Source organism: Bufo gargarizans, chromosome 2, assembly GCF_014858855.1.
Source record: "Bufo gargarizans isolate SCDJY-AF-19 chromosome 2, ASM1485885v1, whole genome shotgun sequence".
NCBI classification, from domain to species: Eukaryota; Metazoa; Chordata; class Amphibia; order Anura; family Bufonidae; genus Bufo; species Bufo gargarizans.
The window spans coordinates 480,966,483-481,038,571 of record NC_058081.1 but is presented as its reverse complement, the minus strand read 5'-3'; the positions used below and the strand labels follow the sequence as shown (position 1 = coordinate 481,038,571).

General features: G+C 43.1%; 1 protein-coding gene across 1 annotated transcript; it reads left to right on the top strand.

Annotated features, from left to right (window-relative positions):
* Positions 1 to 52,100: 52,100 nt before the first annotated feature.
* Positions 52,101 to 60,922, top strand: LOC122926062. Its single transcript, XM_044277447.1, has 3 exons — positions 52,101 to 52,543; positions 57,209 to 57,450; positions 60,828 to 60,922. The coding sequence occupies exons 1-3, from the start codon at positions 52,101 to 52,103 to the stop codon at positions 60,920 to 60,922; spliced, it is 780 nt and encodes a 259-aa protein (XP_044133382.1).
* Positions 60,923 to 72,089: the final 11,167 nt, after the last annotated feature.

The window sequence follows — 72,089 nt, the reverse complement described above, 5'->3', positions numbered from 1 at the left end:
GATTCTAGAAACTATTTATGGAGAAACCGCATTGCTGGGGTCCCTGCAGGCACGGTTCTTCCAGAGGGTACAAAAGGAGAATGAAAGTCTCCCTCAGTATGCAAATGCCCTACAAGAACTGCTCCGAGATATTCAAGGGAAGGAAAGAGGGGGCTCACCAGCCTTCTGTAACCCTGATCGGACACTCCGTGACCAGTTTGTTCTGGGGATCCGTGATGGCAGCTTGACTGTTGCTATGCAGGACTTTATACGACGGGAGACTGATGCTAAATTTCATGACGTACAGGTGGAGGCCATCTCACGTGCCAATAGTATGGTTCAGAAGCCTCAGACCGCAGTTGGAGTTACATTGTCGCAGGGGGCTAGCTCTGGCCCAGAAACAGTGGAAAAAGGGACAGTTAAAGAGATACTTACAGTAATGCAGAAATTGCAAGAGCAAATGGAACACCTACAAACCAATTGTAATGAGAATTCTATGAGAATTGCAGGCCTCCAGAAAACTAGAGATGAAGGGGTGGGCCGTTCATACCAAGAAGGTCAGAATCACCCACAACCCTACTGGAGGGATGAGGATAGGACCTACCGAAGGGGTCCCAATAATGTAGTACAACTCTCAGGAGAGAACGATGGGGCTTACCGAAGGGGCCCAAACCGATGGCTAGAGCGACGGGAAATACGCTGCTGGGATTGTGGACGCGTGGGCCACATTGCTGCTAGATGTCCAGAGCAGCGACAAGCTTATGAGAGACCGCCGTTAAACTGAAATCCCCTGCTGCAGTATGGCGGGCAGTAGGGGAAACTGAGGAGACTATGAGAGGAGAATGCCCTGAAGAGGATCTGATCGCTGCAAGTCCCATCATACAGATGGAATTGGAAGGTATTCCGGTTACCGGGATGATTGACACGGGTTCCCAAGTAACGACCCTGAGTAGAGACTGTTACGAACGGTATTTTCAGCGACATGTGAAATATGATCCCCGTACATTCATACGAGTGGTCGCAGCTAATCAGTTACCAGTACCGGTGGTGGGAGTGGCCTGGATGAATGTCAGATTATGTGGCCAAGATCTAGGCAAGAAAGGCATTGTGGTAGTACAGGAGTCACATGAAGTAAAGGTCCCTGTTATCTTGGGGATGAATGTGTTAAAAGAATTGGATCAGATTCTCTTTGAAAAGAAAGGTCACGGTTATTGGAGAGAAACCACTAGCCATCGGCCTACTCAAACGGCCTTCCAGCGGCTGGTCCGAACATGTGGCTTACAGAAAAGTTCAGATGCACAGTGTCCTCTTGCTCGAATTTCGGTCCCTCTGCATACAAAAGTTACGTTGCCACCCAGACGGGAGATGATAGTGTCCATGCCTGTAGGCACCTGTAGGAAACTAGAGGGCATAGCTGTGTTGATAGAACCACTGCCGACAGCCGGAAGAAGTGTTGATCCACTAGTAGCCCGTTCCTTGGCAGTAGTCCGCAATGGGAGAGTACCCCTCCGATGTGTGAACACTCAGGATCAGAGTGTAGACCTAGCCCCAGGAAGGCTGCTGGCTAACCTCTATGTGACTCCGGAGGAAGTGAGGAAAGCGACCCCGATGCAGTTGAGGCCGGCTGAACGAGGTGAATGGGCCGTAACCGTGTCTATGGGGGAAGGCGAGAACCCCACCCCTAAATGGAATGGCGGTGCAATTCGAGAACAGATGAAGATAGAGACTTCTTTGTGTTCTCTGGAACAGATCCGGAAGGTAGATGAACTGTTATGGGAAAACCGCACAACCTTTGCACGTCATGCTGAAGATTTTGGATGTACGACAGGGATCTACCATGAGATTCCCACAGGAGACACCCCTCCAATCAGAGAGCGCTACCGACAAATTCCTCCACAGATGTATCAGGAGGTGAAAGAACTGTTGACCCAGATGCTGCAGAGTGGGATCATTCAAGAAAGCCAAAGTCCCTGGGCAGCTCCAGTGGTACTAGTAAGAAAGAAAGATGGGTCCATTCGGTTTTGCGTAGACTATCGAAAGTTGAATACCTGCACCGTACGAGATTCCTACCCCTTACCTCGGATTGAGGAGTCCCTTTCGGCACTAGGAAGAGCCCGGTACTTCTCCTCACTAGACCTGGCTAGTGGGTATTGGCAGGTGCCAATGGCCGAGAAAGATAAGGAAAAGACAGCCTTTATCTTGCCCATGGGACTATACGAATTTAACCGGATGCCCTTTGGATTGACAAATGCACCTGGAACGTTTCAACGATTGATGGAGAAATGTCTTGGTGACTTCAACTTTGAATTCACTCTCATCTACTTGGATGACATTATAGTGTACTCTGCAACCTTTGAGGACCATCTCCGCCAGTTGGGACAAGTATTTCAACGATTGCGGGAACATGGGCTCAAACTGAAACCCAGTAAATGTCGGTTGTTTCAATCTGAAATTGATTACTTGGGTCATTGTGTATCAGGAGAAGGGGTGAGGCCGTCAAGGGACAAGATAGCGGCTGTTCAAGACTGGCCGACACCGACTACCCTGCGAGAAGTGAGGGCGTTCCTGGGAGTAGCCGGCTACTATCGACGGTTTATTAAGGACTTTGCTAGAGTAGCAGCGCCACTTAATGCTCTCCTACGAGGCACTGCCGGGGGTCCGAAGAACCGGTCTGTGAAATGGGGCCCTGAACAGGAACACGCCTTCCAGGCATTGAAGGATGCTCTTACAACGGCCCCAATCTTGGCGTATGCTGATTACCACTTGCCCTTCCAGCTATATACCGATGCAAGCCTGTATGGTCTCGGAGCGGTGCTCTCTCAGTTCCAGGATGGCCAAGAGCGTGTCATAGCGTATGCCAGCCGATCCTTGCGAGATTCTGAGAGAAACCCTGACAATTATAGTTCATTTAAGTTAGAACTGTTGGCACTGGTATGGGCCATGACTGAGAAATTCTCTGAGTATTTGACCGGAGCTGAAGTCTTAGTACTGACTGACAACAACCCATTGGCTCACCTGGAAAATGCCAAGCTCGGGGCTTTGGAGCAGAGGTGGATAGCCCGAATGTCTAAGTTCAATTACCGCATTAAGTATCGGTCCAAGACGGAGAACCAAAATGCCGATGGACTTTCTAGGGTAACTACCCAGGCCCCCAGCGGAGACGTGGATCATGAGTTGGAGCATGTGGAGATGCCTGACTTCAGCAGATTTTCACAAGCCTTGGTCACTGCTATGCAGTGTGCAGTGGAAGGGACCGAAATGGCTCCTTTCTTTGGCCCCTCACTACAGGAATGGGTGCAAATACAGCAGGCCCATGAGGGGCTGGCGAAAATGATCAAGTGTGTTGAGAAAGGCAAGAAGCCCTGTAAAGAGGAAAGAGAACGACTGACCCGTGAAATGCTATTAGTCCTGAGTCAGTGGGAAAAGTTAGAGATGAAAAATGGAGTGCTATGCCGAAAGGTATATCTGCCTTCTGAAATCAACATTTGTTACCAAATCGTAGTGCCTAGTGAACTGGCTCAATCATTGGCTCTTGAGGCTCATAATAAGAATGGACATTTTGGTCATGAGAAGACCTTTCGTTGGCTACAGCGACTGATTTACTGTCCAGCTCTCCGTCAAATGGTCGAAGAAGTATGTCATAGATGTCGAACTTGTGAGATCCATAAGGCAATAGAACAAAGAGCTCCCCTGCAAACCATAGTGACCCAGGAACCTTTGGAGATCGTCATGATAGACTACCTAATGGTGGGCCCATCCAACAGTGGGCACCAGTACTGCCTCGTAATGGTGGACCACTTCACCAAATTTGCGGTGGTGACCGCCACCAAGGACCAGACCGCTGAGTCAGCAGCTCGAGCCCTATGCCAAGATTTCATCCGAGTGTACGGGTGTCCACAACGCATCCACTCTGACCAAGGGGCTTGCTTTGAGGGACATGTAATGAAAGAAGTTCAACGTATCTACGGGATAAAGAAGTCGCACACGACTCCATACCATCCCCAAGGAAACGGAGCCTGCGAACGATTTAATAGAACTCTGCTACAGATGGTGCGGACTTTGGAGGAGGACAAGAAGTTACAGTGGCCTCAGTTCTTGTCTGAGATGGTGTGGGCCTATAACAATCAGGTCCATTCTACAACGGGGTATTCTCCTTATACTCTATTCTTTGGACGGTCTGGGCGAAGTGTCGGAGAGTTACAGTTAAATGATGTGGATGGGTTCCCTCCAAGAGATCCAGCGTCCTGGGTGCGAGCACACCGGCAGAGACTTGAGACAGTTCATCGATTGGTGCGACAGCGTCTGCAAGAAAATTCTCATCCTGATAAGACCCCGGTGCAAAGGGCACCATTGCAGCCAGGTGACCTGGTGCTGGTACGTGTCAAGAAGCCTCAAGGAAAATTGGAAAGCAGGTGGGAGGCTGTGCCATATCGTGTAGTTGCCCGCAAGTATGCAAATGGGCCTGTGTACGAAGTTCAGAAGGAAGGAACTGATTGTGTCCGAGTACTTCACAGAAATATGTTGCGCCTGTGTCAATCTAAAGAAGCAAATTGTGATGGAACTGATAATGTCAACGAGCTCCCACAGTCCGAGACTGGTGGTGTGGAATGGGCTTACGATGATGAGGATGATTGTTGGCCAATCCCCGCTCCTGAGGATGTTCCACCTGTGACTAGTGTGCCCCCAGCCTGTGCCCCCTCTGGTGCGGAGTCTGCTGGTCCTTCTCAGCCTATGGCTACAGTACCCCAGAGTATACCAGTGGTTCTCAGACGCACCACTAGACCAAATGCTGGCATTCCCCCTGTTCGGTATGCGCAGGACGAGTTTATTTGGCCTGCCATACAACGGTACATTACCACTCTACATATAAGAGTACAACCCTCTGGATATTCAGTCATTGGCAGGGACTGCCAATCTTAAAGTAGGGGGGGAATATGTAAGAAACAGTCATGTAATGTGTCTAAGTTTCGTTATCCTGGTAAACTGTTAAAATTGAATGTATGTAATGTATAATGCTATTCCAGTAATACAGATAAATGTAAATGCCTGCAGTATTCGTTTGGTCAGTAGATGGCAGCATAGGACCAATTTGCATTGGAGTTTACCATAGAGAAAGTGTATTAATGTGATAGTGGCTCTTTAAAACAGCATAAGTGTTGAAGTGACACGCCCTTTATGATGTCAGCCTGCCTCAGTGTGAGCAGGAAGAATGAGGAAGAGAGACTGGAACTATAACGGCTACCATCTTGGCAAGATAGAAAACAAGTTCTGTGCTGTGTAAGACGTGTGTGGAGATACTAAAGGACGTTCCTGTGCAGCCAAGCTGTGTGAACTTCAGTCTAGAGACGGATGGAGTATAAAGAGACCGTGCATTTAGTGAAGGCAAGTTAAAAGGACTGTGTGCAGCAACTAACCTGTGGAGCCGACATTGGGCTGAGTGGATTGCCCTAAACAGTAAAGAGACTCACAGTGCTGTCGAGGTACAGGACAGTCACTGTAAAATTCTGGATTATATCCATTTGGTTTTCCGGCCTGCTGAGGAGGACTTCTTTGTTGCGGATCCTGCGCTGGTTAAAGGAAAAGGACGACATCGGGCCCCACCGTGCACTTCCACAAACTGTAAGAGGTCCACTTGGACCACTGGGATAAGGGGGGTGCGCACCCGCTTGAAAGTTAGGGTCAGTTAGGGATAGTTCCTTGGACTGTTATTTCTTAGTGTCCGCACTGCGAATACGGACACAGCAAAGGTGAAAATTGTTGCAGTCTCTGACTTGAATTGTTTATACTGTTTTGAATATTTTGCTTGTCTTTATCTCTGTGATTTCACTGTTAGCCTGCTTTTATTAATTTATAGTAAATGCAATTTTCTTAATCTTGACTTCTGCGTACGCACTCTTTTCTGGTTGCGGAGTCAAACCACCTGCCTTGCTCTCGGTTCACAATGATGTGATAGAAAAAAAGGAGAAAACTCATAAAAATTATGTGATTAAAACAGTATTTACATATTCTGTACCGGATAATGGAGACTTCCACTGTCCTGTCTGGTCCTCAGGCACCACAGGGACCTCCGGCCCATCCGTGCTGTCCTATAAAGGCTACAAGGAGAAATTATCATATATGGGAGAAACAAGGAGACATTGTACTGTATGGGGACAGCAAAGAGACATTATACTGTATGGGGCAACAAGTAGACATTATACTGTATGGGGACAGCAAATAAACATTATACTGTATGGGGCAACAAGTAGACATTATACTGTATGGGGACAGCAAGGAGACATTATACTGTATGAGGGCAACAAGGAGACATTATACTGTATGGTAGCAACAAGTAGACATTATACTGCATGGAGGAAAGAAGGAGACATTATACTGTATGGAGGAAACAAGTAGACATTATAAAGTAAGGGGGCCACAAGGAGAGATTATACTGTATGGGAGCTACAAGGATAGAATATACTGTATGGGGCTACAAGTGGACATTATACTGTATGGCGGATACAAGGAGACATTATACTGTATGGGGCTACAAGGAGACATTATACTGTATGGGGCTACAAGGAGACATTATACTGTATGGGGGCTACAAGTGGACATTATACTGTATGAGGGCAAGAAGGAGATATTTTACTGTATCGGCCAACAAGGAGATATATTACTGTATGCAGGAAACAAGTAGACATTATACCTTAAGGGGACCACAAGAAGATATAATGCTGTATGAGGGCAACAAGGAGACACTATACTGTATGGAGGAAACAAGGAGACATAATACTGTATGAGGGCAACAAGTAGATATTATACGGTATGGAGCAAACAAGGAAAAATTATACTGTATGAGGGTAACAAGGAGACACTATACTGTATGAGGGCAACAAGTAGACACTATACTGTATGAGGGCAACAAGGAGACACTATACTGTATGGAGGAAACCCCACGACATTATACTGTATGGGGGCCACAAGGAGACATTATACTGTATGGGGCTACAACAAGACATTAATACTGTATGAGGGCCACAAGGAGACATTATACTGTATGGGAGCTACAAGGAGAGATTATACTGTATGGGGGCAACAAGGAGACACAGTATAATGTGTCCGTGTTGCCCCCATATACTATTGTAATGTCTTCTGCTGCATTTCAAAATAATACTTATCAGACCTAGAATGGTGGTTATCAGCTGAAGGAGCAAGCCAGGTGATTGGGCGAGAGTGGGCACATGAGTGCAGTCCAGCAGATGAAGGAAGCTCCATACATTCCTGTAGTCCATGCTCCAAAATATTGGCCTTAGAGGCTGGAAGAAGTGCAGCTGAGAGTGTGGACGTTAGCGCCACCCACACAAAACGGCTCGCCGCTGGTCAGTGGCCAGCATTACTGTAGAGGAGTAGGTGCAATCGGGCCCCTCCCTCCATTTTAGTTTAGATTTTTTTTTCTGTATGAAGAGGCTGCGGTGCTTCGCGAGTGACACTGTCTCTTCCTAGGCCATATGACATCACATTCATCGTTCACGTGGCCTAGGTGGAGCTCAGTCCCTTTCGAGTGATTGGGGCTGAGCTGCAATACCAAGCACAGTGCTATCAAATGGACAGTACTGTGCTTGGTAAGGAGCAAAGAGGCTACGGCGCTCACTGGAACACCGTGGTCTCCTCAAACAACTGATTGGCGGGGGTGCCAGGAGTCGGGACTCCCACCAATCTCATATTGATGGCCTATCCTGAGGATAGGCCCCCAATGATGTGCCAGTAGATGCCCCCATAGTGTCCCCATGTGCCAGCAATGTCCCCAGTAGATGCCTTCATAATGTCCCCATGTGCCAGCAATGCCTCCCATAGTGTCCCCATGTGCCAGCAATGTCCCCAGTAGATGCCCCCATGTGCCAGCAATGTCCCCAGTAGATGCCCCCAATGATGTGCCAGTAGATGCTCCCATAGTGTCCCCATTTGCCAGCAATGTCCCCAGTAGATGCCCTCATAGTGTCCCCATGTGCCAGCAATGCCACCAGTAGATGCCCCCATAGTGTCTCCCATGTGCCAGCAATGCCCCCATAGTGTCCACATGTGCCAGCAATGTCCCCAGTAGATGCCCCCATTCTCCACATTTGCTAGCAATGTCCCCAGTAGATGCCCCCTATAGTGTCCCCAATGATGTGCCAGTAGATGCCCCCACACCATAGTGCCAGCAATGCCCCCAGTAGATGCCCCCCATAGTGTCCCCATGTGCCAGCAATGCCCCCATAGTGTTCCCTTTGTGCCAGCCATGCCCCCAGTAGATGCTTCCATAGTGTCCCCCATATGCCAGCAATGACCCATTAGATACCCCCATAGTGTCCCCCATGTGTTAGCCATGCAGTCAGTAGATACTCCCATAACAGTGCTCCAGACAAAAAAAAATATCAAGGAGCCATTGGCTCCTAACCTGAAAAATTTAGGAGCCAAATGAAATTTTTATTCGCCAAATTTAAAATACATATAATATAGCTGGGATGCTTAGGAGCATGGGGTTTTCTAAGCTACAGACCATGCAGTTTAAGGAGTTGTACACTCATTTCCATGACCTGTCAGACTAGCCAGATTCGCGTTGATAATCCCTAGGTGCTGGGTCCTGGCTCATTCGCTTCCCGGCCTCCGCTGCTTGTCTTGGGTTTCTCCATGAAAATGTTTGGCTGCAGTGGCATCAAGACAATCTCTGGCCATGGTGGAGATCTGCTCCCCTTGCATCACATGACCATTTAACATAATGCACGGGAAGCAGTGGTCAGTCATTGGCTGTAACGCCGTCAAATAGGAGGTTTTCATGAAGGGACTCAAGACAAGCAACAAAGGCTGGGGAGCAAACGAGCAGGGACCCCGCATCAGGCAAGTATGGTCACCAACAAAGGTCCTGCCAGTCTCAGAGGTCCAGAAATTAGTGTATCCAAACCCTTTAAGGAGTAATTTTTATATTTTTCTTTAAGGGGTTTCAAACCAGTATTATTCTATATGTGACACAGAATGGGTTCCAATAAACTATCCCCACTGCACTCCTTAAAAGACAATCACTTGAGAGTCGCCACTGCAACCAGTGACCACATCAGCGGGCATCACGTGTTGACGGGACCAGCATTACAGTGGGGGTGGGGGTGAGGGCAGCTTTTTTTTTTTTTTTTTTTACATTAAGAAAAAATATAACAGATAAAAATATAATACTTCACGAGCTTTACTCTTTATTCTCAACCCCTCTGCTTGCCGGTCAGTGAATGAAAACCTCTTGTTTGCTGTTGTTTCTTGAGGAAAGATTGCCCATATTCTAGTGCTGCTCACTGTGTAACTGTGGCTGAACATGGACATTCAGTCTGTGAATGTCAACCTTAAAGGTTTCCATTCACTGCCAGCAAGCAGAGATGTAGGAAAGCTAGGGGACCTCCTCTGGCAGCTGAACTAGCCTGTGCTTAACACCTTATCTGCTGCTTCAGTGCCATTTTCCCTCTTTTTAACTCTACCACGTCTTTGGCACAGAAAGGAGCAGTTAAGGGCTCTCTGCCCATCACCCCCGTGTCAGTAAGGAGCCGTGCACGGACATCGCCGTCCTTTTCTAGAACGTGTGCAGTATAGGCGGGAATCTCTCCTTGTCAATCTGTGTGCCTTGGGACTGCTGAGCGAACCCCTAGGCCTGGGGAGTCCCATTGTTTCATCATTCTGCCAGCAGTAACACGGACTGACGGGAAGGTTGAGAGCCGATTGCTATTCCCTATGTGGAAATGAATACTGGTCTTGTGAAATAAGGGGAATAGATTATATTTTGATCAGTAGAAGAAATATGCAGCGGCACTCACCGGTATACGTTTAAACAGCTTTATTCAGCCACAATCAGGCCGGGGGTGGACAAGTCAGACACGCAATGGCAGCGGCGGCCGTTTCGCGCTAATTGCGCTTCATCAGGCTGTGCTTTAATGCGCGTCTGTGTTCGCACTTCCTTTAACCTCTGATGCAGGCCGACGTCATACAGATGAACGAATCAGGCCGCACATGGGCAAAAGGGGTTGCGCTAAACAACTAAAAACATAGAAAGTGCAACATATTTGCAACACATCAGCAAGAAAAAAGAAACAAACATACAAGTATATACAGCACCTATGAATAAATAGAATCAAAGGAATTTGATTACAGGAAAGGGCTGAGGTCATTTCTGTCGTTTAATCCAAGTTCTCCTAACGCCTGTGTACGCAGGATCCAACGGGCTTCCCTCTGCAGGAGTAGGTACTATTTCTAATCCAGAAAAAGAAATACAACTGGCGTCCCCATTATGGGCTTCTTTGACATGTTGGATGAATCTAGGGCACCCCTTTCCTGTTTTTACTGAATTCAGGTGTTCCCTAAACCTTTCAAACAGGCACCTGATGGTTTTGCCGATATAAAATCGACCGCAGGGGCACAATAGCAGGTACACTACATATGTGCTCCTGCAATTGATAAAGGTGTTCACTTTATGTTGGATACCTGCAAATCCAATACATTTCTTCAGGGAGTTATAGTTGCAAAACGAGCAGTTGCCACACTTGAAATTCCCTTTAGGTAAATTGCTGTTCAGCCAATTCTCATTCCTACTGGGCTTAAACCTACTTCTGACTATTCTGTCTTTTACGGTATGTGCCCTTCTAAAAGAAATCAGTGGTTTCTGTTCAGTGAGTTCATGCAGGCTTGCATCTCTCCTTAATACGTCCCAATTTTTAAAAATGACGGAGCGAATACGCTCTGCCATGGGACTGTACTTAAATGAAAATGCAAACCTCCTGAAATCTGTGTCCCTTTGTTTATTTTCATAATTGACCCTTCTAAGTAAACTGTCCTGGGAGAAATCCTTTTCAACCTTTCTCATGTCCTCCTCCAATGGTCCTTCGGGGTACCCTCTCTCCATTAGGCGTTTTTTTAGTTCTTCTGCCTGCCTGCAAAAACTGCTATTTTTACTATTAATGCGCCTTAATCTGACAAATTGTCCATAAGGTACAGCTCTCTTAACGCAGGGAGGATGGAAGCTGTCATGGCGGAGCAAGGAGTTGGTCGCCGTGGGCTTGCGAAAGCCCTCCGTGACCAACTCGTCGCCTTCCACCAGGACAGCCACATCCAAAAACTCCAATCTACAACCTCCGAAATTGAGGGTGAATGTCATACCCATATCATTACCATTAAGGAAGCCCACAAACTCCCTACACTCGCTTTCGGTACCCTCCCACACTATGAACACGTCATCTACGAACCGTAGATACGTTTTTAATTTGGATACATACGGGTTCATGGTGGAATAAATATACCTGTCCTCATATCTAGCGAGGTACATGTTAGCGAATGTACAGGAGACGGGGGTCCCCATGGCCGTACCAACTTTTTGCTTGTACCAATCCGCCCCAAACTGGAACACATTGTTGGTTAATATAAACTCTAGTGCCTCACCAATGAAGCTGCAATACATCTGGCTTTTGCCCATATTGGCCACGATGTCAAGGATCGCCTCTACACCCGCATCGTGTGGGATGCGGGTGTAGAGGCTCTCCACATCGAGGGACACCAATTGGTACCCATCCTGCCAATGTAATTCTTTAATGGCTATCAAAAAGTCATTCGTGTCTTTGAGGTATGCAGGAGCACTGGTGAGGACAGGTCTCAGGAGCCAGTCCACATATTTGGACAAAGGCTCCGTCACTGAGCCAATCCCCGCGACGATGGGACGTCCCGGGGGCTGGCTCAGTGATTTATGGACCTTCGGAAGAAAGTACCAGGATGGTTTAGCTGGGGAGGAAGGGACAAGTTTATCCACCATGTTACTGGGGAGGAAACCAGCCTCCACATATTTAGAGATAAGGGATTTTAGTGACTGTTGGATATTGGCCACAGGGTCCCCCCGTATCCTCTCATACACGCTGGTATCTCCCAGCTGTCTGAAGGCCTCCTTCAAATAATATTCCCTGGACATGAGGACTATATTCCCCCCCTTGTCCGCCGGTTTAACAACGATATCCTCCTTAGAACTAAGCCAGGATAAGGCTTTCTGTTCATCATGGGTAATGTTGGGTTGGGCAGTGGAGTATATGATAGCCCTAATATCTCTCATCACCTGATGTTGGAAAGTATCGATGCTGCTACCGGCGGACATGGGGGGGTTAAAGGTAGATTGTACTCCACCTCTAAATGGATCTACAGTGGTAATGGGCGGAGACTGATCAGTGACATCCAAACCAGTAAGTATGTTGATGCATTTTATTTCTTCATCACTGAGTTGTGTGGATATCTGAAATGCTCCTGGATCCGGGTGGAGTGGGGACTCTCCCTGTGTAGTTATCAATTTCTTAGGGATATCTTTAAACATTTTATGAAGGTATAGTTTGCGAGTGGCTTTAAATAAATCTATTTCAAAAGTCACAGGATCGAACTGTTCTGTGAGACTGTAACCAAGTCCTTTACTCAAAAGACTGATACAGCTAGCTGTTAGAGTATAGTCCGTGAGATTAATCACTGAATTCACATCAGGTAGTAAGGGAGGAGTTGTCATTTTCTCCAAGACACCTGTTTTCTCTCCCTTTCCGACCTCCTGACACCTGCTTTTCTTTGCTTTCCTCCGTCCCCTTCTGGTCTTTTTCCTAAATGGTCCTCTGGTTCCCCCAAATTCTCCACTGCTGTCAAATTGAAGTCATCCGAAACACTGGAGTCGGAATCCGTAGTCCAGTAATCGTTGTTTTGGCGACGCTTAGGCTTCCTTTTCTGTTGTTGTTTCTTGAATTTTCTCCCTGTATTCCAATCAAAGATGTGGCCAGATTCGTAATCCTGTTTATCTCTAACGAATTTGTCCTTTTTTCTGTCTTTTCACCTCAGCCTGTACAACTGTAAGTTTCTTACTTAATTTTTTTATCAAATGCCTCCAAAAGGTTATCGGGCAATCTTGATTCCAATTCCACCTTTGCTTTCGCAAGTTCTTCCTTGACCATATCATATTCCTTTGTGTCTCTTTTTAGAACCATATCTAGAATCTGCAGGGAGAAATTTGCATGCAGTTGTTGCCATTCCTTAAGGAACATTTCGTCATGTTCATACTGTGCTGGATACTTGTATACCCTTAGACCCCTGGGCACTCTACCACTCTCTCTATATGATTTGAGTGATTTAACCGTCCAGAATAGACGTATTTCTTTGTCAGCTAATTGCGCTACTTTTGTCTCAAGCGCACAAGTGCTGAGGTTTTGCAGGGCATCTCTGGTATTGCATAACGTGAAGAAATCTTCCGCCCCTTCTCTGCCTTCTAAAATGGACAAGCTGGATGCCTCTGTAGCCATTATATATGAGGAACGGAAAGCCAACAAATTACTGATTCAACGGGTGCTAAATGACGTGCTGGAATAGATTATATGATTTATGATCAGAAATGGTTACTAGTCTGTGCATTGATAGGATTGCGCTGGTTTCACACCAGAGTCTGTCTGCAGGAGCTCTGTACTGCCGGGGTCGCATAGCATTATATTGATTTATGATGCTTTGTAACCCTTACAGTTCAGGAATGTATTGGATAACACTGACCGCAATAGGTCAGTGTTATACAGTACATTCCAGACCTCTAAGGGTTACATAGCATCATAAATCAATATAATGCTATGCGACCCCGGCAGTGCTATGCAAACCAGGACAGCGAGTGTTAAAGCAGCACAGCCAGTGTTTATACTTGTTCTTACGGATCTCTGCCTTCTCCTTGTGACTCCATAAGGACCCAGTCCTATAAAACACACTAATAAATCTGCATACGGGTGACTCGCCTCGTGTTATCAGCCGTGGACTGTGCGGCCCTAGTTGAAATGTCTCCAGCAGCTCAGCGTCACAGCACAGACTCAACTCCAAAACTTGCCAGACTGCTGGAAGCGGGAGCACAAGATGCGGCAACCCAAGCCACGCCCACCCTCTATGCCGGGTAATCTGAGGGGCGGATTCTGCAGCGTGTGTCTGTCTGCTGGATGAAAGCCTTTTTTTTTTCTTAGAGGCAGAGCAGCGAGCGGAGGGTCTAGGCGCAAATGGCGACAAGACTACAAAGTCTTGTTGCCATTTAGCAGTTCTAAGTCGCATTGGCGACCATTTTGCTCGCCATCTGGAGCCCTGCATAATGTTGCATATGTGCAAACAATGCCCCCAGTTTCGCCACAAAAAATAAAAAAACAAACAAAAAAAACACTTACCTCCACCATGTCAGTGATGCAAGCCTCTTCTGGCCCGTGTCCCGCGCTGCTATGGCTCAGGCGGCGCGATTTCTTCATCACGCCACCTGCACCAGCCTCTGATAGGCTGCTGGCCTTATGCCAGCAGCCTCTCCCTTGCCCTGCTGCAGTGTTCATCTGCATCGCCGTCCTGAGGACGGTAAGACAGATAAATGTAGGGAGATGAGCGCTTCCACAATGCAAGCGCTCATCTCCTGCCGCACCGGAACTCAGAGGCATGCTGATGATGGCAGTGGGAGAAGCACCTGGACGGACTAGTAAGTAAGTCTGTTATGCACACACTACATACACAACACTTAGGGCTCATTCACACAACCAGAAGTGTTTTGCGGTCCGCAAATTGCTGATCCGAAAAACAAGGATACCGGCCTTGTGCACGCCACATTTTGCAGACCACACAATGCTGGCGCTATAAAGAAAATGCCTGTTCTCGTCCGCGATTGCAATGTGCTGTCCACATCTTCTGCGGCCCCACTGAAATGAATGGGTCTGCACCCGTGGATTCGGACCTAGAATTACAGTCATGTGAATGCACTCTTTCTGTCACGAGGGTGTCAAGAGCCACGTCTGACTCCGTTATACCCGGGGTCAGGAAGTCGCAGCGGGTGGCTGCGCGCTCTATGTCTAAAGATCACGGTGTTTCTTAGTGTTTGTTTTCTGTGTTTGCCTTGCTATCCTTTTTGTCTCACTCAGGGATCCGTAGCTTCTCCTCCTCAGCTGTTTCTTGTCTGCCACTCCCAAACTCCTTATATTCTCCTCTCACACTTCTCTTGTTGCCAGTTATAGAGCTTCCTGCCTGGACATCTATGCTGACCCACTGGAGCTGAGAATCTGGTTGTTGTTCCAGAGTGCTACCCTCCGGATCCCTGTTGGGCTTTTGTTGTCTCCTGTTGTTGCCCACCTGGGATTATATGTTTAGTTTGTATTGTCTGTCCTCCCCTTGGTGTTTTCCTTTAGAGCTAGTGGTGCGGACTAGTGTTCCCACCGCCCTGTTCACTATCTAGGGCTCATCCTAGGGAAAGCCAGGGTTTTAGGCACGTGATCGGCGTACGGGTGAGGAACCCGTCTAGGGACGTCAGGGCAGCCAGGTGCCAGCCGCAAGGTGAGTCAGGGGTCACCACCTTCCCTCTCACTAGGACAGGGCCTCCCTCTTTTCCTCCCTCCGTGTCACGTATGTGACAGTTACGCCGATCGTGATACTTTCCCTGTACACACACCATATAGACATTACTAATCCTATGCACACACTATATACCCTATTCACACACATACCTCACTCTATATAGATGACACCATATACACATACATACCTCACTCTATATAGATGTCCCCATATACACACACATACCTCACTGTATATAGATGACACCATATACACACACATTAAATATAAGGTAATGTCGCACTCGAATGAGGTGGGAATCCAAACAGAGGTGCTCCCACTATCAGACGACACCCAGTCTGAAAATGTAAAGTGAATAAATAAAATTGAAGTGGGGCACACTCTTTTAAGTAAAGGGATCTTTAATGGTCTATACAATAATACACAGTAGGTTAATAATACAATGGTGGGTAAAAGAGAAAATAGTGACCTTATAAGACTAAAATAAGATTATATTAGATTACAATGAATAAGACATAAATCCCATTAAATATACTAAAATAATTCATATGATATTCAATAAATAATCAGTGTAGGTTGTGTGTTGGCATAAAAATCTTACACTGATATTTATAAATACATCCGAGGAAAAAGAATCTTGATTAGGACCAGTCTTTTGTGACTCAATTAGTAACTGAGCAAAGTCTTTCCTGATATAAATAGTTTGTATGCAATAAGTTAATGAAGTTGCAACATTGTAGCGATACACTTGTGTGTGCTTGATCGAATTCGAAGCATGTAGCTTTCAACAGTTCAGATTGCAGCGTATAGCTACAAAGACATACAGCGGCGTCCCGCTGTGTTTGAAGAGAGCGATCGCTTGTGTAGAATCAATGCAACCTTACCCGGAGGTCTTTGTACCTGACGATGAGTCCTCGACTCGGTACGGTCGACTTGTAATGTCCCGGTCTCAAGGGCTGTTACTGAATTGGCGTCAATCAGGTTGAATTCCACGTGGTCTTTGGCGTCTCCAATGACGCAATAGGTTAGCTCTTCTTGTAACAGTGTACAGACCTTTACCGGGGTTGCAGTGTCCTTGCTGTCCTTTAAGGGGGATTCACACCAGACGCGTTTCGGGGCTTTAGAGTATTGACCCCTTCCTCAGTGGTTAATATCCCCCTGCTAATGTTCCTCTTTTATAGTGGATAAGGAGTGTACAAAAGACTGGTCTGGAGTTCCTATCTTCCAAGGATTGGGATTAATATACATTTTCAAGTATTTAAAATTATAGCTTTATTACAATAAATAAAAAGAAAACTCATATATAATCAATCACCAGGTTACTTGGAGTCAACTATAATGTAAAACGCACCGGTATTGCATACAATTTCGATGCGTTTCTAGTGCGTTTTCTCCAAGAACTTCGTTTTTCAAGGATTTTTTTTCTGCAGAATTAATGACATTATAACTTAAAATGAATCCAAATCTTAAAAGCTCCAAAAAGTTTAAAATTAGTATAAATGGACACTAATATCGACGGCAGCATACAATGATGGAGGGATCTTTTATTAGTTGGTCAGTATATCCCTTAAAATAATAACATGCTACAAACTCACTGATATCGCATACGGTTTTTGGCTGCGTTTCAGTGCGTTAAAATTAACAATTAGCCGGGGGCGGAGTCAAGCAGCCGAGCCGGATGCAGCGCATGTGAAGAGCTCTGCTGCTGACCGTGCCTTCTGAGCCTATCAAAGCCTTCATTTCTTGCAAAAAATGGGCAAAACGGGCAAGGACAAGCCTACGGACACCCCAAGTAGGCTCAAAGCTTCTGCTAGCCAGAGCGATCTGGACAAATTCGTGAGACGAGCCGAGCCCAGAGGTGAATCCAAGATGGCGCCTGTGCGCCGCTCCAGCCCAGAAGAAGAGAAAGACCTCGACTCTGAGAGAGATGGAGATAGCGATCAGGAGGAGATTTTGCAGTCGGAAGACTTACCTATCTCTCGGGACTTCATGAGAGACCTCCTGCAAGATGCTCTGGAACCAGTACGCCGAGATCTGTCTGAAATAAAAAAAGACATGCGCCAGATGAATTCCAAAATGGAGGCGCTGGAGGCGACACAGCAGGTTCTTATCTCTTTCAACGAACAAGTCTCACACAGCCTTGATGAAACACAGGCACATGTGAACTATTTATACTCCCTGATAGAAGATCAGGATAACAGGGGGAGAAGGAACAACATCCGTTTAAAAGGTATCCCTGAATCGGTGTCGCAAGAAATCCTGAAACAGGAGGTGGTCCAATTATTTAGCCGCCTGGTAACCGACCGACAACCGGAGGAATTTGAAATGGATAGAATCCACAGGGCGCTACGCCCGGCACCGAAACCGCAAGACCCTCCGAGAGATGTTATATGTCGGCTTAATAAATTTGCTATTTTGTCTGCAGCCCGCAACAATAGAAATGTCGAGATAGAGGGATCCACAGTGTCATTATTTCATGATTTGTCGCCGATGACCCTCAGGAAACGGAGGCATCTAAAACCCTTTTTGGATATTCTTGTTCAGAAAAAGTTGTCATATCGATGGCTCCATCCGTTTGGCCTATTGATTAATACGCCGCTGCGCAAACAAGTTATAAGAAGCCATGCCGACCTAGTGAGAGTTTGTGAAGTTCTGGACATACAAGGATTGGACATTCCTGACTGGTGCCCGGTGCAGATTATGTCGAACTTACCTGACCTGCCGGTGCAGGATTCCTGGCAAGCCGTGGTGCCGAAGAAGCAGCGTCCCCAGAGATCCAGAAAACTTCCCACCTGAAGGAGAATACAACAGTCATGGACTTTGCGTAATCTACGAACGAGTAATATGCTGTTTCTCTGCGTCATCTTTTATTAGTACTGTCCAATACTCACCCTGCGATAGGTGGTTTTCTTTCTTTTTCTTTCTTTTTCTTTTTCTGTTTCTCGATCCTCTTCTCATATTTCCGATAGTACCTCAATTAAGTATGTATCAGGGATTTGTGGTGGTGGTACGCCACCTAGTGGATATATTAATTAATGACAATTAATTCTATTATTACGAGTATTTCTGGCATGCTGTCGTATGGGGGACCAGTTTCTCCGAGATTAATGACATAGTTTTGTCGAATAGATGTCCCACCTTACGGAGTTCTCCCCTTCTACACTGCACTTATTTTTTATAACCATTTTTATGTTCGATGATTTTCTGATAGCTCCCCTTTCTTTCTTTCTTTCTTTCTCTCTTTTTTTTTTTTTTTTTTTCTTATGTCCATGATTGCCTCTTTAATATTCTCAAAAGTCGACACAGCCCAAAAGCATTGAGCTCAGAGGGTCTACTGGTCATATTTGGTAGACCCTCCTCCTTTGGTCTATACATGTTAAATCTCTGGATTCTGTCCACTCTATTTCCGTGGATATACATCCTGAGATGGTGTTCATTTATTGTCTATTTTGTTTCCCCTATAGTTTGTTACCCTTCCCACCCCCTTTTTTCCTGGTCTTTTCCTGGCCTTTTCCCTATACCTCCACAACAGAAGCAGCATACTTTGTTGGGACAGATCCTTCACTTAGCTGGATTGGTAAGTCTTATCCCTTATGACTGAGTTACAGGTGTGCTCATTTAATGTAAGAGGCCTGAACGTTCCCAGTAAAAGAACTCAAATATGTCACTATCTGCACAAATTGAAAGTACATATAGTACTATTGCAAGAGACGCATTTTCGTAAACAACATGTGCCGAGATTATCACACATGCTGTTTAACCAGTGGTTCCATGGTCCATCTATGTCATCTGCGTCTAGAGGGGTCAGCATAGCAATACATAGAAGCATACCCTTTATTTGTCAAGATTCTTTAGTAGATGATGATGGTAGATACATCTTTATAAAGGGTTTGATTGGGTCCCAAGCATTTACGTTTGGGAATGTCTACGCTCCTAACTCAGCCCAGGCAGACTGGTTGGTGGAGGTTATTGCAAAATTTAGCAATTATGCTGATGGTACTGTTTTTCTGGGAGGCGACTTTAATGTTGCGTTAACTCCTACCTTAGACTCCTCCTCTGGTCTGTCTGCGCTTACTAGGTCGTCTCTGAACAGGATCAAATCAGCGATTTCCTCACTAGGATTGGTAGATTCCTGGAGAATGATGCACGCTGCAGAGAAAGATTACACCTATTATTCAGCTGCTCATAAATCCTACCAGCGTTTGGATTATATATTCCTCGATATAAGATCATTGCAGTATTGTGTCACGTCTACAATTGGAAGTATTCTTTTATCTGATCATGCACCTGTTTTCCTTACTTACAAAATGACGGACCTTCCTAAGGGAGAGTTTAGATGGAGACTGAATGAAACGCTGTTAAATAGTAACACTATTCCCAAAATGGTAGAGAAGTTGGAAGAATACTTTCAGTTGAATGACAAGGAAGGTATATCCCCAGTAATCCTTTGGGATGCCCACAAATCAGTGATACGGGGACAGCTAATAGCATTGGGCTCTTATGTCAAAAAGCAGAAACAAATTAAAATTGAGGAACTCACAGCAGAGATTGCCAAACTGGAAAAACAACATAAATCACACTTAAAGGGGGACGTCTTGGCACACCTGGACACCTTGCGTTCGGAGCTAAAGAATATACTGAATACCAAAACGGCTAAATTATTTTTATCCACTCAGAGTAAATACTATGCTCATGGTAACAAAGCGTCAAAATTGCTTCTATCTCAGGTGAAGAAAAAGAAAGTGAAGTCTTTCATATCTCATATCAAAACTACGGCTGCACAGACTGTTAGTAAAACTGACTTGATTGCTGAACAATTTTGTAAGTTTTACAGTCAACTTTATAATCTGCGGGAGGATCAGTCCCCTACACAACGTTTGGACAGAAGTCGTCTGATAGACGATTGGTTAAATAACATACAACTACCGTCCCTCAGTGTAGAGCAGGCCGCTGGCTTGCATGCTAGTTTTACTCTAGAAGAATTACAAAAAGCGCTTAAAGAATCCCCCCTCCGTAAGAGCCCCGGACCGGATGGCTTACCAGTGGGCTATTATGTAAATTTCAAGGATACTCTGCTACCATATCTGTTGAGAGTCTGCAACGCGGTGAGAGACGGGGCTGACTTTACAAGAGATATGTTATCAGCCCAGGTGACTATTATACCCAAACCTGAAAAGGACCACTCGTTATGTGCCAGTTATAGGCCAATCTCTTTACTCAATAATGATTTAAAATTGTACGCCAAACTACTAGCTAATAGGTTGAAGAAGTTTTTACCAGAACTTATATCCCCCGAACAGGTAGGATTCATACCCACTAGGGAAGGAAGGAGCAATGTTATTCGGATTGTTCACCTTATGCAATGGGCGAAAACGCAAAACATCCCCTTAGCGATTCTTAGTATGGACGCGGAAAAGGCATTCGATAGGGTGGACTGGTTATTTATGACCAAAGCCTTGACGAAATTTGGCATACCGGATTCCTTTATCGCAGCTGTCATGGCAATGTATAACTCGCCCACTGCGAGGATCCTGGTTAATGGTACGCTATCTCCTATGTTTAGAATATCCAATGGTACGAGACAAGGTTGCCCTCTCTCTCCATTGTTGTTTGTGCTGGTCATTGAAACTCTTCTGCAATCTTTTCGACAACATGAGGAGATAGCAGGACTATCAGTGGGATCATCGGTACATCAGACGGCGGCCTTTGCTGATGACGTACTGCTGTTGGTATCCAACCCTATAATTGCCTTTCCAGCCATCATGTCGACGCCTAAAACTTTTTCTGACTTGTCAAATTTTTCAGTAAATCTGGCCAAGTTAGTTGTACTTTATATGTCTGTAGCGCCCGGAGATTTGGAGGTACTTAAGTCGACCACACCATTTGTATGGACGACAACTCATATTACTTTTTTAGGGATAAAACTCACACCAGATTTCTCCAGGTTATATCACGAAAACTTTGTACCTCTCCCGAAACGTTTAGAAGACATTATTAGCTCATGGGATATCCCATATGTTTCCTGGTTCGGGCGCAGAACTTTAATCAAAACTATTCTTTTGCCTACCATCTTGTATTATATTCAGACTCTCCCGATACCTATCCCCAAATCATTTTTCAAAAAAATACAAGATATTATGTTGAGATTCCTTTGGGGTGGAAGAAGGGCACGCTTACCTTTTAAACAGATTACACGGCACCCTATCCACGGTGGTTTGGGTATTCCAGATGTGCATCATTATCACAAGGCGGTGTTGTGCCTTAGGTGTTTAGAGTGGCTAAGGCCTCATTCAGATCGGTTGGATCTGATGGTGGAACAAGCCATGTCGTCTGTCCCATTGAGAGCATTCTTATTTATGGATGGTCCCCAAACCTCCAAAAATATTAGAACCCAAAGTTCAATTACTAAATACGTATTGAACGTGTGGGTGAAGTCTAACTGGAGATCTACTTTGATGCCTAATTTCCTGATATTAATGCAAATTAGAGATGTCTTTTTCCAAGCATCCACTGATTTTCTGCACACTCTTCCGGACAGTGTGAAGCAAGGTGTATCTCCGTTGTTAGCTATCTGCCCGGATAATGATATCCCTTCAGCATTAGATCTTTATAAACACCCGCTGATGAAAGATTGCTCCCCGTTCCATATCAACTATTGTATCAGATATTTAAAACAGTACCTAACACGTCTCCCTACGGTAATAGTCCACTCCTCATTTGAGAAGTTAGTTACGCAGATTAAAGATCCCACAGGAAAAATATCTAAACTATATGAGATTTTGATGTCCGCATCTAAAATAGACAGCCCAACCTTTCTTCAACAATGGGAGTTAGACTTACAAATCAAATTTACAACTGCTGAAAGGAAACTCGCTTTGCTCTCCCCGGCTAGGGTGTCCAGGTGTGTCAAGGTACAAGAAAACAGTTATAAAGTCCTAACTAGGTGGTATTTTACACCCCAAAGACTCCACCGTATGTTTCCTGCTACTACAAGCCCGTTGTGTTGGAGGTGTAATAGGGAGGTGGGTACTCATGCACACATTTGGTGGTCTTGTGACCAAATTGCACTCTTTTGGGAAGCAGTATGTGGAGTTTTATCAAAAATGAGTGGGATACCTGTCCCTGTGACTCCAAAACTTTGCCTGTTTGGTTTGTATAATGATATAAAGGGTCCAAAGAATATGAAAATTTTGTGTACGGCTTTGCTGGCCTCTGCTAGACTTCTCATTGCGACATGCTGGAAACAACAGGGAATACCTCCGATCCAGAAATGGTTTGTCAAATGTGATAACATATGTAGACTTGAGCAGATAGTACATTGGGACTCTGGATCCCCACTCAAATTTGAGGCTATTTGGAACCCATGGAGATCATATAGGCGCTTTACTCTACATTGATTGCTTTAGTTGGGATATTACTTGATATATTTGAATGTTTGGCCCTGGCATGAAGGTGAGCGGTTCGGAGTTCATAGGGATGAGACTTACAAGGCACGAGTTTATATCATCTGACTGTCCTTAATATGGCAGGGTCCCACGGTTGGTGGGAATATCTCACGCACCAACTACAGGTTTTACCCTCCCCCCCCCCGCCACTCTTCCCCTTATTCTACCTCACCCCGCTTTCCTGTGTTTGTCCACTACTGCTTGTTATGTATTTGGATGTTATCTAGATGTTCTGAATTTACATGCTTATACTTGGATGTGTTACCGGAATGTGGAGTATGTCCACTATCTTTGATACGCATTACGACATCTGGTATCTGTATTTCAGTCTTATGTCATTTGCATCCGAGTGACAATGAGTACGTTTTTATTGCTGATAAAACAATAAAAAAAGTTTTAAAACAATAAAATTAACAATTAGCCGTACACTCTTCAGGGTAATTCTAGGGTACGGAGGGGTACAGGATTAGTCAAGAATTAGGAAGATGATTTTTCTCAGCTATTGTAGAACAATAGGATGGAGGCCGAGTGTGGAGGAGAAACTGGACCAAATTGACATATAGTCCAGTTAATCGTCAACAGACGGCACCCATCCTACAGAAACCCAAACAGTTCAAAGTCTGCATTCAACCCTAATGGTTGTAGAGTATTTAATTCGTAAATGCGTTTTGTTTCTAGACGAGACATTTTTTCTACATGGTTCCCGCCTCTCCAATCCTTCTGTACCTTATCTATCGCTATGAATTTCAACCCCGAAGGATCTTGATTATGTGCTATCTTAAAATGAAATGACAATGAGTGGGTTTCAAAACCTTTTTTTATGTTGCCAATATGTTCCGCGATGCGTTTTTTCAGCGTTCTCTTTGTTCGCCCTACATATTGGAGCCCACAAGGGCATTCAATCACGTATATTACATTTTCTTTTTTTAAATCAAATCATTTTTATTGACATTGAAATTTCTGTTTTCTTTTTTCCAAAAAAGACATTTTCAGGGTTCACAATCACAATATGACAAAATGAATAACAGAATAAAATTCCATCATGGCTCACAGCAACAAGCATAATAATTATTACCATAGCACAGCATACTCACACTTGAGTACATGAAATCGCAGAGAGTAAACATCCCCCAAAGTCTACCATATCCCTAAACAGGTCAACTTTCCCTTGACCAACAGGACATCTCCCCCCCCCCCCCTCCCTCCCGTCCCCCCCCCCCCCAACAAAGAAAAAGGAGTATTAAACCTTCAAACCCATTTTATAACATGAGATGAGTATGAGACAACCATTCATTCCACAGTTTTTCAAACTTCTGAGGGCAGCCACGCTTTACAAACACACTCTTTTCCAAGATCAACATGTCATTCACCTTCCTTTCAAACTCTTCTATAGTTGGCGGACTCCCCTGGATCCACCTCTGCGCCACCAGTTTCCTAGCCACATAAAGCAGTCTTCCCACCGCCACCTTAACCAACTCACTCTCTCCAATCTCAGCTACATATCCCAGCACACACATCTTAGGATCTCTTTGCAATCTCAGCCCCATGTTCCGGTTAATCCTATTCATCACCCTTTCCCAATATCCACTTATAACCGAGCACGACCACAACATATGCACCAGATCAGCTCCTTCCACCATACATTTCGGACACCTATCATCAGTCCTGACCCCAATTTTCCGTAAAAACACTGGTGTCTTATACACTCTGTGAATGATAAAAAGTTGTGATAATTTTGCCTGCTCGCTGAGAGACACTCTGGGAACCGCCTCCAATATATCATCCCACTGATCCTTCGAAACTGCACCTAAGTCCCCTTCCCACTTCATCATCCTTGACTGGGGGAATCCCTCCAGAAAGCTATCCAATAACACCGTATATACCTGAGAAATCAGTCCTCTCTTCCCGCCCTTCGGAAGGATAAGTTTCTGCACCACATCCATTGTAGCTATACGACACCCTTTTCTCACCGTGACCTCATATGCATGCCGCAATTGCAGATACTGATAGAACCAGTTCTTGGGGACATCAAACTCTTGTTGCAGACCCTGAAAAGATTTGAATACCGTGCCATCAAGTAATTGACCTATCCTCATGACTTCCCTAGACTCCCAGTTCCTAAGTCCCGACAGTGACATGAATTCTGGCAACAGACAGTTGTCCCATATTGGGGAAAGCTCCCCCACTCCTCCCACACCCCTAATTTGCTTCACCGTCGCCCACACTTTCTTCATAAGATCAATTACTAGGACCCTATCTTTCCCCCCATGCATGCCCGCCCCCTCCAAAATGCACATAAGGTCCCTACTACCCACCCAATGCTGTAATATCTTTCCCGTCACATCCACGGCCTGAAAGTCAATCCAGCCCTTAAAATGCTGACACTGAGCCGCCAGGAAATACAACCAAGCATTAGGTACAGCCAAACCGCCCTCCGTCTTAGGGTACTGCAGCGTCTCCAATTTAATCCTTGCTTGGCCATACTTCCAAATAAGATCTCTAAAAATGGAGTGTATTTTCCTAAACCTATCTCGCGGAATCCAGACAGGGGCATTATTAAGCACATAGAGTAACTGCGGCATCATTACCATTTTTAAAAGGTTCACTCTACCCACTACCGACAAAAAGAGCTTACACCAAATTCTCACCTTCAGCCTGAAAGCTACCAGCAGAGGGGTTAGATTAAGATCCTCAAAATCCATCAGTCTAGGCGTTATGTACAATCCTAAATATTTAAACTTAGTCACCCAAGGAATTCTATCATCCTCTCGCACCTCAGGCACACACTGTCCATCCACAGGCATCAAAGCAGATTTTTGCCAATTAATCCTAAGACCGGAGAAGCTCCCAAAGCTATCTATCAGTGACATGGCACCATCCAAGGATGACCCAGTATCGCCCAGAAAAAGCAAGGTATCATCGGCGTAAAGAGCCACCTTATTCTGGACATTACCGTATCTAAACCCCACAATATGAGGAGACAGGCGTATCAAAGCAGCTAGTGGCTCAATGGCCAGAGCAAATAATAGGGGCGACAATGGGCATCCCTGTCTGGTGCCTCTTGCCAATTTAAAACTGTCCGACAACCCTCCATTTGCTCTAATACGGGCTCTGGGACAGGAATACAAAACCTGCACCCACCTCACAAACCGGTCCCCAAACCCCATAACTCTCAGAACACCCCACAGGTACGTCCACTCCACACTGTCGAATGCCTTAGCGGCATCTAAGGAAAGCAAGGCCCTATCCCCGCAGTTGTCAGCCGGGACATTCAGACCAGCATACAGCCTCCTGATGTTGATAGCCGTCGACTTCCCAGGCATAAAACCTGTCTGGTCAGGATGTACAATAGTCAGAATCACCCTGGACAACCTGTTCGCCAACACCTTAGCCAGGAGCTTCACATCAGCCGTAAGAAGCGAAATTGGTCTATACGATTCTGGAAATTTGGGATCTTTCCCAGGTTTGGGAAGTACTACAATTATAGCCTCCTGCATTGAGGGTGGAAGCGAACCAGTCTCCAGTGAGTATTCCAGCACCTTGAGTAATTCCGGGAGAAGCATCCCCTGCATTTTCTTATATACCTCCACAGGCAAACCATCTGCCCCCGGGGCCTTACCATTCGCCATCCCACCCAGTGCTGCTTCCAGTTCCTGCAGTGAAATCGGCTCCTCCAGTCTCTCTCTATCCTCCTCCGACAGAACCGGCAACTGTGCCCCCTCTAAAAAGGCGTTCAGCGCTTCCCCAGAACTAGGGACAGTAGATTCATACAGTGACACATAAAATCCCTTTAATACCTCCAAAATTCCCTTGGTATCCTGCCTACCGCACCCATTCCCATCCCTCAGTTCCTGTATACAGGAGGATCCCCGCTGGGCCTGAGAGACGACCGACAGCAAATGCCCTACCTTCTCACCCTCTTCGAAGGACCTTTGGCGGTAAAAACTACGCTTCCGCTCCGCTGCCTGAATTAAGTGACACCTCAACTGCTCCTGAGCCCCCGCCAGCGCCTCACTATTAACCAGGGAAGGCACCCTGCCAAACACTCGCTCAGCTTCTGCCGCTTGTAAATGTACCTTAACATCCGCCTCCCTAGACTTGGTTTTGTGCTTACAAATCTCTTTAATTAACACTCCCCTCAAGAATGCTTTCATAGCATCCCAAACCCCGTGAATTGAGGCCGTTCCTACATTTATTGCAAAGTATTCCTTAACCGCTTTAGAGACTTCAGATAGATCCCCCAATACATTCAGCCAGTGCGGATTGCACTTCCACAACCTCGGTCCCTGTCCAAGCTCCCCCAAGCACAAATCAATCTGTACCAGAGAGTGGTCAGACAACGACCGGGGATGATAAACAACCCCCCGGACCAGAGGTAACATACGGTCATTAACAAGCGCCAAATCAATACGTGATAATGAATGATGCGTAGCAGACCGACACGAATATTCACGCCTATCGGGGTTGCGAACTCTCCACACATCCACCAAACCAACTTCAGCCATAATATTCCTCAAGGCCGCACTACCTGGCGATCCGCCCGCTCCTTCCACCCTACATCTATCCATCAAATCATCCGGCGTGCAATTAAAGTCCCCCACTAGTAGCCAAGGCAACCCAGGGAAGTCCGCCACAAACGACATAATCGCCCTCACCAAGGGAGAAGCAAACGGAGGTGGCACATAAACCGCCACTAATACCACCTGGACCCCATCAATCTTACACACAATACAGACAAACCTGCCCTCACCATCCACACATTGCTGCACATGTTCATACCTGATACTCTTATGCACTAAAACACTCACCCCCCTGGAATGCGAAGAGTGCGTCGCATGAACCACTTGGCCCACCCAATTCTTGCTCAGCCAATGTACAGTATCCCTAGTCAAGTGCGTTTCTTGCAAGCAAAGAACGGCTGGCTGAAAGCGCCCCAAATAGTGAAAAATACTCTGCCGTTTTTTCCCATCCGCCATACCTCTCACATTCCAGCTCAACACTTTAATCCCCCGTGTCATGGTGAAACATACCAACATATCTGAGTCTCACTCCCCGCTCACACCCCATCCACTCACATACACCTCCCTTCATCATACTCCTATCGGTCTTTCTACTCCTACCCCAACCCCCCCCCACCCCCCCCCCCTCCCCATCCAATAACAGGTTACTGTACCCGGGGATCTCAGTCCCCCCTCCAACACCCACCCTCCCTAACACAGGGCATACAGAGAGCAACTCGCCCCCAAACCTATTATACTTATAACATATTACAACTCCTTTTCTTGAGTAGAGAATCCTCCCCACTACAGAGAAAAACATCTAACATTTCGAAACCGCCTACTCCCTCCTCAGGATCTACCATACGGTAGCATTGCATAACACACTTCATAACTGGTGCAACATCATAGCAACCTTAAAGTGCAAACACATGGTATTAATAAGCATAAGAACCATATCTCAGCTGTCTTCAAGTGTCCAGGGCCCCACTCCTCAATTGCCGCTCGTGGACGTCCAGCCACTGCGCCGCTTCCTCCGGATCCTCAAAAAATCTGGTGGATCCCAAAGCCACCACACGCAATTTAGCAGGGAACAGCATAGCATACTGGACTTGTAATCCTCTCAGCCTCCTCTTTACATCCATAAATCTACTTCTTCTCCGCTGCACCTCATTCGAGTAATCAGGAAATATGGACACTTTAGCTCCATTCAGGACCATCTCCACATTGTCCCTAGACTGCCGCAGGATAGTGTCCCGGTCCTTAAAGTGCAGAATCTTCGCCAACATCGGGCGGGGGGGCCTGCCGGGCGGCAGCGGCCGCATGGGCACCCTGTGCGCCCGTTCTACCGCATACAGGGAAGAAAGGCCTTTCTCATGAAATAGCTGATACAACCACTTTTCCACGAACTCCGTGGCATTGTCCCCCTCCGCCTTTTCTGGCATTCCCACAATCCGCAGGTTACTTCTTCTGGACCTGTTCTCCAGATCGTCCGTTTTGGCGTATAAAGCAGCTATGTCCTTAGCATTCATTTTCGCCGCCATTTGCAACGGCTGAACAGCATCTTCAATTGTGGACACCCTTTTCTCTAATTCAGAGGTACGCTCAGAAATCCTATGCAGGTCATGCCTAATTATAGACACATCTGATCTCAGGCTGCCAACTTGCACTGTGAGCACTTTCAGGGTACTGTTACAGCTAGCCACAGCAGCCATGATATCTTTCAGGGTGGGCTCCTCAGTAGCTGCAGCCTTAGGGCCTACTGTATTTTTCACTGCGCCTGCAGGAGTGAGCGGCGGCCAGTTCACCGCATCCAGGGCCTCACCATCAAGGGAACCGTCCTCCTGATCAGACGAGGTATGTATGTCCACCTCCTTTCCCTCAGCCCAATCGCCCACTCTGCCATCAGCACGAGCATACTTGCTCAGTTTCGCCGCCACACTCTGACTCATCGTCATCTGCTCCGGCTCCTCTCCTCCATCGGCGCCATCTTGGCCCGCATCCAGCCTGTCAGACCTCGGCGCTTTGCTTGACTTCTGCGGCATAACGGGGCACTCACAATCACCGCTGCACTCTCCGGTCTCTGTCTCTCCACCAGGGTACACCAGGAAAGCAATTAGCAGGGTGCTACCATATATTTACTCAGGATATCGGCAGGAGCTGTGAGCGGTGCGTCCTACTCCATGCGCTCTCAGGCCACGCCCAGCACGTATATTACATTTTCAGTACTACAGGTAAGGAATTCCTAATTTTATGCCAATACTTGTTGGCAGTTGATGTAATCTCTATTGTTTTTTTGGGGAACGAGGTGAGTTTGCAATTATTGCATTTCCCACAACGGAAAAAGCCCTGAATGTTAGACTAGATTGAACCGTGGGAACACATGTATTCTTTTTCAGAACAGTGGGGGCTACTTTTATATTTAGATTTGGGGCCTTCGTGAATATAATTTTTGGCTTGGATGGTATTATAGAGTTTAATATTTTATCTTTTTTCAACAGATGCCAATGTTTGTGAATAATGGATCGAACTCTCCCAAAGTCTCCGTTAAAAGGTAAAATTAAACGTAAATTTGAATCTATGGTCTCAGCTCTTGTGTTTTTTTTTATCAATAAAAAATTCTTTCCTATCCATAGTTTTTACTTTATTGAGGGCAGCATCTAAAATTTCTCTAGGGTATTGTTTGTCAAGAAATTGGTCAGTCATGATTTTGGCTTCTTTTTCGAATTCCTCGTCCTGTGTACAGTTACGTTTTGCTCTCCTCAGCTGTCCTTGTGGAATATTGATTAACCAATTGGGGAGATGACAGCTGTTAAATAAAATGTAACTGTTACATGCTGTAGGTTTTACAAAAAGTTGTGCATTGTAGTTTACCCTCATGATTAAAAATCCTCAGATCCAAAAATTCCAATGTAATTTTGCTAATGTTCCCCGTGAAGGTCAAATTCCACTCATTATTATTGATTTCATTTAAAAATTGCTTCAACTGATCCTCATCTCCCTGCCATATAAAAAATATGTCATCAATATACCTTTGCCAGAGCACCAGGTTCGTCCCCAGCCTGGGTTGGATATTCTCACATTCCCATTGGGCCATAAATAAATTCGCATAGCTGGGGGCGAACCTGGTGCCCATGGCTGTGCCCTGCGTTTGTATATAAAAATCCTCTAAAAAGTTAAAATAATTGTGTGTTAGAATAAAATCAATAGCTTCCACCACGTATTCGATTTGTGTATGACTTAAAACACCCTCTAATAACAATTGAGATTTAACTGAATTTTTGCCCTGTTCGTGTTGAATTACAGTATAAAGGGATTGAACGTCCAAGGTTCCCATAATCCAATTTTCCTTAAAATTCAATGATTCTATAATTTTTATCATTTGGGTGGTATCCTTGACATACGAGGGTACTTTTTTTACTCTGGTTTGTAGTGTCACATCCACGTACTGTGATAGATTTGAGGTCAAGGAACCAATTCCTGATATAATTGGACGGCCGGGTGGGTTATTCTTATCCTTGTGGACTTTGGGCAAACAATAAAAAACAGGAATGCGTGGTGATCTATTGATTAAAAAATTGTACTCATCCTCATTTAAAATGCCTATTTCTTTACCTTTACTGCAAAAGTCCTTTAATTCTGCTAAAAAAAATTCTGTGGGGTCATTTAAAAGTTTTTTATAAGTATCACTATCTGAAAGCTGGCGTAGACATTCAGAATTATATTTCTCTAGATCTTGTACCACTATTGCACCACCCTTATCTGCTGGACGGATTACAATTCTTTCTTCTTTTTGCAACTCTTTTAATGCTTTCACTTCCGTATTTGTTAGATTATTACGTTTATATCTGTTTTTTTCTTTTAATTTACGTATGTCATGCTCGACACATTCTCTGAAACAGGCCATCTCTTGGCTAGTTTCATTTCTGGGATACTTTTTCGATGGTCTTTTGAGGTCAGTGTGTGTAAATTTATCATTTAGCGTTTCCCGATTAATAGGGTTCTTGATAAAATATTTTTTTAGACAGAGACGTCTCATAAATTTCTCAACGCCAAAAAATGTTTCAAACTTGTTTAGTCTGTTAGTGGGGGCAAATTTAAGGCCTTTATTTAATAAAGTGACTTGTGCATTTGTTAAAACTTTTGTGCTCAGATTTATGATAGAATCATTAGTGATAACGTTATTAATTATCTGTGTCTTTTCCCTCTTCTTTCCCCTTCCTCTACGTATCTTTCCCTTTCCCCTTGTTCCTTGTTCTCATTCGGTGTTCCTGATTGTTGTAGTGTTCCTGTGACTGTATTCTCTCTGCCCTGTAGTGGTGAAATCTGTGCAATTCGTGTGGAGTTTGTGGTCTGTGTCTTAGATTGTACTGATGATCTATTAGTGATTCTTGATTCTGTGTGCGTACTCTTTGTGGTGACTCGTGTCTCGTGCGTGTTCTGTGGTGTGGTGGAGTCCTGTCTAAAAAATGTTCTCGTTCCTCCAAAATTTCAAATCTATTTTGCACCGGTATGGAGAAATCATTTCCAAATTTTTCCCTGTTTTGTGTGTCTTCATTTTGTGTCAGGTTCAATAAATTTGGTCTAACTGATATATCCCGTTGTATATCCCCAGTCTCACCCCTTCTTTTACTCATTCTATTCTCATAATTCATTTTTTTCGTTTTTTTTCTCTATAATTTCTTGTTCTATTCTGTCCAGATTGAGACACAATCTGGACTGATAGGTCAGAAATTCTGTGTTTTGTGGTAATTTATCTACTACTGGACGTAATTCATTTATTTTGTTGGTTGTCTCTGTCAGAATTTCTAGTCTTCTCTTGATGATTAATTTAACAAGAGAGAGAGAGAGTACTGGTGTAGTGTTTCATCCCATTCTTTAGAAAAGGATTGGTTGCAGAGGTCTTGAGCTGGATTTTTAGTTAGTGTTAGACCTTTAGGGATGCTGTTACATTCTATATGTCTAGTTAAAGTTTTGACCTCCCACCTTTGTTTGAGCTGTCTGACCAAAAGTTGTTCTAATTCTTTAAATGTGTCTCTCATAGATATATTGTCATTACTATTTTTGGACTCAAAAGATGCAAAGGAGAAATTGTCTACCATTTGTTTTTTTGTTTCTACATGATCCCAAATACTTTTGGACACCTCCTCATTCTGTGCAGACATGGTGGGTGAAAATGGGATTCAATAAATATAAGGTAATGTCGCACTCGAATGAGGTGGGAATCCAAACAGAGGTGCTCCCACTATCAGACGACACCCAGTCTGAAAATGTACTAGAAAAAATGCACTAGAAACGCATCGAAATTGTATGCAATACCGGTGCGTTTTACATTATAGTTGACTCCAAGTAACCTGGTGATTGATTATATATGAGTTTTCTTTTTATTTATTGTAATAAAGCTATAATTTTAAATACTTGAAAATGTATATTAATCCCAATCCTTGGAAGATAGGAACTCCAGACCAGTCTTTTGTACACTCCTTATCCACTATAAAAGAGGAACATTAGCAGGGGGATATTAACCACTGAGGAAGGGGTCAATACTCTAAAGCCCTGAAACGCGTCTGGTGTGAATCCCCCTTAAAGGACAGCAAGGACACTGCAACCCCGGTAAAGGTCTGTACACTGTTACAAGAAGAGCTAACCTATTGCGTCATTGGAGACGCCAAAGACCACATGGAATTCAACCTGATTGACGCCAATTCAGTAACAGCCCTTGAGACCGGGACATTACAAGTCGACCGTACCGAGTCGAGGACTCATCGTCAGGTACAAAGACCTCCGGGTAAGGTTGCATTGATTCTACACAAGCGATCGCTCTCCTCAAACACAGCGGGACGCCGCTGTATGTCTTTGTAGCTATACGCTGCAATCTGAACTGTTGAAAGCTACATGCTTCGAATTCGATCAAGCACACACAAGTGTATCGCTACAATGTTGCAACTTCATTAACTTATTGCATACAAACTATTTATATCAGGAAAGACTTTGCTCAGTTACTAATTGAGTCACAAAAGACTGGTCCTAATCAAGATTCTTTTTCCTCGGATGTATTTATAAATATCAGTGTAAGATTTTTATGCCAACACACAACCTACACCGATTATTTATTGAATATCATATGAATTATTTTAGTATATTTAATGGGATTTATGTCTTATTCATTGTAATCTAATATAATCTTATTTTAGTCTTATAAGGTCACTATTTTCTCTTTTACCCACCATTGTATTATTAACCTACTGTGTATTATTGTATAGACCATTAAAGATCCCTTTACTTAAAAGAGTGTGCCCCACTTCAATTTTATTTATTCACTTTACATTTTCAGACTGGGTGTCGTCTGATAGTGGGAGCACCTCTGTTTGGATTCCCACCTCATTCGAGTGCGACATTACCTTATATTTATTGAATCCCATTTTCACCCACCATGTCTGCACAGAATGAGGAGGTGTCCAAAAGTATTTGGGATCATGTAGAAACGAAAAAACAAATGGTAGACAATTTCTCCTTTGCATCTTTTGAGTCCAAAAATAGTAATGACAATATATCTATGAGAGACACATTTAAAGAATTAGAACAACTTTTGGTCAGACAGCTCAAACAAAGGTGGGAGGTCAAAACTTTAACTAGACATATAGAATGTAACAGCATCCCTAAAGGTCTAACACTAACTAAAAATCCAGCTCAAGACCTCTGCAACCAATCCTTTTCTAAAGAATGGGATGAAACACTACACCAGTACTCTCTCTCTCTTGTTAAATTAATCATCAAGAGAAGACTAGAAATTCTGACAGAGACAACCAACAAAATAAATGAATTACGTCCAGTAGTAGATAAATTACCACAAAACACAGAATTTCTGACCTATCAGTCAAGATTGTGTCTCAATCTGGACAGAATAGAACAAGAAATTATAGAGAAAAAAAACGAAAAAAATGAATTATGAGAATAGAATGAGTAAAAGAAGGGGTGAGACTGGGGATATACAACGGGATATATCAGTTAGACCAAATTTATTGAACCTGACACAAAATGAAGACACACAAAACAGGGAAAAATTTGGAAATGATTTCTCCATACCGGTGCAAAATAGATTTGAAATTTTGGAGGAACGAGAACATTTTTTAGACAGGACTCCACCACACCACAGAACACGCACGAGACACGAGTCACCACAAAGAGTACGCACACAGAATCAAGAATCACTAATAGATCATCAGTACAATCTAAGACACAGACCACAAACTCCACACGAATTGCACAGATTTCACCACTACAGGGCAGAGAGAATACAGTCACAGGAACACTACAATAATCAGGAACACCGAATGAGAACAAGGAACCAAGGGGAAAGGGAAAGATACGTAGAGGAAGGGGAAAGAAGAGGGAAAAGACACAGATAATTAATAACGTTATCACTAATGATTCTATCATAAATCTGAGCACAAAAGTTTTAACAAATGCACAAGTCACTTTATTAAATAAAGGCCTTAAATTTGCCCCCACTAACAGACTAAACAAGTTTGAAACATTTTTTGGCGTTGAGAAATTTATGAGACGTCTCTGTCTAAAAAAATATTTTATCAAGAACCCTATTAATCGGGAAACGCTAAATGATAAATTTACACACACTGACCTCAAAAGACCATCGAAAAAGTATCCCAGAAATGAAACTAGCCAAGAGATGGCCTGTTTCAGAGAATGTGTCGAGCATGACATACGTAAATTAAAAGAAAAAACCAGATATAAACGTAATAATCTAACAAATACGGAAGTGAAAGCATTAAAAGAGTTGCAAAAAGAAGAAAGAATTGTAATCCGTCCAGCAGATAAATAAGGGTGGTGCAATAGTGGTACAAGATCTAGAGAAATATAATTCTGAATGTCTACGCCAGCTTTCAGATAGTGATACTTATAAAAAACTTTTAAATGACCCCACAGAATTTTTTTTAGCAGAATTAAAGGACTTTTGCAGTAAAGGTAAAGAAATAGGCATTTTAAATGAGGATGAGTACAATTTTTTAATCAATAGATCACCACGCATTCCTGTTTTTTATTGTTTGCCCAAAGTCCACAAGGATAAGAATAACCCACCCGGCCGTCCAATTATATCAGGAATTGGTTCCTTGACCTCAAATCTATCACAGTACGTGGATGTGACACTACAAACCAGAGTAAAAAAAGTACCCTCGTATGTCAAGGATACCACCCAAATGATAAAAATTATAGAATCATTGAATTTTAAGGAAAATTGGATTATGGGAACCTTGGACGTTCAATCCCTTTATACTGTAATTCAACACGAACAGGGCAAAAATTCAGTTAAATCTCAATTGTTATTAGAGGGTGTTTTAAGTCATACACAAATCGAATACGTGGTGGAAGCTATTGATTTTATTCTAACACACAATTATTTTAACTTTTTAGAGGATTTTTATATACAAACGCAGGGCACAGCCATGGGCACCAGGTTCGCCCCCAGCTATGCGAATTTATTTATGGCCCAATGGGAATGTGAGAATATCCAACCCAGGCTGGGGACGAACCTGGTGCTCTGGCAAAGGTATATTGATGACATATTTTTTATATGGCAGGGAGATGAGGATCAGTTGAAGCAATTTTTAAATGAAATCAATAATAATGAGTGGAATTTGACCTTCACGGGGCACATTAGCAAAATTACATTGGAATTTTTGGATCTGAGGATTTTTAATCATGAGGGTAAACTACAATGCACAACTTTTGTAAAACCTACAGCATGTAACAGTTACATTTTATTTAACAGCTGTCATCTCCCCAATTGGTTAATCAATATTCCACAAGGACAGCTGAGGAGAGCAAAACGTAACTGTACACAGGACGAGGAATTCGAAAAAGAAGCCAAAATCATGACTGACCAATTTCTTGACAAACAATACCCTAGAGAAATTTTAGATGCTGCCCTCAATAAAGTAAAAACTATGGATAGGAAAGAATTTTTTATTGATAAAAAAAACACAAGAGCTGAGACCATAGATTCAAATTTACGTTTAATTTTACCTTTTAACGGAGACTTTGGGAGAGTTCGATCCATTATTCACAAACATTGGCATCTGTTGAAAAAAGATAAAATATTAAACTCTATAATACCATCCAAGCCAAAAATTATATTCACGAAGGCCCCAAATCTAAATATAAAAGTAGCCCCCACTGTTCTGAAAAAGAATACATGTGTTCCCACGGTTCAATCTTGGGCTAACATTCAGGGCTTTTTCCGTTGTGGGAAATGCAATAATTGCAAACTCACCTCGTTCCCCAAAAAAACAATAGAGATTACATCAACTGCCAACAAGTATTGGCATAAAATTAAGGAATTCCTTACCTGTAGTACTGAAAATGTAATATACGTGATTGAATGCCCTTGTGGGCTCCAATATGTAGGGCGAACAAAGAGAACGCTGAAAAAACGCATCGCGGAACATATTGGCAACATAAAAAAAGGTTTTGAAACCCACTCATTGTCATTTCATTTTAAGATAGCACATAATCAAGATCCTTCGGGGTTGAAATTCATAGCGATAGATAAGGTACAGAAGGATTGGAGAGGCGGGAACCATGTAGAAAAAATGTCTTGTCTAGAAACAAAACGCATTTACGAATTAAATACTCTACAACCATTAGGGTTGAATGCAGACTTTGAACTGTTTGGGTTTCTGTAGGATGGGTGCCGTCTGTTGACGATTAACTGGACTATATGTCAATTTGGTCCAGTTTCTCCTCCACACTCGGCCTCCATCCTATTGTTCTACAATAGCTGAGAAAAATCATCTTCCTAATTCTTGACTAATCCTGTACCCCTCCGTACCCTAGAATTACCCTGAAGAGTGTACGGCTAATTGTTAATTTTAACGCACTGAAACGCAGCCAAAAACCGTATGCGATATCAGTGAGTTTGTAGCATGTTATTATTTTAAGGGATATACTGACCAACTAATAAAAGATCCCTCCATCATTGTATGCTGCCGTCGATATTAGTGTCCATTTATACTAATTTTAAACTTTTTGGAGCTTTTAAGATTTGGATTCATTTTAAGTTATAATGTCATTAATTCTGCAGAAAAAAAATCCTTGAAAAACGAAGTTCTTGGAGAAAACGCACTAGAAACGCATCGAAATTGTATGCAATACCGGTGCGTTTTACATTATAGTTGACTCCAAGTAACCTGGTGATTGATTATATATGGGTTTTCTTTTTATTTATTGTAATAAAGCTATAATTTTAAATACTTGAAAATGTATATTAATCCCAATCCTTGGAAGATAGGAACTCCAGACCAGTCTTTTGTACACTCCTTATCCACTATAAAAGAGGAACATTAGCAGGGGGATATTAACCACTGAGGAAGGGGTCAATACCCTAAAGCCCCTAAACGCGTCTGGTGTGAATCCCCCTTAAAGGACAGCAAGGACACTGCAACCCTGGTAAAGGTCTGTACACTGTTACAAGAAGAGCTAACCTATTGCGTCATTGGAGACGCCAAAGACCACGTGGAATTCAACCTGATTGACGCCAATTCAGTAACAGCCCTTGAGACCGGGGTACGCTGCAATCTGAACTGTTGAAAGCTACATGCTTCGAATTCGATCAAGCACACACAAGTGTATCGCTACAATGTTGCAACTTCATTAACTTATTGCATACAAACTATTTATATCAGGAAAGACTTTGCTCAGTTACTAATTGAGTCACAAAAGACTGGTCCTAATCAAGATTCTTTTTCCTCGGATGTATTTATAAATATCAGTGTAAGATTTTTATGCCAACACACAACCTACACCGATTATTTATTAAATATCATATGAATTATTTTAGTATATTTAATGGGATTTATGTCTTATTCATATACACACACATACCTCACTCTATATAGATGACACCCTATACACACACACACACCTCACTCTATATAGATGACACCCTATACACACACACACCTCACTCTATATAGATGACACCCTATACACGCACATACCTCACTGTATATAGATGACACCCTATACACACACACATACCTCACTCTATATAGATGACACCCTATACACACACATACCTCACATTATATAGATGACACACTAGACACACACACCTAACTCTAATAGAGGACACCCTATACACACACACACATACCTCACTCTATATAGATGACATCCTATACACACACATACCTCACTCTATATAGATGACACCCTATACACACACATACCTTACTCTATATAGATGACACCCTATACACACACCATATAGACATTACTAACCCTATGCACACACTATATACCCTATTCACACACATACCTCACTCTATATAGATGACACCCTATACACACATACCTCACTGTATATAGATGACACCCTATACACACACATACCTCACTGTATATAGACGACACCCTATACACACGCATACCTCACTCTATATACACTGCGTGCAGAATTATTAGGCAAATGAGTATTTTGACCACATCATCCTCTTTATGCATGTTGTCTTACTCCAAGCTGTATAGGCTCGAAAGCCTACTACCAATTAAGCATATTAGGTGATGTGCATCTCTGTAATGAGAAAGGGTGTGGTCTAATGACATCAACACACTATATCAGGTGTGCATAATTATTAGGCAACTTCCTTTCCTTTGGCAAAATGGGTCAAAAGAAGGACTTGACAGGCTCAGAAAAGTCAAAAATAGTGAGATATCTTGCAGAGGGATGCAGCACTCTTAAAATTGCAAAGCTTCTGAAGCGTTATCATCGAACAATCAAGCGTTTCATTCAAAATAGTCAACAGGGTCGCAAGAAGCGTGTGGAAAAACCAAGGCGCAAAATAACTGCCCATGAACTGAGAAAAGTCAAGCGTGCAGCTGCCAAGATGCCACTTGCCACCAGTTTGGCCATATTTCAGAGCTGCAAGATCACTGGAGTGCCCAAAAGCACAAGGTGTGCAATACTCAGAGACATGGCCAAGGTAAGAAAGGCTGAAAGACGACCACCACTGAACAAGACACACAAGCTGAAATGTCAAGACTGGGCCAAGAAATATCTCAAGACTGATTTTTCTAAGGTTTTATGGACTGATGAAATGAGAGTGAGTCTTGATGGGCCAGATGGATGGGCCGTGGCTGGATTGGTAAAGGGCAGAGAGCTCCAGTCCGACTCAGACGCCAGCAAGGTGGAGGTGGAGTACTGGTTTGGGCTGGTATCATCAAAGATGAGCTTGTAGGGCTTTTTCGGGTTGAGGATGGAGTCAAGCTCAACTCCCAGTCCTACTGCCAGTTTCTGGAAGGCACCTTCTTCAAGCAGTGGTACAGGAAGAAGTCTGCATCCTTCAAGAAAAACATGATTTTCATGCAGGACAATGCTCCATCACACACGTCCAAGTACTCCACAGCGTGGCTGGCAAGAAAGGGTATAAAAGAAGAAAATCTAATGACATGGCCTCCTTGTTCACCTGATCTGAACCCCATTGAGAACCTGTGGTCCATCATCAAATGTGAGATTTACAAGGAGGGAAAACAGTACACCTCTCTGAACAGTGTCTGGGAGGCTGTGGTTGCTGCTGCACGCAATGTTGATGGTGAACAGATCAAAACACTGACAGAATCCATGGATGGCAGGCTTTTGAGTGTCCTTGCAAAGAAAGGTGGCTATATTGGTCACTGATTTGTTTTTGTTTTGTTTTTGAATGTCAGAAATGTATATTTGTGAATGTTGAGATGTTATATTGGTTTCACTGGTAAAAATAAATAATTGAAATGGGTATATATTAGTTTTTTGTTAAGTTGCCTAATAATTATGCACAGTAATAGTCACCTGCACACACAGATATCCCCCTAAAATAGCTAAAACTAAAAACAAACTAAAAACTACTTCCAAAAATATTCAGCTTTGATATTAATGAGTTTTTTGGGTTCATTGAGAACATGGTTGTTGTTCAATAACAAAATTAATCCTCAAAAATACAATTTGCCTAATAATTCTGCACTCCCTGTAGATACACACACCTCACTCTATATAGATGACACCCTATACACACACATATACCTCACTCTATATAGATGACACCCTATACACACACCTCACTCTATATAGATGACACCCTATACACAAACACATACCTCACTCTATATAGATGACACCCTATACACACACATACCTCACTCTATATAGATGACACCCTATACACAAACATACCTCACTAAATATAGATGACACCCTATACACACACATACCTCACTGTATATAGATGAAACCCTATATACACACACATACCTCACTGTATATAGATGACACCCTATACACATACCTCACTCTATATAGATGACACCCTATACACACACATACCTCACTCTATATAGATACACACACCTCACTCTATATAGATGACACCCTATACACACATACATCACTCTATATAGATGACACCCTATACACACACACCTCACTCTATATAGATGACACCCTATACACACAAACATACCTCACTCTATATAGATGACACCCTATACACACACATACCTCACTCTATATAGATACACACACCTCACTCTATATAGATGACACCCTATACACACATACCTCACTCTAAATAGATGACACCCTATACACACACACCTCACTCTATATAGATGACACCCTATACACGCACTTACCTCACTCTATATAGATGACACCCTATACACACAAACATACCTCACTCTATATAGATGACACCCTATACACACACATACCTCACTGTATATATTTGACACCCTATACACACACATACCTCACTCTATATAGATGACACCCTATACACACACATACCTCACTCTATATAGATGACACCCTATACACAAACATACCTCACTGAATATAGATTACACCCTATACACACACATACCTCACTGTATATAGATGAAACCCTATATACACACACATACCTCACTGTATATAGATGACACCCTATACACATACCTCACTCTATATAGATGACACCCTATACACACACATACCTCACTCTATATAGATACACACACCTCACTCAATATAGATGACACCCTATACACACACACATACCTCACTCTATATAGATGACACCCTATACACACACCTCACTCTATATAGATGACACCCTATACACGCACATACCTCACTCTATATAGATGACACCCTATACACACAAACATACCTCATTCTGTATAGATGACACCCTATACACACACATACCTCACTGCATATAGATGACACCCTATACACACAAATACCTCACTGTATATAGATGACACCCTATACACACGCATACCTCACTCTATATAGATACACACACCTCACTCTATATAGATGACACCCTATACACACACACATACCTCACTCTATATAGATGACACCCTATACACACACCTCACTCTATATAGATGACACCCTATACACGCACATACCTCACTCTATATAGATGACACCCTATACCACAAACATACCTCACTGTATATAGATGACACCCTAAACACACACATACCTCACTGCATATAGATGACACCCTATACACACGCATGCCTCACTCTATATAGATACACACCTCACTCTATATAGATGACACCCTATACACACACATACCTCACTCTATATAGATGACACCCTATACACACAAACATACCTCACTGTATATAGATGACAACCTATACACACATACCTCGCTGCATATAGATGACACCCTATACACACGCATGCCTCACTCTATATAGATACACACACCTCACTCTATATAGATGACACCCTATACACACATACCTCACGCTATATAGATGACACCCTATACACACAAACATACCTCACTGTATATAGATGACACCCTATACACACACATACCTCACTCTATATAGATATTTTTCAGTATGAAGAGGCTGCGGTGCTTCGCGAGTGACACAGTCTCTTCCTAGGCCATATGACATCACATTCATCGTTCATGTGGCCTAAGTGGAGCTCAGTCCCTTTTCGAGTGATTGGGGCTAAGCTGCAATACCAATCACAGTGCTATCAAATTGACAGTGCTGTGCTTGGTAAGGTGCAAAGAGGCTGCGGCGCTCACTGGAACACCGCGGTCTCCTCAAACAACTGATTGGCGGGGGTGCCAGGAGTCGGGACTCCCACCAATCTCATATTAATGACCTATCCTGAGGATAGGCCACCAATATGTAAATCCCAGAGAACCCTTTCACCTTATGTTATCTGTAGTGTTACATATGACTGCAGGTACATGATCTACTACATTATTTGCAGACGGGAAGTTATCACTGCTATCTGCGGTGTTACATAGGACTGCAGGTGACATCTACTACATTATTTGTACTCAGAGTCTCTATGTAACACCACAGGCAACACGGCGAAAACGCTGAAAAAAGAGAATGTAGTAGATGTTACCTGCAGTCCTATGTAACACCCCACATAACACAGTAAATTATTTTGTTATGTGGGGTGTTACATAGGTCAGCAGGGAACATCTTTTACATAGTCTGTACTCTAATGTCACCAGCAGTCCTATGTAACACGCCAGATAACAGTGATAACTTTTTGTGTGTTGATAATGTAGTAGATGGTACCTGCAGTCCTATGTAACACTACGTGGTACCTGCTGCAGTCTGCGCTACTGAAAGCTTGAGCGCCCTCGTCATTCTTGCCACGCTGTTCTCCAACCTCTTCCTCTTCTGGCTAGGACACAGCAGCACATAGTGCTCCAGACAAAAAAATATATAAAAAAGTACCCAGGAGCAATTGGCTCCTAAACTGAAAATGTAGGAGCCAGATTTGGCAAACTTAAAATACATATAATTATAATAAAAAAGACTTGGAGCAGAAGATGAGACGCCGATCACAGTAGTAAGCCAGCACTATATATAGGAGAATACAGCACCATATGCCTCTTACATACAGTGACATCCCCTGTCATGTAGACCTTCTCTTTCCTCTTCTCCTCCGTTTGACCCAGACCGCCATGAATAATTCTTTCAGCCACATCTCGTCTCTACAGAGTGTGTTACACAGACACGTTAGGCTACTTTCACACTTGCGTTCAGAGCGGATCCGTTTGGGGTCTGCACAGACGGATACGCTCATATAATGCAGACGATGAAAGGAGAGTCCGATTGGTTGCTATGGGCAACTAAGCCAGTTCTACTTTACACCAGTTTGATAAATTACCCCAAATGTCCCTATAGTGTCTACAGCAATTATAATGCCCCCTAGAGATCCCCCCATTAATCATATTAACACCCTATATTGTGCTCCAGGTATGTTCCCTAATATATACCTGTATTAGAAATGCCCCTATAGTGTCCCCCACACTGTCCCCCACACTGTAAATTTGCCCCCACACAGTAAATTCCCCCACACTGCCTCCACATAGTAATCCCCCATAGTAATTTACCCCTATGCAGTCGCCATATAGTAATTTGCCCACACACTGCCCCCCATGTAGTAATTTGCCCACACACTGCCCCCCATGTAGTAATATGTCCTCCTGGGCTCCCCAGTAAGGTCCCCCAAAATATGCACACATGCACATAAAAAAATCTGAAAAGCTAATACCTGTGCCAAGGCACTCGCTTGCATATGGTACGGGCCGGGATATTGAGGCAGGCGCGCACACGTCACTGTGCAGTGGTCTGGCACAGGTGCATGATGACGTGACCATGCCTGCCTGCGCTGGGATTGAACTACCGCATAGGCCTCAGGCCTACTATGCCTGAAACCTATGGTGGTGATCGGCAGCGGGGCAGGGAACTATGCACTGCATACACCACTGCAGTATGTGGGTGTTTGGGTCGGCCTTGGGCCCCCCAGAGATGCCAGGTCCGGGGCTGTCGACTCAAATGCCCCAGTTATAATCTGCAATTGTGTGCTGCCCGGGCAGAGGAGTTATGCAGGCTACAGGGCCATGGCGGCATGCTTCAGGGCTGCCTCTGGGAGGAGAAGTCAAATTGAAGTAGCTGCCAGGACTTCAGTAGCGAACAGCCTGGCACCCCAAACATCGGGGCTTTGGGTAGAGTCCCAGACTGTTCCACTACTATGATAACCAAACATTTCTTTCACACTGTAATAGAATTTACCAAGTAATAGACTAGCCCCTCGCTGCTGTACCAGACCTGGCTCGGCCACTCCCCTATTTACCTACTTACACAGAAAAAACTATTTTGCCATAGGAGCAGCAGCGCAACCTGATCTGGGGGGTGGGGTTAATAGTAGGCGGAGGGAAAGCAGGTTAGCAGCACAGCTGAGGGTGACATCGGTAATACAGCTCCATCTAGTAGCAGTTTTTAGTATAGTGTGTTTATGCGGTTTTTCTTCTATCTAACGCGTTGCCCACAGGGGCCTGACTGTGCTCCACACATAAACCCAGGTGCAGCCTTAGGATAAATGACACCCTGTGCGGAATTTTCTTTATGTGCCCCCCCCCCCCCAATGATAAGAGAAATATCACTATATACCTACCTTTACCCTATACACACACACTATAGAGACTGCACATACCGTACACACTCTATATACATACTGTATAGACTTAAATTACTTTACACACACTATAGTAATTATAATTACCCTAAACATACACACACAGAATAGACTACAATTACACAGCACTAACTTACCCTATATACACACACTATATATACTACACTTACCCTATACACAAGCTATATAGACTACAATTTAAAGAGGCCCTGGAAAAAAACCTAAATGTGGTTGTAGGCAGACCCAGATTTACAGGAGGTGCAGCCAATATACTTCTCCTAGGAGAACCAAATACCACAGTGCAGCACTAAATACTGCCCCGGGAGAACCAAATACCATAGTGCAGCACAATATACTGCCCAAGCAGAACCAGATACCACAGTGCAGCACTATATACCACACTGCAGTACATTATACCGCCCCAGCAGAAACAAATCCCACAGTGCAGCACAATATACTGTCACAGCAGACCTTCTGCAGAGATTATATATTGTGCTGCACATTAGTATTTGGTCTGCAGCAGATGTAGTGCCCCATTTACACAAAATACCTCTCAAGAAGCTGCCCCTCTGTGGTGGCCAGTGCCAACTGCCATGTTCTGTCTTTCTTCTCCTTCGATTGGCTCTAATTAAAATTTGGAGGATGGGGATGAGGACATAAGACGCAGGCAACAGCACAGAGCCAGCCGCACTATCAGCTACCATACATGCAGGAGAAGTCAGCACTACATATGTCTTACTGTACATCGAGTGATGTCTCTTCTGAGACAGAAATTCTCTTTTTCCTCATCTTCTTCATTCAGACTAAACGTCTCATGTGGACGTTCTATTTCCTCATCTTCTCCATTCTGCCATGATGACTTCTTTCAGCCTTGTCTTGTTTCTGCAGAGTTTACCACACAAACATCTCACAATCCTCACTTTCCCATCATCTTCCTGACCCTGGTGCCCAATACTTCTGCCAGTATTAATAATGCCCTCTATAGTGCACTCCGTAATAATAATGTCCTAATAGTTCCCCTTATAAAAATAATGCTCCCAATACTTCCTCAAGCAATAATACCACATATAGTGCCTCTTGTAATAATAATTGCCCTTATAGTGTCTCCACAATACCACTGATCATAATAATACCCCCTATTATGCCTCCAATAATAATAAGGGGCACACATTTCCCAAGAAATACTTATGCTCCCAATTGTGTCTCTGGTAATAATAACAACCTCCCAGTGCCCCCAACAACGTCCATCTCCACTGCCCCAGTAATGTCCATTCCCACTGACCGTTCCCTGTCGTAGTCCCGTTCCCCACCACTGTCTGTGATGCAGGCCACAGGCCTCTTCTTGATAAAGCCTATGTCCTGGGGCAGGTATGGGGCACAGTGTCAGAGGCATTCTGATGATGGCAGTGGGAGAAGCACCTGGAGAGCGGACTAGTAAGTAAGTCTGTTATGCACACACTACATACACAACACTTAGGGCTCATTCACACAACCAGAAGTGTTTTGCGGTCCACAAATTGCTGATCCGCAAAACAAGGATACCGGCCTTGTGCACTCCACATTTTGCAGACCACACAATGCTGGCGCTATATAAAAAATGCCTGTTCTCGTCCGTGATTGCAATGTGCTGTCCACATCTTCTGCGGCCCCACTGAAATGAATGGGTTTGCACCCGTGGATGCGGACCTAGAATTACAGTCGTATGAATGCACTCTTTCCCTGTACACACACCATATAGACATTACTAATCCTATGCACACACTATATACCCTATTCACACACATACCTCACTCTATATAGATGACACCCTATACACACACATACCTCACTGTATATAGATGACACCCTATACACACACACACACACACACACATATCTCACTGTATATAGATGACACCCTATACACACACATACCTCACTCTATATAGATGACACCTTATACACACATACCTCACTCTATATAGATGACACCCTATACACACACACATAACTCACTCTATATAGATGACACCCTATACACACACTATATAGATGACACCCTATACACACACATATCTCACTCTATACAGATGACACCCTATACACACACACATGTCACTCTATATAGATGACACTCTATACACACACATACCTCACTCTATATAGATGACACCCTATACACACACATACCTCGCATTATATAGATGACACCCTAGACACACACACATACTTAACTCTATATAGATGACACCATATACACACACCTCACTCTACATAGATGACACCCTATACACACAATACCTCACTCTATATAGATGACACCCTATACACACAATACCTCACTCTATATAGATGACACCCTATACACACAATACCTCACTCTATATAGATGACACCCTATAAACACACATACCTCACTCTATATAGATGACACCCTATACACACACACACTTAACTTTATATAGATGGCACCCTATACACACATACCTCACATTATATAGATGACACACTAGACACACACACACACACACCTAACTCTATATAGATGACACCCTATACTGTTGTGCTTTTTCATAAGTTTAAACAGTTATACTTACTTATTTTAGTTATAATGGGTATTCATTGCCTTTAAGAGCAATGTTGATTTATATTCACTATTTTGTATGAAGTTTCATGTAGGCCAAAGTAAGTCCATGAGAATATTACTGTGCTGTTCGAAAACTAGTGTTATTGTAACAATATATTATACATTTAGAAAGTTAGAAGATACACCGCACCTGCAGATTCTGAGGCTTTATTGTTTTTCCTATCTGAACATGAATTCCACAGTGTGAGAATGGTCTAGATGTTCCTCAAAGTATATATTCATGTATCAAAGTTTGTCCCTCAGCCCTGAGACAAGGCCCCAGATGTCAGAGGTGTGAAGTGTTGAAAATATTAGGCATGTATGAGTTAACCCTTAATGGTATGATGCTTATTGCTTATACAACAGTGCCATCTAGATATAAGCGGTTAATACTACATCAGTAGCAAAATTGCATTCTGGGTAGTATTATGACGTCATGTTCCTTATCAATGCACACACCCCTCCAACAATGATTGGAAAGTTCCAAACTCGGAGGGCGTGTTCATCTGATAAGTTTTGGGTTAAGAAACCAGTTACCAAAAGAAAGGGGGAGGGAGAAAAAGAAAAAAAAGAGAAACAAACATTTGGATTATAGATCTCTGGAAAATCATTTGGTTTATCGGGAAAAACTCTTGAGAGCTGGCTGCCCCAAGACTCTGCACATCACTTGACCCTTGGGTAATGTATATTTTGTTTTATGTAGTATTGATCTAAATTAATTGGCTTGATACTTAGCCAGATACCCGCTCACTTGCGGACGTGTAACGTTAGTTGCTACATCCGTATTTTCTCTGATTTCAGTTACGATGCATATAACTGAAACAAGGGGATAATATTGGAGAAACTCTTTGTTGGGAATCTTTGAATTCCCTAGTTTGATATCAAGCCAATAATTTATAAGTTTTGTTGCAATACTACCATTATCTGAAAGATTGGTCATCATTTTTGGGCGGAGCAAGGGCTCGTATCTGTCATCTTCTTGATTGAGTTTTCCGCATAATCCATTGATTGTATATCTCTCACAGATTTAAAGCTGTATTGCATAATATTCTTGTGTTGGTTGAGTAGTGTTTTGGTGGTATCATATAGTGGTGAATTCTGGGTACTGCATATCATTGTATATTATTGAAATTTATGTTGATTCATCTTCGTTTGTATTTTAACCTATTGTTAAATAAACCATTTATATTTTTGCATAGATGCTTGTACCCTGTTTTACTGATTGCACAAAATAATCAGGTTCTCGATTGAACTCTTTATATTTATATAAAGCATTTGCTTTATATACCCGACATAAAATGGAGGCCCCAGCGAGATCGAGTTAATTCTTTGATTATTTGTGCAAATAGTAAACCGTTCCACACGTTTCTTGGCTAACCAGATTATTCATAGATCTGTGTATAACTTTTTTGTAAGAAAATGAGTGCAGCCGGTAGTGAAGCCGGTTGTGATGTTGCAACAGGAGATTGTCCATCTAGCCCGGAGCAGTTAATCCATAACGTTGTTGAATATGTAAATTCACATTTAGATTTGGATCATGATGTGGCTGCATGGATAAGTGAGTTGCAGGCAGAAGCCAAGAGAGAATGTGTGGATGTGTGGACGCCACTTGGCACAGTCAGGAGACAACTAACTTATCTTGATGTGCTTAAAAATACCGCAGGTAAAAGCCAACACCTCTTAAAGATGTTGCCATCAATTTTGTATGCATTATTAGAGGTCAGCATTTTCTCAGAGAGTAGACATATGCATATAACGAAAATGAAAGCATATATATCCCATATGGAAGAAAGATTAGAATCTGCAAAGGCATCGATCGAGGACTTAAAATGTGAGCTCGATCACAGCCATGCTGCCTATCACAAATTAAAAAGTGAGGCAGAGGAGCTGCACATCCGTTATAGCAGTCTGCAGCAAACAAATGAACTAAGCCAAACTGTAGCTGATGTTCAAGGTGATCTGTCTGATCATGAGGGATCTCCAGACCCTCCAATTCTCACACCCCAAAACGTAGATATGTCATCATCACATGCTCTTAAAGCGCAATCCATCCGAGACCTTAAGCCCCCTGAGGGTGATGGCATGATTACACAGGAGGTCTTAACCCATTTCAGTCAGGCGTGTCAAGCTGTAACCGCCTTACTAGGCGCTAGCGACGCAAAAGGACACAGAAGTGCCCCTCCACGTCCTCCTCCTATAGAGAGGAATGTTAGGGTTAAGTGACCTGTGCCAAGTGGGTCTGATGGAAGTGAGCGGAGCATGAGTGATTGTGACAGTGATGTGGGAAAGCGTGTGATCCATTCCCTACCACGCAGGCATAAGATTGCCCATCAGGTGGATGACAGTTTCAGCCGACCAACATATGCTGAGGTGGTCTCTAGAAAGAAAAATACTCAGTGTTCAGAAAAAGATCAGAACTCCTCGAGTATTATTAAGTTTTTAAATGTCACTGTGCCCAAATTCTCTAAAAAGGGTTCTCCTGAAATTGCCAATCACTTAGAACTGTACCAGTCCACCATGGATTCTTTAAAATTGTATTCTGATGCAGACAGGATCAGATTCCTACCATGGGCATTTGATGGTAAATATCGCCACTACTTTATTTCATTTAGGGAGAGGGGAATTCAGGATTGGCAGGATGTTTTACATGAGGTCAAATTAGAATTTGGACCTTACCGTACTGTGACTGCTGCAAAACGTGATGTCTATAAACTCACATGTAGACCCAATCAGAGTCCCCGGGAATTCCTCCCCATCCTTAAAAATGCCTATGGGTTGGCGTATAGATCCCCAAACTGGGAGTCTGAGGAGTTCAAACAGCTGTTTTATGATGCAATGCCCATGCAAATTAAACTTAGCTTGGCTAGAGATCTTGATCTCAAAGCTCCCTTGGACAGGTTGGTGACGGCTGCCACCTCACTGTATAACATCAGTGAATGCCATGCTACAGGTGAGAGGAGATATAAAAAGTCCCCAGAACAAAGCATAGCAGAAGCTAAGGTAAACCCTAGCTTCAAATTTGAAACGCAGCCACGTAAATACCCTCAGTCTACAGGACCTGTCCAACAAACCCAGCGACAACAGTTAGGACCCAAGCAAACAAGACCTCAGAGCCCCAATGGGCCAGAGGGGGATAACTCCAGTGCTGGGAGGTCTAACTACCGTCCCCGATATTACAATAGGGGTCCCCAGGGGGGATACAGGCGCTGGAACAACAGGCCCAGACAACAGAAGGAAAATAGGCCTGAATCCCCTACCTCACCTAGAAGTCGGTCACCCACTTCTAATAAGGGCACACCAGAAGTCCAAACTGTGCGCAAACCAAACAATCGTTTGGATCAGTTGGCAGATCAAGTGGCCAAATTACAGGAGATCGTTAGTAAAATGTCCCAGGTGTCAACTGGAAAACAGCCTGAGTCTTTTTTAGGGGCAACTGCAGGACCCAGCTCAGCCCCATAATGCAGGCAGGGCAGGGTCAGAGCCCAGGCCGGTGCAAGGCTACTGAGATGGTTGTAAAAGAATCTAATGTGATTTCTAATCCTACTTTGCCTTGCAGTGTTCTTGTCCCTAAAATTGAGGCCAAGGAGGAGATGTCTAACATGTTATCTATATTACAGTCTAATCATGATGATTCCTGCACTAATGTGTCTTCTCCAGTGAGTGATCCTATCATCTCAGCGTCCACCTGCGAGCTGCCGTCTGTAAGCTGTGATGTGATCCAGTGTTCTCCAAAGGTGGGGGCTGCTGCTGCCACCGCGAGCAGCAAGAATTCCAAGAATTCATCAGAGGTCGCGACGCTGCAGAAAGGTCAAATCCTTAACAAATGTCAAATAAGTGATCACCCTAATTTTTTATGTGATTTGTTTCAGATAGAAGGCCGATATTTTCTTGATTCCTATCTCCAAGATGAACTTATCGGACCAATCAGGGGTTTACTTGACACAGGATCAAAAGCCACTATATTGTCATATAGTTATTTCCAACAGGTATCGGAGGTGACAGCAAAGAAGCCGAAACTGAAATCGTTTGATGGCTCTTTGATAAGTGTCGACAGACACTTTGCAGCTCACCAATACATGGAGAATCCACACAAGCACCTTCAGCATGCTTTTGCATTTGCCCAGAAAAATCTGGAGAAAGCAGCCGTGAGCGCCAAAACCTACTATGATCTGAAGACTACTCAAAAGGAGTACCAAATTTCCGATCAGGTTTATCTCTATAACTTCGCCCGGGATCAGGTGAAGGAAAGGAAGTTCCTGCCTTCCTGGAAGGGACCCTATGTCGTCACTGACAAATTGTCACCTGTGGTCTACAAGATCAAAATTCCTAAGGGGGATGAATTTATAGAGAAATGGGTGCACATTAATCAATTACGTGTTTGTCATCCTAGGTCACAACTTCGCCAAATGGAAGGATTGCCGGATGATGAAGAGTAAAGAGATAACAAGGTTCCAGCTAAAGATGGAAACCCAGGATTGGTATAATATGAACATACAAATGAACTAACCTATCCTCATGTATTTTCCTCTGTAACTAATTATCTCTTGACTCACTTTTGTATCGAGAACTTGCTCTGTCCAAGAAAAGAAACTATGCCAAATCAAAGATGTATGGTAGTATTAACTTTTTTCTTGCAGGAGTGATAAAAAGTGGAAGATGTATGTACTTATGTTTGTCATACAATATATTACAGGCGCAAAATGGCACAGAGGGTTGTTGCCGTTATTTACATCGTCCTGATCTTGGGGAAGGAGTTCCAGGCCGAGCCGATTGCTGTACCAGGCCCTTCATCTGGGATCATGCTACAGGATACCACGGGATTCATCTTGACGAATAAGAGGATTCTATCCCAAAAGATCTACGTCAGTTTGGACCCACGTGTCTTCGTCGAGAGACAGTTCAACATTTCTGAGATTTCGTCTCCGGAGATAAAGAGTTGGTATCAAATGCACATCGGCTATTCCCAAGAAAGGGTTACACAGATCCTGGAACAGACGAGGAAAACCATGACCAGAGAACAGTTTTCAACAAGTCGACGACCAAAGCGGTTCATTTCTGCAATTACAGCCGCCATAATCTTTGCCGTAGTGGGCACTGTCATTGCCACCGGTGTATCAGCTGTTAATTCCATCTCTATTAAGACATTGGAACAAAAAAAACATTTATCGGACTTATATTCCGTTGCAGAGGATACTGTCGTTACCGCCGACTTACACTCAAAGTTATTGGCTCATTCAATAGTTCTTCATGAGAGTCACGAACAGTTTAAACAAGAACTAATGTCTCTGAAGACTTTGAATGAAAAGCCCTTTGTGACATTCCAATGTAACCCAACTTCTCTATTGGATTACATTGTAATGAAGGGGGATTTTGTTGTGCTTTTTCATAAGTTTAAACAGTTATACTTACTTATTTTAGTTATAATGGGTATTCATTGCCTTTAAGAGCAATGTTGATTTATATTCACTATTTTGTATGAAGTTTCATGTAGGCCAAAGTAAGTCCATGAGAAGATTACTGTGCTGTTCGAAAACTAGTGTTATTGTAACAATATATTATACATTTAGAAAGTTAGAAGATACACCGCACCTGCAGATTCTGAGGCTTTATTGTTTTTCCTATCTGAACATGAATTCCACAGTGTGAGAATGGTCTAGATGTTCCTCAAAGTATATATTCATGTATCAAAGTTTGTCCCTCAGCCCTGAGACAAGGCCCCAGATGTCAGAGGTGTGAAGTGTTGAAAATATTAGGCATGTATGAGTTAACCCTTAATGGTATGATGCTTATTGCTTATACAACAGTGCCATCTAGATATAAGCGGTTAATACTACATCAGTAGCAAAATTGCATTCTGGGTAGTATTATGACGTCATGTTCCTTATCAATGCACACACCCCTCCAACAATGATTGGAAAGTTCCAAACTCGGAGGGCGTGTTCATCTGATAAGTTTTGGGTTAAGAAACCAGTTACCAAAAGAAAGGGGGAGGGAGAAAAAGAAAAAAAAGAGAAACAAACATTTGGATTATAGATCTCTGGAAAATCATTTGGTTTATCGGGAAAAACTCTTGAGAGCTGGCTGCCCCAAGACTCTGCACATCACTTGACCCTTGGGTAATGTATATTTTGTTTTATGTAGTATTGATCTAAATTAATTGGCTTGATACTTAGCCAGATACCCGCTCACTTGCGGACGTGTAACGTTAGTTGCTACATCCGTATTTTCTCTGATTTCAGTTACGATGCATATAACTGAAACAAGGGGATAATATTGGAGAAACTCTTTGTTGGGAATCTTTGAATTCCCTAGTTTGATATCAAGCCAATAATTTATAAGTTTTGTTGCAATTCTACCATTATCTGAAAGATTGGTCATCATTTTTGGGCGGAGCAAGGGCTCGTATCTGTCATCTTCTTGATTGAGTTTTCCGCATAATCCATTGATTGTATATCTCTCACAGATTTAAAGCTGTATTGCATAATATTCTTGTGTTGGTTGAGTAGTGTTTTGGTGGTATCATATAGTGGTGAATTCTGGGTACTGCATATCATTGTATATTATTGAAATTTATGTTGATTCATCTTCGTTTGTATTTTAACCTATTGTTAAATAAACCATTTATATTTTTGCATAGACGCTTGTACCCTGTTTTACTGATTGCACAAAATAATCAGGTTCTCGATTGAACTCTTTATATTTATATAAAGCATTTGCTTTATATACCCGACATAAAATGGAGGCCCCAGCGAGATCGAGTTAATTCTTTGATTATTTGTGCAAATAGTAAACCGTTCCACACGTTTCTTGGCTAACCAGATTATTCATAGATCTGTGTATAACTTTTTTGTAAGAAAATGAGTGCAGCCGGTAGTGAAGCCGGTTGTGATGTTGCAACAGGAGATTGTCCATCTAGCCCGGAGCAGTTAATCCATAACGTTGTTGAATATGTAAATGTGATCCATTCCCTACCACGCAGGCATAAGATTGCCCATCAGGTGGATGACAGTTTCAGACGACCAACATATGCTGAGGTGGTCTCTAGAAAGAAAAATACTCAGTGTTCAGAAAAAGATCAGAACTCCTCGAGTATTATTAAGTTTTTAAATGTCACTGTGCCCAAATTCTCTAAAAAGGGTTCTCCTGAAATTGCCAATCACTTAGAACTGTACCAGTCCACCATGGATTCTTTAAAATTGTATTCTGATGCAGACAGGATCAGATTCCTACCATGGGCATTTGATGGTAAATATCGCCACTACTTTATTTCATTTAGGGAGAGGGGAATTCAGGATTGGCAGGATGTTTTACATGAGGTCAAATTAGAATTTGGACCTTACCGTACTGTGACTGCTGCAAAACGTGATGTCTATAAACTCACATGTAGACCCAATCAGAGTCCCCGGGAATTCCTCCCCATCCCTAAAAATGCCTATGGGTTGGCGTATAGATCCCCAAACTGGGAGTCTGAGGAGTTCAAACAGCTGTTTTATGATGCAATGCCCATGCAAATTAAACTTAGCTTGGCTAGAGATCTTGATCTCAAAGCTCCCTTGGACAGGTTGGTGACGGCTGCCACCTCACTGTATAACATCAGTGAATGCCATGCTACAGGTGAGAGGAGATATAAAAAGTCCCCAGAACAAAGCATAGCAGAAGCTAAGGTAAACCCTAGCTTCAAATTTGAAACGCAGCCACGTAAATACCCTCAGTCTACAGGACCTGTCCAACAAACCCAGCGACAACAGTTAGGACCCAAGCAAACAAGACCTCAGAGCCCCAATGGGCCAGAGGGGGATAACTCCAGTGCTGGGAGGTCTAACTACCATCCCCGATATTACAATAGGGGTCCCCAGGGGGGATACAGGCGCTGGAACAACAGGCCCAGACAACAGAAGGAAAATAGGCCTGAATCCCCTACCTCACCTAGAAGTCGGTCACCCACTTCTAATAAGGGCACACCAGAAGTCCAAACTGTGCGCAAACCAAACAATCGTTTGGATCAGTTGGCAGATCAAGTGGCCAAATTACAGCAGATCGTTAGTAAAATGTCCCAGGTGTCAACTGGAAAACAGCCTGAGTCTTTTTTAGGGGCAACTGCAGGACCCAGCTCAGCCCCATAATGCAGGCAGGGCAGGGTCAGAGCCCAGGCCGGTGCAAGGCTACTGAGATGGTTGTAAAAGAATCTAATGTGATTTCTAATCCTACTTTGCCTTGCAGTGTTCTTGTCCCTAAAATTGAGGCCAAGGAGGAGATGTCTAACATGTTATCTATATTACAGTCTAATCATGATGATTCCTGCACTAATGTGTCTTCTCCAGTGAGTGATCCTATCATCTCAGCGTCCACCTGCGAGCTGCCGTCTGTAAGCTGTGATGTGATCCAGTGTTCTCCAAAGGTGGGGGCTGCTGCTGCCACCGCGAGCAGCAAGAATTCCAAGAATTCATCAGAGGTCGCGACGCTGCAGAAAGGTCAAATCCTTAACAAATGTCAAATAAGTGATCACCCTAATTTTTTATGTGATTTGTTTCAGATAGAAGGCCGATATTTTCTTGATTCCTATCTCCAAGATGAACTTATCGGACCAATCAGGGGTTTACTTGACACAGGATCAAAAGCCACTATATTGTCATATAGTTATTTCCAACAGGTATCGGAGGTGACAGCAAAGAAGCCGAAACTGAAATCGTTTGATGGCTCTTTGATAAGTGTCGACAGACACTTTGCAGCTCACCAATACATGGAGAATCCACACAAGCACCTTCAGCATGCTTTTGCATTTGCCCAGAAAAATCTGGAGAAAGCAGCCGTGAGCGCCAAAACCTACTATGATCTGAAGACTACTCAAAAGGAGTACCAAATTTCCGATCAGGTTTATCTCTATAACTTCGCCCGGGATCAGGTGAAGGAAAGGAAGTTCCTGCCTTCCTGGAAGGGACCCTATGTCGTCACTGACAAATTGTCACCTGTGGTCTACAAGATCAAAATTCCTAAGGGGGATGAATTTATAGAGAAATGGGTGCACATTAATCAATTACGTGTTTGTCATCCTAGGTCACAACTTCGCCAAATGGAAGGATTGCCGGATGATGAAGAGTAAAGAGATAACAAGGTTCCAGCTAAAGATGGAAACCCAGGATTGGTATAGTATGAACATACAAATGAACTAACCTATCCTCATGTATTTTCCTCTGTAACTAATTATCTCTTGACTCACTTTTGTATCGAGAACTTGCTCTGTCCAAGAAAAGAAACTATGCCAAATCAAAGATGTATGGTAGTATTAACTTTTTTCTTGCAGGAGTGAATAAAAAGTGGAAGATGTATGTACTTATGTTTGTCATACAATATATTACAGGCGCAAAATGGCACAGAGGGTTGTTGCCGTTATTTACATCGTCCTGATCTTGGGGAAGGAGTTCCAGGCCGAGCCGATTGCTGTACCAGGCCCTTCATCTGGGATCATGCTACAGGATACCACGGGATTCATCTTGACGAATAAGAGGATTCTATCCCAAAAGATCTACGTCAGTTTGGACCCACGTGTCTTCGTCGAGAGACAGTTCAACATTTCTGAGATTTCGTCTCCGGAGATAAAGAGTTGGTATCAAATGCACATCGGCTATTCCCAAGAAAGGGTTACACAGATCCTGGAACAGACGAGGAAAACCATGACCAGAGAACAGTTTTCAACAAGTCGACGACCAAAGCGGTTCATTTCTGCAATTACAGCCGCCATAATCTTTGCCGTAGTGGGCACTGTCATTGCCACCGGTGTATCAGCTGTTAATTCCATCTCTATTAAGACATTGGAACTTGAGATCGGTTCACTGAAAAGGAACCTAATGAGTATTCATGCAGAGATGGAGGATCAGAAAAAAAAACATTTATCGGACTTATATTCCGTTGCAGAGGATACTGTCGTTACCGCTGACTTACACTCAAAGTTATTGGCTCATTCAATAGTTCTTCATGAGAGTCACGAACAGTTTAAACAAGAACTAATGTCTCTGAAGACTTTGAATGAAAAGCCCTTTGTGACATTCCAATGTAACCCAACTTCTCTATTGGATTACATTGTAATGAAGGGGGATTTTGTTGTGCTTTTTCATAAGTTTAAACAGTTATACTTACTTATTTTAGTTATAATGGGTATTCATTGCCTTTAAGAGCAATGTTGATTTATATTCACTATTTTGTATGAAGTTTCATGTAGGCCAAAGTAAGTCCATGAGAAGATTACTGTGCTGTTCGAAAACTAGTGTTATTGTAACAATATATTATACATTTAGAAAGTTAGAAGATACACCGCACCTGCAGATTCTGAGGCTTTATTGTTTTTCCTATCTGAACATGAATTCCACAGTGTGAGAATGGTCTAGATGTTCCTCAAAGTATATATTCATGTATCAAAGTTTGTCCCTCAGCCCTGAGACAAGGCCCCAGATGTCAGAGGTGTGAAGTGTTGAAAATATTAGGCATGTATGAGTTAACCCTTAATGGTATGATGCTTATTGCTTATACAACAGTGCCATCTAGATATAAGCGGTTAATACTACATCAGTAGCAAAATTGCATTCTGGGTAGTATTATGACGTCATGTTCCTTATCAATGCACACACCCCTCCAACAATGATTGGAAAGTTCCAAACTCGGAGGGCGTGTTCATCTGATAAGTTTTGGGTTAAGAAACCAGTTACCAAAAGAAAGGGGGAGGGAGAAAAAGAAAAAAAAGAGAAACAAACATTTGGATTATAGATCTCTGGAAAATCATTTGGTTTATCGGGAAAAACTCTTGAGAGCTGGCTGCCCCAAGACTCTGCACATCACTTGACCCTTGGGTAATGTATATTTTGTTTTATGTAGTATTGATCTAAATTAATTGGCTTGATACTTAGCCAGATACCCGCTCACTTGCGGACGTGTAACGTTAGTTGCTACATCCGTATTTTCTCTGATTTCAGTTACGATGCATATAACTGAAACAAGGGGATAATATTGGAGAAACTCTTTGTTGGGAATCTTTGAATTCCCTAGTTTGATATCAAGCCAATAATTTATAAGTTTTGTTGCAATACTACCATTATCTGAAAGATTGGTCATCATTTTTGGGCGGAGCAAGGGCTCGTATCTGTCATCTTCTTGATTGAGTTTTCCGCATAATCCATTGATTGTATATCTCTCACAGATTTAAAGCTGTATTGCATAATATTCTTGTGTTGGTTGAGTAGTGTTTTGGTGGTATCATATAGTGGTGAATTCTGGGTACTGCATATCATTGTATATTATTGAAATTTATGTTGATTCATCTTCGTTTGTATTTTAACCTATTGTTAAATAAACCATTTATATTTTTGCATAGACGCTTGTACCCTGTTTTACTGATTGCACAAAATAATCAGGTTCTCGATTGAACTCTTTATATTTATATAAAGCATTTGCTTTATATACCCGACAATACACACACACATACCTCACTCTATGTAGATGACACTCTATACACACACACACACGTCACTCTATATAGATGAAACCCTATACACACAATACCTCACTTTATATAGAGGACACCCTATACACATACCTCACTCTATATAGATGACATCCTACACACACACACACATACCTCACTCTATATAGATGACACCCTATACACACACACATACCTCACTCTATATAGATGACACCCTATACACATATACCACACTCTATATAGATGACACCCTATACACACACACACCACACTCTATATAGATGACACCCTATACACACACATAGTATACACACACATACCTCACTGTATATAGATGACACCCTATACACCCACACACACTAACTATATATAGATGACACCTATACACACACATTTATAACTCTATATAGATGACACCCTACACACACACACAAACCTCACTCTATATAGATGACACCCTATACACCCACACATACCTCGCGTTATATAGATTACACCCTAAACACACATACCTCACTCTATATAGATGACACCCTAATCACACACATACCTCACTCTATATAGATGGCACTCTATAACACACCTAACTCTATATAGATGACACCCTATACACACATTTCTCACTGTATATAGATGACACCCTATACACACATACCTTACTCTATATAGATGACACCCTATACACACACATACCTCACTCTATATAGATGACACCCTATACACACATACCTTTCATTATATAGATGACACCCTATACACACACATACCTCACTCTATATAGATGATACCCTATACACACACATACCTCACTCTATATAGATGACAACCTATACACATGCATACCTCACTCTATATAGATGACACCCTATACACACACATACCTCACTCTATATAGATGACACCCTATACACATACCTCGCTCTATATAGATGACACTCTATATACAAACACATGCCTCACTCTACATAGATGACACCCTATACACACACATACCTCACTCTATATAGATGACACCCTATACACACACACATACCTCACTCTATATGACACCCTATACACACCTCACTCTATATAGATGACACCCTATACACACCTCACTGTATATAGATGACACCCTATACACACACATTTATAACTCTATATAGATGACACCCTACACACACACACAAACCTCACTCTATATAGATGACACCCTATACACCCACACATACCTCGCATTATATAGATGACACCCTAATCACACACATACCTCACTCTATATAGATGGCACCCTATAAACACACCTAACTCTATATAGATGACACCCTATACACACATTTCTCACTGTATATAGATGACACCCTATACACACATACCTTACTCTATATAGATGACACCCTATACACACACATACCTCACTCTATATAGATGACACCCTATACACACATACCTTTCATTATATAGATGACACCCTATACACACACATACCTCACTCTATATAGATGATACCCTATACACACACATACCTCACTCTATATAGATGACAACCTATACACATGCATACCTCACTCTATATAGATGACACCCTATACATACACATACCTCACTCTATATAGATGACACCCTATACACATACCTCGCTCTATATAGATGACACTCTATATACAAACACATGCCTCACTCTACAAAGATGACACCCTATACACACACATACCTCACTCTATATAGATGACACCCTACACACACACACATACCTCACTCTATATGACACCCTATACACACCTCACTCTATATAGATGACACCCTATACACACCTCACTGTATATAGATGACACCCTATACACACACATACCTCACTCTATATAGATGACACCCTATATACACACATACCTCACTCTATTTAGATGACACCCTATTTACACACCATATAGATGACACCCTAGTCACACCAGTTTAGTCCTTCCCCTGTGCTCAGCTTGGCTAGAGAACATTGATCTCATCTCTCACCTTACAGCCTCCTGTCTGCAGCAAGAACATGTGCTGTGGCGCCCCCTTCAAAGCCAGGAGTGATGCGCCATTGCGCCCTGTGCGATGGCAGAGGTCGCACATCCCTACGGACAGCCCTGCATAAGCCTGGTAGAGACACCAGTACACAGTGAAACTAAAGGATTGCGCCATTGCTAATGTGAAAATTTGATTGGTCTATTGCAATCCGTGAGCAGTGAACTGTTGACCAATCAGAAACCACCTTACAGCAGTGTAGTGCAATAGTGATCGTTGTCATAGTAACCTAATGGCTTCTTTGCAGCGGAACAGCGAGGGATGGGATCCAAGAGGAGGCAGGGTTCATGAAGGGTGCGGAGCTGCAGGAAGCGGAGGAGGAACAAGGATGACGACATCAGGAGAATGGCCCCCGGCGCGTAGCTGCAGAAAGCGGAGGAGGAACAAGGATGACGACATCAGGAGGATGGCCCCAGGCGCAGAGCTGCAGGAAGCCAAGGAGGTTACAAGTAAGGCCGAGGATGATGACATCAGGAGAATGGCTCCATCTAGTGGCAGTTATTGAATTTATATGCGATCCTTCTGAATGTTTACCTGGTGCCCACAGGAGGCTGTGCAGCTTAGCTGTGTCTATTAGAAGCCTCCAATGCAGAGCATGCCCTGCTGTTTATGATAGTAAGGGCTCATGCACACACCCCCTGCCCGGCCGTGCCCATATTGCAGCCGTGTTTATGACCCTAACATGACAGAGAGGTGAGGCGATCGCCCCAGGGCAAGATATGGGCAGCTGAAGGGCCATGGGCTGAAGGGAAGGGGTTAGGTTAAGAAATTGGCATTGAGGAGGGAGGTGCGCCATCTCAGTTTTTTGCCTCAGGCAGCAGAAAGGCTAGGTGCACCCCTGTACTGCCCCCATTCTAGTCAGTGGGCTCTGTTGGTGCTGCTCATGTCATTGATGAGGCAAGATTAAAGCATATTTTACTTACATTCCCTTTTAAAAGCCCTTCTGTTCCGGCACCGCCCGTCGGGCTTTGTTTTTTTGACTGCAGCAATGACATGTCTGTATACCGCATATGACAGCTGCAGCACATCACTTGCACAAGACTGCTGAGACCAGTGATTGGCTGCAGCGGTCACGTACAGAATCACTAGGCACATCACGGATGCATTCAGGAAAACAAAGCAAGTGGTGCTGGGACAGAGGGGGTTCAGGGTGGTAATTCTTATAGCTTTCCTGCCTCTTTTTCTTTACAGGGTTCTACACTCTCAGCATTTGTGGCATGTCAGTAGGATATGCCACAAAAGTCACATAGGTATGAGTCCTATCTCCAAAGTGGGGCCCCGAATTGGAAGGAGTAACCACCCTCTATTGACCGCTATAGGAGTTCTGAAAATAGCCCTGGTGGCTCAGCAATTTCTGGTGCTCCCATAGTGGTGAATAGAGAGGTGACTGCATATGTGCAGTGTGCTAACCTTCACTTCACCCGTTGTACAGATAGAAGTGGGTCCCAGAGGTGTTACCTGCAGCCATCTGTCATTTGTGACATATCCTAGAGATATGCCCCAGAAGTTGGGATGGGAAAACCCTTGTAACTACTGGCTTAAGTCACTGTTGTCATGGAAACCATGCATCCCATTGTACCTGATGGCTCAGAACACACTGGGGGACAAGACCTCCTAAAGGTGCAACAAGTGGCACATGCAGTATGATGAATTTGGAGCACTGCTTTTGTCTGACTATAAACAGGTGGCATCCGGACAGACAGGTGGAGGTGGAGCGGTGCTCCAAGGCTCTAGACCCACCTCCAGTGCTCCAAACACCACATTTATATAAAAATAAACGTAATACTTATGCTGCAAGACCACATCCTTTTTTATCCACCGTGATCAACCTTACCAGGCAGTATGCCTGGTTTATTAGGGTTTATCATGGTGACGGATGCTCTTTAAAAGGGTCTTCTGAGATTTTTTCACTGATGACCTATCCTTTGTATAGGTCATCAGTATCTGATCTGTGGGGGTCCGACACCCAGGACCCCACCGATCAGCTGTTTTTAGAATGCAACCGCGCTCCTGTGAGTGCCGCAGCCTTCTCCCTGCTCACCAAGCAGAGCTCTGAACATTGTATAGCGGCTGTGCTTGGTATAGCGCTCAGCCCCTTTCACTTGAATGGGGCTCAGCTGCACCTAGGCCACATAACACATGAACATGTTGTCACTCCGCCTAGGAAAAACAGGCCTACCGATCAGATACTGATGCCCTATCTCAAATAACCCCTTTAACCACCTCAGCCCCCCTAGCCTAAACCCCCTTAACCACTTCAACCCCGCTAGCTGAAACCCCCTTAATGACCAGGCCACTTTTTACACTTCTGCACTACACTACTTTTACCGTTTATCGCTCGGTCATGCAATTTACCATCCAAATGAATTTTACCTCCTTTTCTTCTCACTAATAGAGCTTTCATTTGGTGGTATTTCATTGCTGCTGACATTTTAACTTTTTTTGTTATTAATCAAAATGTCATGATTTTTTTGCAAATAAATGACATTTTTCACTTTCAGCTGTAAAATTTTGCAAAAAAAACGACATCCATATATAAATTTTTCACTAAATTTATTGTTGTACATGTCCTTGATAAAAAAAAATGTTTGGGCAAAAAAAAAAAAATGGTTTGGGTAAAAGTTATAGCGTTTACAAACTATGGTACAAAAATTTGAATTTCCGCTTTTTGAAGCAGCTCTGACTTTCTGAGCACCTGTCATGTTTCCTGAGGTTCTACAATGCCCAAACAGTAGAAAAACCCCACAAATGACCCCATTTCGGAAAGTAGACACCCTAAGGTATTCGCTGATGGGCATAGTGAGTTCATAGAACATTTTATTTTTTGTCACAAGTTAGCGGAAAATGATGATGGTTTTTTTTTCTTACAAAGTCTCATATTCCACTAACTTACGACAAAAAAAAAAAAATTCTAGGAACTCGCCATGCCCCTCATGGAATACCTTGGGGTGTCTTCTTTCCAAAATGGGGTCACTTGTGGCGTAGTTATACTGCCCTGGCAATTTAGGGGCCCATATGTATGAGAAGTAGTTTGCAATCAAAATCTGTAAAAAATGACCGTGAAATCCGAAAGGTGCACTTTGATGAAATCCGGTGAAATCCGAAAGGTGCAAAACCATGCTGGGTGAGAGAAATATCTTGGCAAAAGACAACTTTTCCAATTTTTTTATACAAAGTTGGCATTTGACCAAGATATTTTTCTCACCCAGCATGGGTATATGTAAAATGACACCCCAAAACACATTCCCCAACTTCTGAGTACGGCGATACCAGATGTGTGACACTTTTTTGCAGCCAAGGTGGGCAAAGGGGCACATATTCCAAAGTGCCCCTTTCGGATTTCGCAGGCCATTTTTTACACATTTTGATTGCAAAGTACTTCTCACACATTTGGCCCCCTAAATTGCCAGGGCAGTATAACTACGCCACAAGTGACCCCATTTCGGAAAGAAGACACCCCAAGGTATTCCGTGCGGGGCACGGCGAGTTCCTAGAATATTTTATTTTTTGTCACAAGTTAGCGGAAAATAATGATTTTTTTTTTCCCTTACAAAGTCTCATATTCCACTAACTTGCGACAAAAAAAAAAAAAATTCTAGGAACCCGCCATGCCCCTCACGGAATACCTTGGGGTGTCTTCTTTCCAAAATGGGGTCACCGCGAGCAGTTCTTCGTTACACAATGCAGCCCTCTGCCCCCTTGCAAGACGGGTGGTATCGAGCCATTGGGGGAAGCCCGCGCGACTAGTTTGCGCGGTGCCACAGGCGCCAATCCGTTCTAGAAACAAATGCCTAAAGAGGGCCACACTTGTGTAAAAATTGTCCACATAAAGATGGTACCCCTTGCCGAATAAGGGTGACACCAAGTCCCAGACTGTCTTCCCACTGCTCCCCAGGTAGTCAGGGCAACCGACCGGCTCCAGGGTCTGATCTTTTCCCTCAAAGATCCGAAATGTGTGGGTACAGCCTGTGGCCCTTTCACAGAGCTTATACAATTTGACCCCATACCGGGCGCGCTTGCATGGGATGTATTGTTTGAAGCCAAGGCGCCCGGTAAAATGTATAAGGGACTCGTCTACGCAGATGTTTTGCTCAGGGGTATACAAATCTGCAAATTTCTGGTTAAAATGGTCTATGAGGGGCCGAATTTTGTGGAGCCGGTCAAAAGCTGGGTGGCCTCTGGGACGGGAGGTGGTGTTGTCGCTAAAGTGCAGGAAACGCAGGATGGTCTCAAATCGTGTCCTGGACATAGCAGCAGAGAACATGGGCATGTGATGAATTGGGTTCGTGGACCAATATGACCGCAATTCATGCTTTTTAGTTAGACCCATGTTGAGGAGAAGGCCCAGAAAAGTTTTAAATTCGGAAACTTGGACGGAAAGGCTGGGCATAAGAGCTTCCCGGGTTGGCGGATATAAATTGTGTGGCATACCGATTTGTTTCGGCCACGACTAAGTCCAAAAGTCCTGGTTGCCATAGTAGGAGCGGGGGAGCGGTATACTTACAGTCCGCGTGGCTCCCAGGGCGCTCCAGAGTGACGTCAGAGCGCCCCATGCGCATGGATGACGTGCCATGCGAGCACGTCATCCATTCGCGTGGGGCGCCCTGACGTCACTCTGGAGCGCCCCGGGAGCCGCACGGACGGCAAGTATGCTGCTCCCCACTACACTTTACCATGGCTGCCAGGACTTTAGCATCCCGGCAGACATGGTAACCATTCAGAAAAAGCTAAACGTCCGATCCTGCGCAATGCGCCGAAACGACGTTTAGCTTAAAGAGGACCTTTCACCAGAATTAAACTTCTAAAGTTACTATACAGGCATTTAGAGTGGCGCCCAGGGACCCCCTGCACTTACTGTTATACCTGGGCGCCGCTCCGTTCTCCCAGTATAGCCTCCGGTATCTTTACAGTTAGGCTCCACCCAGGGGAACCTGCCGGCGCCTCCTTCTCCCATGCTGCAGCGCTGGCCAATCACAGCGCTCAGCTCTCTCTCAGGCTGAGCGCTGTGATTGGCCAGCGCTACAGCATGGGAGAATGAGTCGACGGCAGGTTCCCCTGGGTGGAGCCTAACTGTAAAGATACCGGAGGCAATTACGGGAGAACGGAGCGGCGCCCAGGTATAACAGTAAGTGCAGGGGGGTCCCTGGGCGCAGCTCTACATGCCTGTATAGTTACTTTAGAAGTTTAATTCTGGTGAAAGGTCCTCTTTAAGGCCGGATCCGGATCAATGCCTTTCAATGGGCATTAATTCCGGATCCGGCCTTGCGGCAAGTCTTCAGGATTTTTGGCCTTAGCAAAAAGCGCAGCATGCTGCGGTATTTTCTCCGGCCAAAAAACGACGACGACGGAACTTTATGCCGGAAGACAATAACGCAAGTGTGGAAGAGCCCTTATACTAAGAAAGGTATGTGAAATACCTCATCAACAGAAAAAATAAACCTGTACCTCTAGTGCCACCTATAGGTAGCTACCCTGTAAATTATTGTCCAACCCATTATAGAAACTTTAGATATGACTAGGTACATCAGGAAAACAACAGACACCTCTCTGTAGACATCACTGTTTTTTTTTTTTTCTGCTATAGGGAGTATTACAGGCAATCCTCACTGGGGAAAGTATGCAAAACAGCTCTTTTCCAGAAGGAGAAAAAAAAACGGAGCCCTAGTCTAAACTGATGAGGAGCTGCAATTCTGAAACAGTGCCGTCTACAGATGAGTGTCTCTGGGTTGACTGCTATACCTAGTCTTGTATCAAGGCTCTATAATGGGTCTGACAGTAGCTCACAGGGTTGCTACCAGGGACATAGCTCTAGGGGGTGCAGAGGTAGCAGTCGCTACCGAGCCCAGGAGCCTGAGGGGGCCCAAAGACCCTTGTGTTGGAATTTTAAAAATGATAAATTAGCATTTTTGTTGCTGATCCCCCAAGAAAATGTAAAATCCAACAATCTCATTAGTTTTTCAGATTAATGGGATGAAAAATTCAGGAGTGTGGAGGTCTAGAAATAGAAGTCAGTTTTCCTAGGAAGGCAGGATTCATAGCTGTTGAGAAAGAGCATCATGTCATCTCAAAGTCTTCTTAATTTTGGCTTTAAGAAAACAAGCAAACAAGATGGGGCCAATGTGTCTCGAAGTCATAGCCCCTGCGATAGTAGAAGCTCAAATCCTACTGCTCTATTAAAAGACAAAAAGTATGATACCGAGAAGAGAAAGAGAGCATTTCTACCTCACTGGAAGGATTCTTGGCCTTGGCTTGTTTTGAAGGAGAGCGATGGGGAAGAAAAGATGTATTGTGAAATTTGCTTAAAATACCCTACCATAGCAAAGAGTCAGTCTGGATCTGGTAGGAATGCCTTTGTAAGTGGCTGTGATAAATTTCGCACTGAACCAATTAAAGCTCATGAAACAAGCAAAGCCCACATGGCATGCTGCTCGTGGTTCAAACAAGAAAATAAAAAAGCACTTGTGCAGTCTGAGGGATCAGCAAGTAGAGCAACTAGCAGTGCCAGTTCTGCAGTTCAGTCAGCGCAGCCCATTGTAAAAGCACTACAAAAACTGAAGGAGGTAGAAAGGAATAGACTAACTATTCTATTTAACAATGCATACTTACTTGCAAAACAAGGGAAGCCTCTTTCAGACATGGATATGTTATGCCGAGCAATGATAAAGGCAGGTGTGGACTTAGGAAAAAACTACACTAATCGTGAAAAAGCTGCTGAATTTATCAAATGTGAAGCAGAAATAATTAGACGGGACATCAAAGAGATTGTGAGAAATTCAAGGTTTATCAGTATTATTGCAGATGGCAGCACAGATAGTGCCATAATTGAACAGGAAACTGTGCTGGTCAGGGTTGTTAATGGAGGGAAACCTTATACAGCATTTGTAAACCTTGTCCCAGTTGAGCATGCACATGCTGCAGGTGTGCTAGATGCAATTGTTAAAGGTCTTAAACACCTGTCTTTGGATATGAACCATCTGAGGTCTCCAGAACAGCCTGGTCCAACACTTATCTCCGTAAATTTTTATGGTGCTGCTGTAATGATGGGTTCAAAAGGGGGTGTAGCAGCACTGATAAAGAACGACATTCCATATCTGCTGCCTGTACACTGTGTGGCACACAAGCTTCAACTGGGGATTCTAGATGCAGTAAAGAACAATCCTCACATTGTTTGTTTCGAAGAAACTTTGAAATGGGTTTTTAAATTCTACTGGAATAGCCCTAAAAGGCGAAGAGATGCAAAAGAAATTGCAAAAGTAATAGAACAAAGTTTTGCTCACTTCAGTGACATTAAGCAAGTGAGAAGGGTTTCAAGTAAAAAAAGGACCCTAAAAGCAATGCAACAAAACTTGCAAACTGTTGTTTTACATCTTGGCCAAGTTGGTACTGGGACTGATGAGTCTTCAGCTAAGGCAAGGAAATATCTAAAATCAATCACAAGTGTGAATTTTCTCTCTAACCTGTACGTTTTGAGAGATATTCTTGAACCTGTAACTCAGCTGTCAGAATGTTTTCAGTCAAATGACCTACTGTTAATAGATGTGAAGCCTGCTTTAGAGAAATATGCAATGAGACTGACTGGCTTAAAGCTTGATCCCGGAGAGAACATGAAGCAGTTTAATAGACTGTACCACCCAGAGGAGAGAAAATTTGGAGATCAATCTACTGAGGGGTGGGAGATTCAGTTGTCAGGCCAGTGCCCACCAGCTTCTCACGAATGTAATATACAGCTCATTGAAAACATTGTAGATTACATTGATGAAAGATTCTCCATTTTTGATTCTATGCCATCCCGTGGATTCCAAGTGTTTGACTACACACTATGGCCAGAAGGCAGAGAGGACCTATATACATATGGGAGAGCTGACCTTACGGAATTGTTGGATTATTACGGCATTCTTTTCTCGGCTGAAGAAAAGTCCGCTATCCTCGAAGAGTTTTGTGGACTAAAGGCACACACGAAAAATTTCAAAGATAAAAACATAAAAGTTTTGCTAGCATATTCTTCTATGTTGTCATCAAAACCATCTACTCTGTGTAACATATTGAAGGTTGTGGAGTTGATTTGATGTTCACAGTTAGTGTTTCAACAGCTGAGGCAGAACGGGTGTTTTCTGCCATGAATGTAGTTAAAAACCCACTTAGAACAAGACTTAGGGAGGATATGCTGCAGGACTCCATGCTCATTAAAATGGAGGGACCTGAATATGAGGAATATGACCCCAGCAGAGCCATTGAGTATTGGCTTACATCTGGCGGAACAAAGCATGTGGGTGGACATAAGAGGCCTCATGAGGTTGATTCTGCTTAAAGTGTACTTGTCATAACAGAGAGGCACTGTCATTTAATTTCCTTTATGTGTTATGTTCAGTTCAAGCTCATCTAGCATTACCAAGCATGTCCATGATGGGTCATGAGGGTGCCTCTGTTAACTTAAGTTTTTTGACAAAGTAAGCTACAGTTCTGGTTTGGAAATCTGTTCTGTTTAAGCTAACAATCTATTTTTGGGCTTGTTTGATTTAATTACAGTACATTTTGGGCATGTCTTCTAAGTTGCTATCAATAAAGACCTTATTTAAATATGGTTTTGATTTAAAATTTCTTTTTGTATCTGGACAAGTAGATTGTCACGAGGGACAAGTAGATTGTCACGAGGGACAAGTAGATTGAGACCCCGCTTTAGTCCTTCGACAAGTAGTTTTTTTTTTAAATTTCCACACCCCTGCTGTACATACATAGCTGTCAGTCACTGATAGTTGTACACAGGGGAGGTGATTTCAGTGATTGATAGCATTCTGTGTGTAAGTGTTTGTATACATAGCTGTCAGTCACTGATAGTTGTACACAGAGGAGGTGATTTCAGTGATTGATAGCATTCTATGTGTAAGTGTGTACATACTGATAACACCTCCCCCGTGTATAACTATCACTGATTGACAACTATGTATGTACACACTTACCGAGAGAATGCTATCAATCATTGATATCACCTCCCCTGTATACAACAATGAGTGACTAATAGCTATCTATGTATACACACTTAGACAGAGAATGCTATAATTCAATGATAACACCTCCTCTGTGTACAACTATCAGTGACTGACATCTATGTATGCATGCAAACTTACACAGAGAATGCTATCAATCACTGATAACACCTCCACTGTATACAGCTATCAGTAATTGATAGCTATATATGTATGCAAACTTACACAGAGAATGCTATCAATCACGGATAGTTGTACACAGTGGAGGCGTTATCAGTGATTGATAGCATTCTCTGTGCAAGTGTGTATACATAGATAGTTGTCAGTCAGTGATAGTTATACACAGGGGACGTGTTATCAGTGATTGATAGCATTCTCTGTGCAAGTGTGTATACATAGATAGTTGTCAGTCAGTGATAGTTATACACAGGGGAGGTGATATCAGTGATTGATAGCATTCTCTGTGTAAGTGTCTATACATAGATAGCTATCAGTCAGTGTTAGCTGTACACATAGGAGTTGTCAGTGACTGATAGCATTCTCTGTGTAAGTGTGTATACATAGATAGCTGTCAGTCAGTAAAAGTTGTAAACAGAGGAGGTGTTATCAGTGATTGATAGCATTATCTGTGCAAGTGTGTATACATAGATAGTTGTCAGTCAGTGATAGTTATACACAGGGGAGGTGATATCAGTGATTGATAGCATTCTCTGTCTAAGTGTGTATGCATAGATAGCTATCAGTCACTGACAGTTGTACACAGGGGAGGTGATATCAGTGATTGATAGCATTCTCTGTGTAAGTGTCTATACATAGATAGCTATCAGTCAGTGTTAGCTGTACACATAGGAGTTGTCAGTGACTGATAGCATTCTCTGTGTAAGTGTGTATACATAGATAGCTGTCAGTCAGTAAAAGTTGTAAACAGAGGAGGTGTTATCAGTGATTGATAGCATTATCTGTGTAAGTGTGTATGCATAGATAGCTGTCAGTCACTGACAGTTGTACACGGGGGAGGTGATATCAGTGATTGATAGCATTCTCTGTGTAAGTGTCTATACATAGATAGCTATCAGTCACTGATAGTTGTACACAGAGGAGGTGTTATCAGTGATTGATAGCATTGTCTGTGTAAGTGTGTACATACATAGCTGTCAGTCACTGATAGTTGTACACAGTGGAGGTGATATCAGTGATTGATAGCATTCTTTGTCAATGTGTGTATACATAGATAGCTATCAGTCACTGATAGTTGTACACAGGGTATGTGATATCAGTGATTGATAGCATTCTGTGTGTAAGTGTGTATACATACATAGTTGGCAGTCATTGATAGTTATACACGGGGAGGTGTTATCAGTGATCGATAGCATTCTCTGTGTAAGTTTTTATACATAGATAGCTATCAGTCAGTGATAGTTGTACACAGGGGAAGTGATCTCAGTGATTGATAGCATTCTGTGTCTAAGTGTGTATACATAGATAGTTGTCAGTCAATGATAGTTGTACACAGGGGAGGTGATATCAGTGATTAATAGCATTCTCTGTGTAAGTGTGTATACATAGATAGCTATCAGTCACTGATAGTTGTACACATGGGAGGTGTTATCAGTGATTAATAGCATTCTCTGTCTAAGTGTGTATACATAGATAACTGTCAGTCAGTGATAAATGTACACAGAGGAGGTGATATCAGTGATTGATAGCTATCTATGTATACACACTTACACAGAGAATGCTATCAGTCACTGATAGTTGTACACAGAGGAGGTGTTATCAGTGATTGATAGCATTCTGTGTGTAAGTGTGTATACATGGATAGTTGTCAGTCAGTGATAGTTGTACACAGGAAAGGTGATATCAGTGATTAATAGAATTCTCTGTCTAAGTGTGTATGCATAGATAGCTATCAGTCACTGATAGTTGAAGTGTGTATACATAGATAGCTGTGAGTCAGTGATAGTTGTACACATAGGAGATGTTATCAGTGATTGATAGCATTTTCTGTGAAGGTGTGTATACATAGATAGCTGTCAGTCAGTGTTAGCTGTACACATAGGAGTTGTCAGTGACTGATAGCATTCTCTTTATACGTGTGTATACATAGATAGCTTTCAGTCAGTAAAAGTTGTAAACAGAGGAGGTGTTATCAGTGAATGATAGCATTTTCTGTGTAAGTGTGTATGCATAGA

Coding starts and splice junctions, on each gene's coding strand:
- LOC122926062 (XM_044277447.1), top strand. CDS start 52,101: ATGGCACAGAGGGTTGTTGCCGTTATTTACATCGTCCTGATCTTGGGG. Junction 52,544..57,208: donor AATTCCATCTCTATTAAGAC/ATTGGAACAAAA, acceptor CTCTATTAAGAC/ATTGGAACTTGAGATCGGTT. Junction 57,451..60,827: donor GCCCTTTGTGACATTCCAAT/GTAACCCAACTT, acceptor CCCTGTGCTCAG/CTTGGCTAGAGAACATTGAT.